Source organism: Cupressus sempervirens, chromosome 9 (assembly GCF_028749045.1).
Source record: "Cupressus sempervirens isolate cs-2001-9-10 chromosome 9, ASM2874904v1, whole genome shotgun sequence".
NCBI lineage: Eukaryota > Viridiplantae > Streptophyta > Pinopsida > Cupressales > Cupressaceae > Cupressus > Cupressus sempervirens.
Window position 1 is genome coordinate 159,264,281 of NC_143126.1, and position 72,089 is coordinate 159,336,369.

Here is a 72,089-nt window from a genome sequence, read left to right on the forward strand (position 1 = left end):
TCTCTGACATAATGATACTTGATTGCAATATGCTTGGTTTTTGCATGCATCACTGGATTTTTGGATATGTTTATAGCACTTGTATTATCACAATACAATATCACAAGTTTTGTTACTTCTTCTTTCATTCCATTCAATAGATGTGTGAGCCATACAATGTTTGTGCAATTGACTATAGCTGCCACATATTTTGACTCTATAGTGGACTGGGATGTACATGTTTGTTTCTTGCTACTCTAGGTGACTAGCCTTTTGCCTAGAAATAATGCACCTCCACTTGTGCTTTTTCTATCATAAATGTTTCCTCCCCAGTCTGCATCTGTATATGCATTGAGCTCAAATTTTCTATTCTTTTTGTAGTATAGACCAAAGTTATCAGTTCCTTTAAGATATCTCATTATTCTTTTTACTGCTAGGAGATGATTTTCTTTAGGATTAGTAGAGAACCTAGCCACTATTCCAACTACTAATGCTATGTCTGATCTACTATGTACAACATATTGCAGTTTTCCAATCATGGATCTGTACATTGTTTGATTGACTTCGGCTGACTCATCATTTTTGGACAGCTTATTTCCTGTTTCCATTGGTGTGCTGACTGGTTTGGATTCCTCCAATCCAAACATTTAAAAAAATTTCTTTGATGTATTTTGATTGTGTAACAAATATTCCATGTTTGAGTTGATGTACTTGCAACCCAACAAAAATTTTGATTTCTCCAAACATAGACATCTCAAATTCATGTTTCATTTTGTCAGCAAAGCCTTTGCAAGGTACTTCCTTACCACCAAACACTATATCATCCACAAAGATTTCAGATATAATAATATCTTTACCTTCTTCTACTTTGATGTACATGTTGCTATTATCATCAGTTCTTTCAAATCCAATTTACACTAGATACTTGTGAAGTCTCTCATACCATGCTCTAGGTGCTTGTTTCAAACTATAGAGTGCTTTATGTAGCTTACACACCATATCCCTGTTGTTTTCATCAACAAATTCTTCTAGTTGTTCAATGTAGACTTCTTCTTCTAGTATACCATTTAAGAAGGTAGATTTTACATCCATCTGATAGACTTTAAAATCTTTGTAGGTAGCATATGCAAGTAAAGTTCTTACTCCTTCCATTCTAGCAATAGGGGCAAATGTTTTCCCATAGTCTATTCCTTCTTCTTAAGCATAACCCTTGCATACTAGTCTAGCTTTGTTTCTAGTAATCTCACCATTCTCATCTAGTTTGCTTTTGAATACCCATTTGGTGCCAATCACATTCTTGTCAGTTGGTCTAGGAACCAAACTCCAGGTTTTTTTTTTCTTATTTGATCAATTTCTTCTTTCATAGCTTTATACCAGTCATCATCTTGTAATGCACCATATACTATCTTGGGTTCAGATTTGCTGATCAGACATGATTCATGTCTTAGTATGTTCCTTATCATTGGTCTTGCATCTTTGTCACCAATTATCTATTCAGCAGGGTGATGTCTTTTTACATATTTGGATAACCTTGCCTCTATCCTTGTTTCCATGTTTGATCTTCTAGATTCAGGATCACTATGCACTTCATTGTCAGGTTGTTCTTCATTATGTGTACTGTCTTTAGAATCAGATTGTCCATTTCCTTCATTCTACAACTCAACTTCTGAATGCAACTTGGCATTCACTGGTTGAGATTGAAATTTTTTGTTGAGTTTCAATTTGATTGACATCATCCTTATCAACAGTCATTCCTTCATAAGAATACACAAAGGTTCTGTACTCTTCCATTTTCTTTGGTACTTCAGCTTGAACTTTTATGTGCTCATCAAAATTTACATTTGCACTTTCCATAATTTTGTTAGTGTTAGTATTCAAGCACTTATATGCCTTAATTCTAGTGGAATAACCAAGAAATATGCCATCATCACTTTTTGCATCAAATTTTCCATTTCTAGCATCTTTAAGGATAAAGCATTTACAACCAAACACTTTGAAATGTTTTACATTGGGTGAGTAACCATACCATAATTCAAAAGGTGTTGTATTTGTACCTTTCTTGACTTGTACTTGGTTTAGTGTATGAACAGCTACACTTACTGCTTCTCTTCAGTATTTTAGAGCAACAGCCTTTTCCATCATTAATGTTTTGGCACAGTTAATCATAGATCTATTTCTTCTCTCAGCAATTCCATTCTATGGAGGAGTTCTAGGAGCTGACATTTTTCTTTTGATTCCTTTATCATTACAGAATATCTTGAATTCATTTGATGTAAATTCACCACCTCTATCTGATCTTAGGCATTTCAAGCTTTTTCTAGTTTCCTTTTCAACTCTAGCCACATACCACTTAAAAATTTGAAAACCATCAGATTTTTGTTTTAAGAACATAATAGTCATCATCCTAGAATAGTCATCAACAAATAGCATTATGTATTTATCTCCTCTATAGCTTTGTATTTCCATTGGACCACATAAGTCAATGTGAACTAACTCAAGCATCTCTTTAGATGTATAGTTTTTTCTTTTGAAACTTGACTTTGTCAACTTTCCTAGATGACATTGTTTGCACATGATATTATTAGGCTTCTTCAATTTTAGTAAACCTCTGACTTTCTTCATTTTACTGATGTTGACTAGATTGTCAAAGTTGACATGACATAATCTTCTATGCCATAACCATTCATCATCAAATTTTGCAAATAAAAAAGAAACATCATCCATATCAAGATAAAACAAATTACTCTTTGTTTGATCTCCTTTTCCTATCAGTTTACCATCAGTATCATAGATTTTTGTAGTTTTGTTTCCAAATTCCACTTTGCAAGCTATATTGCCTAACTGTGAGACACTCAGTAAATTGTAGTTTAATCCTTCAACATAGTATGCATTGTCACATGAAATTTGTTCTATGAGCTTAATGGAACCTTTTCCTTTGATTTGACATGGAGCATCATTACCAAATCTAACACTATTTCCATCATACTAAGTGAAGTTAACAAACTTACTTTTGTCTCCTGTCATGTGATGTGAGCATCCACTATCTATGATCCATCTGTCATTCTTGTTTATACATGTTACCAGTGCTATGGGCTCTTCTTCATTAGATTAGTCCTTCATGGCTACATAAACAACTTCATCATCATTGTCATTATAATTTTCTTCAACAATATAACACTTCTTACCTTTTTCTTTGTAATCTCTCTTGTCATCATCTCTTCTGTACTTGTATTTGCTGCCTTCCTTGGAATCCTTTTTCTATGGACACCTTGCAGCAATATGACCTATTTCATTGCAATTGAAACAAATGATAGGCATCTTACCTTTGAATTTTCCTTTGCCCCTATGAAATCTTCTAGTGAGCAATGCTTCCAATTGTTCCACATATTCCTCAGCAGTGCTACTGTCACTGGATACATACTTCATTTTTCTTCCTTTCTTTGATTTCACCTGTTCAACATCTTTCAGTGATAACTTGGCCTTAAAAGCAGATTCAACATTTTCAAGTTTGTAGTTGTCAAAGTTTGATAACTCAAATGCAGTGAGTCTACCTATTATACCTTCAAAACTTAGATTATTTCCTGGTATACATCTTAGCTCTTGTATTGCTGATACTCTAATAGCATAGATAGCGAGCAAGGTTCTTAAGAACTTACTATTAATAGTATCTTCATCCAGTTGACCACTCAAGCATCTTATTGCACTTACCACTTCCTTTATTCTTGCACCATACTGAGCAACATTCTCATTTTCTTCCATTTTCATGTCATCAAACTTTCCTCTAAGACTTTCTCTTTTTGCTCTTTGTACATTTTGATCTCCTCCATAGATGTCTGATAGGGCTTTCCACATTTTGAATGCAGTGTCACAACCTTTGATATCATCAAATTCAACATAGCTGAGTGCAGAGGCAATTTCCAGCATTGTCTGATTGTGTTCTTGCTTGTTTTTCATGCCTTCTGCAGTAGGAGCACCTGTTGGATCTATATGTTTAGTGAAAATTGAATTTTGGGCATAATATCCTATGGATCCAAGATGTAGCTTCATAAAAACTTTGCCATGCAACAAAGTTGTCTTTTTTGAGCTTGGGAACTTCTCTCTTTGGCATTTTGATCTTTTCTGCTTGTAGTCCCTTTAAACTGAATCAGCAGTCAGGCTCTGATACCAATTTTTAAAATTCTTTAGAATAACTGAGAGAGGGGGGGGGGGGGGGGGGGGGGGGGGGGGGGTGAATTAGTTATCCAAGGTCCAAATGCCATATTAAAACCTTTTTACTACTTTTAATGAATCCATACACTTTTCATCCATCCAAACTTAAATCAATCATATAAGCAAGTTACAGTAAATCAATATGCAAAGATAAAACATCCAAGATCAACACATGACACAATGATTTACATGGAAATCCAATTTGAGAAAAACCATCAGTAACATGCTACTTGATTCTCACTTTTCTAAAGTGATGCCCTATTAAAAGCCCACCCTGTTAAAGGCTTACAAAACACTGTTAAATGTGACCCTGTTAGAGGATTTCACCAAACTGTTAGGAATGGGCCTGGTTAAAGGATTTATCTTATGGCTATTAAACCAACCTAAGTCCATAGGATTTAAACTTACTGTTAAAATTTCTAGAAAGTAACGATAATGTTCTTTTGATCTAATATAACTTACAACATATTTTGTAGATTTCAGATCACACTTTCAGTTCAATCCTTATACTTGGCTTCAATCACTCTAGCTCTGACTACCTGTCTTCCTCTCAAGCTTTGTCTCCTTGAGTCTTCTTACTCATTCTGCCAATGCAATCATCCTTGTGGTCCTCTATCCAAACAGAGTTCCTGTGCTTTCTTCTCCTTAGCACCTTCTTCAGTACTTCATGCTTTTATGCTTGACCACCTCTCTCTCTTTTTTTCATTAACTTATGTCTTCTTAAATCAAAATCTGATTTGACTTTGTCGCTCATTTCTCCCTCTCCAATTTTAGAGTTTCAAAATGGATTAGGTAGAATACAATGTATCTACCCCATATCTTGTTCTCTTCTAGAAACTTTGCCAGTTGTATCCTTAAAAATGTTCTACATGGTGTTCTGTGCCACCAGCTCATCATTCTTATCTTCCTTTTAATTCACAAATTTCTAGATAAAAACCTTGTCAGCTTAGATCTGGTGAATCTTCGATTTCCAAAATAATGCAGCAACTCGACATTATTGAGTTACTGGTGCTCGACACCTCTATGTTACTTAGCACCTATACCTGCTCGAAACTTGATAAACTCTGTGTCACTCGGTATATGAACTTGCACGACATCTAAAGTTTACTCGGCATTTGAAGTTTACTTGACATTAACTAGGAATTTTCTCGGCTCTTACTAGCTTGCTCGACTCCTTCTCTCTAATGAACTTAGTTAGGCTTTACAAAAGACTTAGCTAAAACCTTAAATTTTTGATATGTTTAAGTGTACCCATTCTTTGTATCTTATAGTATGTTATCAAATACACTTTTTCATCAATGGCTTAGCTGATCCTTGTACTTCATTACAACATCATAACTTCAACCTTTCTCTAGGTGTTCTAGTTACATCTTATTGATTGCCTCCTCCTTGACAATCAACTAATTGATAGTATTTGGATCACTAAAGCAATTGTCATTCTTGCAAGTAGCAAGTTTGACATCAATGACAAAATAATGATTGAGGACATTCTTTACTAATTCTATATATTATTCCAACAACTTTTCTTATGATCATTTCAATCATTTCCAACACTTCAAATGACAAATTGGACAAGCAAATTTTCTCTTTGTCTGAAGACCTAAAAGATCATGTACAATTGGATCATGTAAAATTATAATGCACAACTTAAGAATACAACAATAATGTGTGAGCACTATAACAGATTAAAAATATTTGACCTTAACAATATAACATACCACAAAAATGAGTTAGTCTAGGGGTATCATGTATTTTCCATACAAGCATTTCATGGAATTGAAATTGTCTTTGTCCTATTGATCTAGAGATCTCATACATAGTGATGCCATTCCATAACTTCAACAACTTGTCAATTAGGGGCTCAATATACATGTTCATATCTTTAACTTGGTACTAACTTAATAATTTAATGAACATAAACATTACATAATTAGTATGACCATTTTCATGCATTGTTTATAAATTAATTTAGATAACTATTAAATGAAAAAATACCTGGCACAATCATTGAAAACATTATGTGTTTCTCTTATGGACATCCAAGGAGGAATATTATTGTTAATAAAAAAAATAGGCCACACTGAGTAAACAGATCTCATATCTCCAAATGGATTGACACCGTTTACTGCCAATGAAAGCTTAAGATTACAAGATTTTTCTTTAAAGTGTGGCCTTGTTTCTTCTGTCTCTTTAACCATCTGCATGCATTCACATAATGTCATCATGACTTCTATTATGTGCATGATAATCCATAAATTGTGCCAACCTATTGCACTTAAATAATCGTTGAAGATGTGGAATAATGAGAATGTATTGAAGAACCTTGTGAGACACCTTTTTTGTTGTTTGATTTGATTGATATCTAGTAATATGACAATCAGGGCATTTTGTTACAAATTCATATTTTTAATGATATAGAATGTGATCATTGGGACATGCATGTATTGTGTGATACTTTGTTCCAATTTGATTCATAATGGTAGATAATTATTGGTACAAAAAAGGCAGAATGCTTGATTCTGGTAACAAAAACTTACCTATCAACTTACAAAAAAAAAAAAGAATTGTTAATATAATGAATAGTAATGGTATGCTAACATTGAAGATGAAAAAAATGGCATATCTTAGCATATGTGATATTGCTACATTAGATAAACCATTCATAACCTTCAAGTTCACCAACAACACTATAGTAGAGAGAAGAGTTGTCTAGGAGGCTTCATATAGGGGTTCATGTGACTTCTCAAGTATAGGTATATCAAGACCATCATCATCATTATCAGATGAGCTAGTACAATCATTGTGAGCATCTTCATCACTTGCATCAATACCATTTTTTTAATCATGTCCTTTGGAAAATTATCATCTTCTTCCATGGGAGAGTTATCCTTAGCTTTGATATTTGCATCTCCATGTTCCTCTAGTACAAAATCCACATTTAGAAATCAATGAAAATTGTGGCCGCCCTTCAACATGAGCATGTTGCCTATAATGACTCTGGGCTATTATGATTAGAATTCTTTGATTCTTTAAGCCCTTACACTTTTTTCAAGGAAAATTATGTCTATCAACTTTTCTTCAAAACTAAGACCACAATGTAGTCATTGTCTCATTATTTTGTTTTGGGTTTATTTTGTCAGACGTGGTCTTTCTTCATAGGAAACTATATCTGTAAAAATATTCGACATGTTGTACTTAATGTTTATATCTACACATATGGTTTTGAAAGAAAAATTTGGTGTAACTAAAGTGTATATCTACAAAAATATTGGACATGTTGTACTTAATGTTTATATCTACACATATGGGTTTGAAAGAAAAATTTGGTTACCTCACTCAAATTCACCCATATTATAATATGAACAACTTTTGTTGACATAAATTAAACAACTTTCATTGAGCCTTTCCATTACTCCTTGTTTATCATGAGTTGGGGTCATTTAATAGGGAAAGTTTGTATTTGGTGTAGAGTATGCACATATTAGAGTTGTGACTATTTATTTTAGTAGCTTGGTATGATCAATTCATTCTGGTAGTTGTTTGGCTTTCCTTGTGTACATGTATACTTGGTTTTTGGAAGTGCTAGTATTTGTATGTAACCACCCTACTGTGCTCTATGCAATCCTTGTGAAACCTTATTAATGGATATGTTGAGGAGTCCTTTTCTTCAAATACACAGTCTTCAATAGTTAGAGGATAATAGATGAATCTTTAGTATTTTAATGAAAATTAGGGCTCCATCTATATTTATCTTCTGGGTTGAAAGTTTTTGATTTCACCAAATGTTATTAATGTGATAGCTATGTGAGAAAATCTATATAATTTTGACTTAGGAGATGGTTTTCATGGTACTATATTCAATTTGGTACGATAATTCACTTTGATTTATTTTTAATGATGTGGATTCACTATTAATATAATTGTGCTAGCATTTGAAAGTTATGAAAACACCTTCATGCAAAAACTAAATATAATAAACAAAGACATAATTACTTGCCTTGAAAATGATTAGTGGAAAATTTTCCTTTATACTCAAGAATATTGACACATAATAACCTATTATGAGTTTACAGATAAACTCATCACAAGATCTAACCAAAAACATTTGGATTGTTACTTCAGGGAACTCACATCAATAAGGCAACTCAACATTACTTAAGGACAACTTGTAAACAACCCAATTGATGTGACACCCCAACCTTTCTCTCCAACCCCAAGTGCTTCCATGGCTTCCTTAGGTCATTAACCATACCAACTAGGGCTTCTACTCACCCTATGCTTCCTAGGACCTTGCTCAAGAGGTCCTATTCCTTCAGTTGGGGGCACACCAACAAAGTAACATCATATTGCTTACTAGCTTGCTCCATTCCACAACTAATCCTAAAATTCATTTATGACCTCCAAGGGTGCCAAACAATAACCTAGGGTTTCAATAGATCCCTCATAACATCTAAGGCCCTAACCAATGTTGTGATCATGGGTATATTCCTTCCACAAGTGTTCAAACAACAAAATGTTGCAAAATGGGCTACTAGGATTAGCCCTCCAAATGACTCAAAATTGAGATATCATGAAAATATCCTTAACAATCCCAAAAAAAAATGGCATTATGGATACTCTTTTCAAAGTGCATAGAGATTTTATGATTTTCCAATTCCCAATATGTCCGTACAGCCAAAGCACTACTTTAGGCTTAAAATGAGGGTTTCAAGGGTTTAGTGGTTGTTGTCTTCAAAAAATACCTTAGAGAGCTTGAAAAAACATATCCTTTGGAATGGATTTAGGTCATACCTCCTTCTTATTTGCTACATGTTTGGATTGAGGTACTTGCACTCTCAATCCTCTCCACTACTTGTTTTTCAAACTGTGATCCCTAGCCAAGTTGCATTTGCTTGCCTAGGGAAACACTTTATAAATGATAGCTGGTACTTACAAGGGCCCTCCTTCTTGGTACATAGTTTACATGGAACTTGGTTCCAAATCCCAAAAAAATAGAGGAATCCAATTGTAGGAATTGGCGCTAAGATCGCATATTTTAAATTTTGCCTTGTTTAGACTAGCAATCTAGCAAAAACAAAAAGAATTTCAAAGCTACCACAACCTGATTGAAATAAGAAAAATAACACTACACACAAATGAAAAAAAATATTATAGAGATTTCCCAACACCAAATTCAAATCATCCAATCCAACTCTATTCAAATGCCTACAAAAACATCAAGACTAGCAACCAAAATGCTGTGCACAATCTACATATTACTTTCTCCAATTTTTTCAATCCATTGAAAAGGTTGTCCTCATGCTTTTGAAGGTTCCCCCATTGGTTTCATAACTTTTATAAATAGTTAGAGAATTTCAAACATGAATTTTCAAAGTCTTGCAAAAAAGTTGCTCTCAGCAAGAAAATGTTGTCATGACAACATGACAACATTTTAGCAACTTTTTTCCAAATTGGAGTTAGAACTCCAAACTTGTTCCAAAGACCAAGTGGGCATATAATATGCATTAAAAGACCTCAAAGAAAATATCCAAGGCCATAGGAACCTTAGAAGACCATTTTACCCTTTCTAGAACCTATGTCACCTAGTTGACAACATTTTACACTTTCTAGCAACTTGGCCATTTTGGGTCTTGCCAACTCTCCTAAACACACCTAAGGACCAAATAGGACCTCTTATTAGACTCATGATGTGGCTAATAATTAGTACAAGGAAAAAAATAGGGAATCCTTTGGTTTCACACTAGCCTACCTAGGTGCTCCTGCACCACCAACTAGCTCACATTGACAAACTAAGAGAGTGTGTATCTTGGATGCTTAAAAATTGCAGCTTCCCTACTTCTCGTAATACAAAAATTAGAAATATGGAAAAATACCTTATACCATGATAGAGTTAGTTAACAAGATACATTGATGGTAATTATATGCAATACATTACAATCTTATAATCATTATAAGATTCTAACCATATGCTATGCTTCAACTACTAAATGCTCAAGAAATTATACTGCTAAATATAGGGAACCTAGTAATTTAGTTCCTTACACTAGATCAATTATGTGAGAACCTTTCTCAGTCTATATTTGGGACTGTTTAGTTGACATTAGCCACTCTTTGCATGTGAAGATGTCTAGTTTGCACCTGAACTACATACTTCACGCCTAGCACCATACACAACTTGATTAGAAGTATACACTGCTCCAAAGATATTACCAAAACACCTCTAATGAGCTACAAAAGTCATTCCCAATAGGAAATTAATCTCATGTGGAATGTAAATGTAGCATGTGTCAGTGACGTCGAGAATTGAAACTCTATGCTACCCAAACTTCAACTTGTAAAATGCCCAAATTATAAGGAAAATTTGGTGCTAGAATGTAGGGAAAAAATCCACATAGAGTATACTATACTATGTAAGATTAGAAAAATTGCAATCTAACAATTGATTGGAATTGGAACAACATAATTTTATGGATTCAACGCCACACTTGAAAGTGTTGTAATGAAAAAGTGATTGCGCAAAGGGTTGGATGCATTTACTCTTTTCAATGACCCCCCCTATATGAGCACATTGATTCAAGAGGTAATAGTATCTGAGAACCTTGCTTAATATAAATAAGAGGTCTATTGGTGATGTCTAATGCACGTGGAATCTTATCATGGAAGCATTTCTCTTCACACTCCACAACCAATATAAGACGATATTTAATCAAGCCTTGTTGATCTTTATAAGCCATTTCTTGTTCTCTTTTTGGAGATTACAATTCAATTTGTACTTTGTGAGTTTCTTATTCATAGCAAGGTTTCTATGATACTTTAAACTTTAAATAAACCTATTTTTACTTAAATTTGTCCAAAAACTTATTCTCATACTCTATATTAGTAATTACTTCAAGTGATCTTCCTGAAAAGACCCATATAACAAATACATACAAACTATTATCAAGAAGTTCTTGATCAAAATGTAAGGTAATTTCTATAGAATTTGAAACTTTTGATGCTATCTTCTTCATAAATCCCCACAAAATTATTATATCTTCATTCTTTCTTATTGCAGTATACTATAGATTTAAGTACAAAAATTGATATAAATAAACAAATCACAATAGTTCAAGGATGCATTGGATTTTGATATATGTATGGAGTCCTAAGAATTGTATAGAAATTTGAATTGATATCATAGAAGTAAATCAATACCATTTGGTAGAGATGGCTAGGCTCTTTTAAAACTAAAAGCTAGAATTTTATTTATAGAAAGAAATTGAGAAGGTCAAATTCAACTAATTGGATTTTTCATAGTAGGCTCCATACAAGGGGCTTGCACCCTTTCTTTAACAATAAGAATGGTACTACATAAATAGAAAGTACAAGTTGCTGAAGTAAAATAGATCTATTGTTGGAATAATAAAATGGGATGAATACTTTTGAGCGGGGGGGGGGGTGGTGAATCAGAAGTAATCCATTTTTTCCATTAAAACTTTTAACTGAAAGTAAACTGCATGTATGTAAACATATCAAATAAACATGAAGTAAACACATGCATCACAACACATAACACCAATTTGGTAACCCAGAAAACCTCCAAAATAAGAAGGTAAAACTAGGGTGGGGATGATACCCACAAAATCACTATAGCAATAATGTTTGACCACTTCTGATGGTTTGCCTTGTTAAAGGCCTACCCTGTTAAAGGCTTTACATTGTATCAACAGTGACCTGTTTAAAGGATTTACAAACACTTTACATGAAGTGTCACCCTATTAAAAGATTTTATCACCTCTTCAAAGGATCTACAACCTAGCTATTAAGCTAACCTATTAACATAGGATTTTCCTTCCAATACAATTACTAGAGAGTATTAGACTAAATCAACCTAATAGCTTACAATCCTTGATTGTTGAATTTAGACACTTGATTTATCTTTTTGATCTTGATCCTCTGAGATCTAATATTTGTTCGATGCTCTTGCTTTGTTGTAATCAACTGAATACTGCAATGCTGCTCTATTCCTCTAAGTCTCTTCACTCTTCCCACTGAATTTTGCTTAGTTTACCCATACACTACTCTATTCCACATAGACAATGGAGTTTTGTCCTCCTTTTAAAGATATCAAAGACTCAAGATTAAGTATGGATCTATGATCCATATTGAGTCTTTAATTCCTGCTCATTCCTTGTAGTTTTCTTATTGGTTGCATGCCTTCTCCATTTTTCTTATTGGATGCATGTTGATTGCATAAGAAATATAAAAGATTCATTCTTATCCTTATTGAACTTCAAGATTCTCTTATGTCAGCCCAAAAGATGGTTTACATTTGAGTTTGTGGAACAAACTTATATGTTGATTCTATGTTACTTGGCACATATTGGATTACTGGTGCTCGACACCAACTGTGACTTGACACCTATACATCACTCAACTCATATGGTTCACTCAACACTTGAAGTCACTCAGCACTTGATCTTCACTCAGCACCTAAAGATTGCTCGACACCTGAAGATCACTTGACACTTATTTGAATTCTAGCTTGGCACATACTGTAGCTCGGCATATATAGTGTACTTGGCTTCTATATGAAAATTGGTTAAGTGTGTTGACACTCAATTTTCAAAACCAATCTAAGACCAACAATCTCCCCCTTTGACATGAGTGTCAAAAAAACTTAACTAAGCATTATTTATCTGACCTTATGATTACATTATCCAATCTATTTGGCATATATACAAAATTTCAAAAGCTTGTTCAAAATTTTGTAAGGAACAATATACCTTAAAATTCTTATAACTCCCCCTGAGCTGATTGTGCCATTTCATTCCTGTAACCAAAATTCTTTTGCTAATGTATCTGACACTCTTTGCCTTTGCCCTATTTTTGTACTTTCTATACCTTTGTTACCTTCCATATAATTCCCAAAACACTATGTATTATCTCTTATCTCCCCTTTTTGGCTATCTACAATCTTTCCCTTTTATTCTCCAAAAGAATGAATGAAATTCTTAGTATTCGCCCCTTTGTTATATCTCCCTTATTATATCTCCCCTTTTATTTTATTTCTCCCCCTTTTTGACACTTATGTCAAAGGGTGCTAAGGAATAATATCATATTTCACCAAAAATGTACTATTGACCTCCATTATCATCTTAAGAGCTACATCCCAATTCTCCAAAGCAATTTCTAGTGACTTATGCTGGATGGCAGTCTCTGCATAAAGACGTACAAGTCCATCTAATGTAGAAAGATTAAGATCTTTCTTTAAAATAGTTTTAGCATAGAATTTCTCTTTATGGAGTACTTCCAAATGTGGGGTTATGGAAGATTGAATTTGCATTAATTTGGCCTTTATATTGGACTCTTCACTTTTGAGTGTAGCTAACTCCTTTTGGGTGTCAAGTGATTGGGTTAAATGCTTCTCACTCTGAGCTAAGTCTTTTGGTAGATGAGTGCTAGAAATCTTTAGATTTCTCTCCAAGCTTAGGATTCTTTGGTCTGTCTCTTGTGTGAAATTAGAAAAATCACACAACTTCTTGTCTAATGAGAAGATATTCTCAAGTATAGGTTTGACCTTTTCAATCTTCTTGGCCAATTCAACTTGTTGAAGTGCTATGGCACTAGATATTTTCTCATTTACTTTTCCTTGAAACTTAATTTTAGACCATTCCATGAGATTCACATTTGTCTCTTGGTCTTCACTTGTCACCTGGTCAACAATATCTGGCAATTGTTCCATTATAGGCTTTGTCTCATCTAGTGATTTCAAGCTGAAGGCATCCATATAGATGTCCTTAATCTCATGAAATGCTTGCTTATGTTTATACTCCTTGAGTATTTCGTGCCTCTTTCTCCTATTCAATGCATCCTGCATCTCTATGATCTGCTCAATGCTGATTATCTTAGAGTCATAGGAAGGTATGCAAATTTCTTCATCTAAATCAAGGTCTCCATAGTGAAGTACCCTTGTGACTTTGGTTGAGCTCAAGCCTAGTGCAGATATTTGTAATGGCATTACATCAATGCTCAACTTTTGAAGAGTTTTTGTAGGAGTGCCTATTTTTGGTAACTCTACCAATGTTTGTATTGCGGCTTGCTCCTCTTCTTTTGATTTGTCCTCCTTTTCCTCATTTGTTCTCCCTTGATCAATCACAATAATCTAAGGTGTACCTATTGACTGTACTGTAGGATCATATGTAGCAATCTATCCTATTTTCTTTGTGTGTTTCACTACCTCTACACTCAACTTCTACACTATGGTATCAACTATTACAGATATGTCAAATGTTGGAAATGGTGGTGGAAGCATTAAAATTTGAGTACTAGTAGCTGTAGAGATGGAAGGTGGTTCTTGTGGTTTCACCTTGTCTCTAATTGGTTCTACTACTTCCTTTTTCAACTCATCCACACTCACCAATATATGATTTGTGCATAATTGTGCTTATAGAGTTGATTGGTGAACGATCTTCTTGAGATACTTTGCAGTCAGTGGATTGATGTTTTGACATGATTCGTTAGTAACATCCTTTACAGTTATAGTGTCCACAAGTGTGATGGTTACATGAGGAGGGCTAGGAGGTGGAAATTGTGTGTCTTGCACACTTTGGTCTTGTTGTTGCCCCTACTCAGCTGTTGCCATTTGATCTCCTTTTTGTGTCTTCTGCTTCTCACCTTTTTCTTTCTTCTCTTCATCTTTCTTGTATTCTTCTTTCTTTTCTTCTTCTTTCTTTTCTTCTCTCTTCTCATCTTCTCCTTTTCTTGTTTCCTCTACTTCTATTTTATCATTTTTCTCCTTCTCACTGGCCTTTTCCTTATTTTCTTTTGCATCCTCCTCTTCTCCTTTTTCATCCTTGTCATTAGCCAATTTGTATATTGACTTCCACAATTTTGTGGACTTGTTGACAAATTCTTCAATTTTGTTTTGTAGGATGCTAAAGGCTCTATACTTTGGTGCAAATTTTCCACCATGTTTCTTCTTAGCCTTAGTTATTTGACCTCTAGTCAAATTAGGCATCACTTATGCCAGTGTTGATTCTCTTATTTCCTTCTCCATTTTAAAACAATAATGCTGCTTTTTTTCAATAATCTCATACAAATTCCTAGACATAGTATTGTCTAAATCAAGAGGTGTATTCTTAAATTCTACCATCATGGCATACGCTAACTCTTCTATCTTGTTTTGATCCTCTTTACTTAACTTGTTGATATCAATATTTTTCAAATCAAAAAAATCTGCATTCTTAACATTATCATAGATTTTGTATATATGTGACTTAGGAGGATGACTTACCACTTTATACTGGTTGATGTCCTCTGATTCAGTCTTCTCCTTATCATCAAAATCTGGTTGTGCTACATACTTTCTCCTTTTCTTTTGCACTTCACTAGTCTTCTCAATGGCCTTCTTCTTTTCTTTCACTTTCTCCTTGTCCTTTTGAGTAGATGCCCTTGTGGTAGCTCTTATTGTAGGTGTCTAGTTGGCTTGTGTAGGTTTTGTAACCTTCTTAGCTTTGGGCTGTGCTAGAGGCTATACTTTGGACTTTCTTTTCTTTGACTCAACTTGTGTTGGTGCTTCCTTGTCTTCTTGTTCATCTGTACCTTCCTCCCTATCTTCACCTAAAGCTTGAGCTAATTCCATTGGGCCTTGCCCCTATTCATCTTCATCTTCATCATCTTCTTCCTCATCTACATCTCCTACACCTGCTAGCCCTTCAATTTCTACACCAAATTTCTTCTTTATCTTCTTTACCAATTTATCTTTCCTCTTAATTATAGAGGCTGTCTTCAAATTTGTTTCAACTTTAGACTTTACAACATCATATGTGCCAAAAGGTTTGGTAGTCTTGTCTATTTCTTTTGCAATCAATGTAGTTATTGCTACTGATGCTTCATCCACATCTAGTTCATAACCCAATTGCCTTAGCCATCTCACCCTTGGAACTACTGCTTGGATGTAGGTGCAATCAATATCAACTAAGAAGTAGATGTCATTGACATGTTGTTCTATTAGGGAAAATGCTATTCTCAATCTTTGTTTCATAGATTTCTTAAAATACTCAAAGTAGCTTGTCATTTGTGCTTCAAAGTTGTCACCCATTTGTTCAATATACTCATTGATTTGAGTAATTGCAGATTTGTTTGAATTCTAGATCACTTTCCCAATTGAAGGAAACTCTTCCAAAATGTAGAAGAATATGCAAACAAGGACTGAACCAAACTTACACTAAGCAACTTTGGATCTTTTTATTGCTCCTAGATTCTCCATGATTTGATGCAAGATCAATTCTAATAGATCATATGTATGATTTTTCTTGACAAGTTTATATGCCACATCCATACCAATACATGGTATACTCTTCAATCTATTGGACTGATAGGACTTGTAAGAAATGACTCTCATTGCAAAATCTAGAAGGGGATCTATGATAGTGTCAATTTTCATGCCCCTTTTATTCTATTTGGCCCCTATGTTTCTTTCAATGGCCTCTTTTGAGTCACTTCTCAGGGTCTTATGCTGATCTAGGGTTGGAAAACCTATAAGACTATGCACTATTCTCTTTTTAATCTTCATGGGTCGTCCTTCTAACCATAAACAACCATTGTATATTCTGTTGAGAAAAATTCTTATCCATTCCATTTTGAAACTTATGGGGTAAACTAGGGCATGGGTTAAACCCTTTTTCTCGACAATTTGAAATTCATCCTTCAATATTTTGTTATCACATAGTCTATCATATGCTTGAAAAATCTCTACAACACTATGCACTATTCTCTTTTTAATCTTCATGGGTCGTCCTTCTAACCATAAACAACCATTGTATATTCTGTTGAGAACAATTCTTATCCATTCCATTTTGAAACTTATGGGGTAAACTAGGGCATGGGTTAAACCCTTTTCCTTGACAATTTCAAATTCATCCTTCAATATTTTGTTATCACATAGTCTATCATATGCTTGAAAAATCTCTACATCTCCTATTGCACCTATCTTACAGTTGTAGCACTTCCTCACATCTTGTACCATGACAACTCTAGATGGAATAATGGACAATGCATTGGTAGGGTCATTTTTATAGGTGACTTCTGGGATTGGCCTGAACTTGGGTTGTTTGACCTCATTATTAACTAACTAGACCTCATGACCTACCTTATCCTTTGAGTTCTTAGAACTAGAAGCCATTTCATTGATCTAGGGTTAAAAGATTTAAACTTTAACATTTCACAACTCGACACTTGAAGAATACGTTAGATCGAAAAAATATATGCTTGATCATTGTTGAAATCCATGCAAATGGCTTGATTGCTATTCTTTGATCTCTTCTACACTCTTCTCATCTTTGATTTGTGTTTGAATGGCATGAAATGATTGAAAATTGACCTTATACCTTTCAAAACCTAGCATTAAATGTTTAGTGCATATAGCTATACACTTGGCTCTTGAAGGTTTCAACATGACTTGGCTTCCATTGGTTTTTTATTACTTGGCACTAACTAGATTTCCACTTTACTTGGCTTCCATTAACATTTCTCAAGTTGGCACTAACTATCATCTCAGTCACAATTGACTACTCGGCATGCACTAGAACTTTACTCGACATCCTAAGGACAACTCGACAACACTTGTTGAACTTTGAAGTTTTGACTTTGCATCTTGATTCATGCTATTTTCTTCTTTATAGTGCTTGTTTGTCTTGGGACTGATGTATGATGTAGCTTTGTATATCAGTCCCATACACCTATTCTTACTTAATTGGATGAGGTATGACCACTTGACCTATTAGGTGAAGTGATCCCTTCATTTGATGAGCTACATTCATCTTTCTTTTTCTAAGTCTTGTTCATTTGTCCTCTGATGTGCTCAACATCAACCTTCTCTTTTCCTTTGTTGATTTCTGACTTGGGCGCCTTTGACTTTATTGGGCAATTCTTTCTAGTATGACAAGTCTTCAAGAAATTGAAACATGTGGTTTGACTTAACCATCTACTGTAGTTCCCTCTTAAATGTGTCCTTATGCAGTTCTTAGGAATGTGTCCATATTCCTGAAAGTAATGACAATTATACTTGGTGTTATAGAACCAATTGCACTGATGACCATGGTTATTTCCCTTTGCAAGCTGATTAGGTATCCACATAGGCTTTGATCTACACTCAAAATTTCTATGACCATACTTCTTGCAATTATAGCAGTGACCTTCAAATCTTGGTGTCCTGATGATCTTAGTTTTGCATTCATGTGCTTGATGTCGTTGCTTTGTGCATTAGCTTGCATTAATAGGCTTATCATGTTGATTGTTCTTCTTACTCCTACATACATTAGCAGTGTGTCCCATTTTACCATAGAAATGACAAGTGGTTTTAGTGTTCTTACCTTTGTTGCTCCTTTCTTTTGTAGTCTTGGATGATTCTCCTTGTTCAGTGCTAGTGTAACTAAGTCCTGAAGTATCATTACTGGACCTTAGTGATTTCAATAGCTGCTCAAAGTACTTGATAGCCTCATTGGGTTTATTGAAGCTTTCTTCAACTTCCTTCTCTCTTTTTAGGTCATTTTGTAGTTGTTCATTCTGCATCTTCAGTATAGAGATCTCAATGTTTTTCATATTCAGCTCATCATGTGCATTCATAATTTGGCATAAGGTGTCCAGCTACATGTTTGAGATTCTTTCAAACTCAATTGTCTTTTCTTCTAGTCTATTGGTAAGATTTCTCTTGTCATCTTCTATCATGGCCTTGTCTTCAATGGCCCTTTTCTTCTATTTAGTTACTTCACAAAGAATTATGGCTTGTGATTCTTTCTCAAGCTTGAGTATTTTAATTTCTTCTACTTGAGCTCTATTCTTCTCCATTAGTTCTACTATTTATGCATCAAACTCTTTGGAATCTCCATTAGAAAACACTTTTGTGGTATCAATCTCCTTGTAGTGTATGTCATTTTCAGCTATGGCTATATTTTTCCTTCTTTTAAAGGATTTTCTCAATTCTTCTCTGGCTTCCTCAAAGTTGTGTAGAGCAAGGTGCACATCAATAACTTGATTCTCTGTAATCTTCCCAAGTTTGAAGACTTCCATCTTCAAATCTTTTCTCTAAGCTATTGGGCTTCTCCTTATGAGAACTCAGCTCTGATACCAATTGTTAGAATAATGAAATGGGAAGAATACTTCTAAGAGGGTGGGGGGGGGGGTGTGAATCAGAAGTAATCCATTTTATCCATTAAATTTTTTAATTGAAAGTAAACTACATGCATGTAAACATATCAAATAAACATGAAGTAAACACATGCATCACAACACATAACACCAAATTTGGTAACCATAAACCTTCCAAAATGAGAAGGTAAAATTGGGGTGGGGATGATACCCACAAAATCACTACAACAATAATGTTTGACCACTTTTGATGGTCTACCCTATTAAAGGCTTTACACTGTATCAATAATGACCTATTTAAAGGATTTACAAACACTTTACATGAAGTCACCCTATTAAAGGATTTTATCACCTCTTCAAAGGATCTACAACCTAGCTATTAAGCTAACCTATCAACCTAGGATTTTCCTTCCAATACAATTGCTAGAGAGTATTAGACTAAATAAACTTGATAGCTTACAATACTTGATTGTTGAATTTAGGCACTTGATTTGCTCTTTCTGATCTTAATCCTCTGAGATATGATATCTATTCGATGCTCTTACTTTGTTATGATCAACTAAATATTGCAATGCTACTCTTCTCCTCTAAGTCTCTTCACTCTTCCCACTAAATTTTGCTATAGCTTACCCATACATTGTAGGGCCCATTTGCCGTTGCACCAAAAGCCATGACTGTTAGTGAACATGGAACACCACATAATTAACCACCTGCGAGCAGAGCGCGTCGCATCACCCAACAATCTCCCCCTTGACGCGCATACCAGGTGCTTATGTGGGTCGGGAAGGCACCGAGGAGATTTGAACCCATGACCAGGCCAAAACTAGGCTCTGATACCAATTGTTGGGCCCATTTGCCGTTGCACCAAAAGCCATGACTGTTAGTGAACATGGAACACTGCATAATTAACCACCTGTGGGTAGGGGAGCGCGTCGCATCACCCAACATACATTTCTCTCTTCCACACATACAATGGGGTCTCATCCTCCTTTTGAAGATATCAAAGACTTAGGGTTAGGTATGTATCTATGATCCATATTGAATCTTTAATTCCTGCTCATTCCTTGCACTTTTCTTATTGGTTGCATGCCTTCTCCATTTTTCTTATTGGCTACATGCTGATTACATAGGAAATATAAAAGATTCATTCTTATCCTTATTAACCTTCAAGATTCTCTTATGTCAGCCCAAAAAATGGTTTACATCTAAGTTTGTGAAGGCACAAACTCATATGCTGATTTTGTGTTACTTGACACATATTGGATTATTGGTGCTTAGCACATGTATGATTCTGGTTTGTTCAGCACCAACTTTGACTTGACACCTATACACCACTTGGCTCATATGGTTCACTCAGCACCTGAAGTCACTCGAAACTTGATCTTCACTCGACACCTGAAGATCCCTCGAACCCTATTGGAATTTTGGCTTGGAACATACTATAGCTTGACATATATAGTGTACTCGGCTTTTATATGAAAATTGGTTAAGTGTGTTGACACTCAATTGTCAAAACCAATATGAGACCAACATCTATATCTATTCAATGGGAGCTCCTCGTATATAGATATAAGCTTCAAGTTGGTCTTGGGGTATTGAAAGTTTCTCGACCAGTTTAGGGAATTTTTGACTGTGTGGCAATTTAAAAACATATTGTTTTTAAAATTTATAATCTTAGAAGAGAAAAAGATACTATCTATTTTGATATAATTTCCATAATTTCTGACATATGCTCAAGTGACTTCTACTTAAGCTATTTCCACATTATTGGTCTATACTATGTATGGGTGATAGTGTTGGAAGATACAACTTGTGAATTCCTAGAAGAATAGATATGTAGAGAAAAAAGAATATTGATTGAATAACTTCATGCATGAAGAGGATGCATATTATGAACATAATATTTTAAATATGCTGCAACAAATCTGTAGAAATTTTTGAGCTTATAGTGCAAAGAAGAAAGGGGAAAATAATACAATGCTTAAAAGAAAATGCATAGGATAGCTTGAAAAATACAATTCAAAAGTAATAAAGGGGTCTGTTAACTTGCATAACCTAAATAACAAAATAGAGCAAAGGATAAAGTATTATCAAATTTTTTTACATACCCAACAGAGATCCAATGCAACACCAACCAACAGAGATCCAATGCAACACAAACCAAGACAAATAGGCCCTAAAGACCTAAGAGCGATTCTGTGGCAATAGAAAGAAATCATAAGTAGTGAGAGTGGAAATTGAATTAAGGGTTTTTTTTTAAAAATATTGTATAACCTAGAATAGAGAAAAGGATAAAGTATTGTTGAAAATTTGTACTTACCCACATTATAAAACCAAATTATAAGATATTAGCACACAAATATTTAGACCAAGAAACATATTACTGGTTTACCCTATAATTACTTTACAAAAAATTCCAAAATATAATGTTTGTGGCATATATACCTTGTAGAAAGTCCAAAATGCAGAATGTAATGTTAGAATTTGCTGTCCTAAAATAGCTTTAGCTTTATCTATTCTAACATGGAAGAACTAGATTCCTTTTAAACATGGAAGACTAGATTCATATTTATCAAGAGTGGACTAGTCTGACTAGAGGTTTTTGAATTGGGATTTGCAGACCTTGATGGTTTCCTTGGTCCAACAAAAGTAATAGAGCATCTTTGTAAAGATGTGAGATTAATGACAACTTCTTGTCACAATAAAATCATATGAATAACAACTCTTGTTGCACCTTATAATGGAAACATGTTGAAGAAGGTTATACAATTGATAATGAACAACCTATGTGGACTACACAATGTCAAGGGTCCAACCTTTAATAAAAGGGTGAAAACCTTTAAGAGTATGTAATTCTTAAAGATGTATATATACATTCATTGCATGTATTGTAGTCTATATCATTAAGCATGGTGTTCTTCCTTGTCTATTCTAACAAGAGTGAGATTACATTTAATTCTTATCAACCAATTAGAGCATTCTCTATCAATGAGCAATGAACAATTTATAAAATGACATCAACACTCATACCATAACATACCAGAAAGGTATCAATAGAAATAAAATATTCATCTATTGCATTTTAAGGAGTCAAAGAGTCATAATTGGAATTCAAATTATTTTCCATGATAAATATTTGAGTGACTATGAGTTTAGTGACTAAATAGGCATTGAACCATTTGCAATATGTCACAGACTCTATTGTTCACTATTGCCTTAGTTAACAATTTAATTCTCAGTAACTTATTATAGATAGTATACATTCCATATGATTTGTAGCATTTTTATTCAGCTAACCGATGCAGAGGGTTCAACAACTTGACCACATGTACCAAAATATGAGGAATTGGCTCTACATTTCATAGCATATATATTAGACACAAGTCCTCATGTTATAAAAGAATTATTTAAGAGTGGTTTTGTATTAATTCACATTGAAACATGGGGAATTATTTAATAACTGTAACCATATTCAATGATATAGACACTGTGAAGTAAAATAACATTTACTTGAATTATTTTCAAGATAGCAATCAATATTGTAATAATGGTAAAGAAGCACATACCTTCTAGCATCAACAATCACATTACCGATACAGGTATATCTATATCTTGTACGCTCTTTGTATCCTGCACAAGAAATAATATTGTGGTTGGATTTTTTTAATATAGATCTTAGCTTCTATAGTCGCATTCATCCAAATCCATGTACAAAATATAAAAGCCATACTTCTCACCTGCAAGATGGAAAAATTCCAAATTCAATTCTTTATTGATCTAAAGAAGCTGTGCAAAATCTTTATTCAATACTAGAATTAGCCCAAGTACTTCTATCATGTCTTAACAAGGGGTTTTGAAATCATGACTGATATAGATGACTCTTCATAGCTCAACAAAATCATAGCTCTTCAACAAATATGACACCTCATAGAAACCCTAGAGAAGGAAAAAATTATCCATAAAGAAACATATTTATATAATACCCAAATCTTTTATCAGTAGAAAATCAAGAGAGAAAACTTCATACCAAGAAGTACATAAAATAATATGTTGTCAAATTCAGCTAATTGCAAATTTTTTTTACCTCCATAACAAGAAACCAGCAAAACATGATAGGAGAAAAGATGGTAAACAATTGAATGATTCATAATCTACATCATCTAGCACTTTGGCACCTATAAAGTAGTCAAATATTGTTTGTACAAAAGCTGTCAATATAGACTAATTATATCTATATTCATTATAAAGACACTACATTCACCATTTCTAGACTAGGTAAAACTCTTATTGAACCTATCTGTAGTGAGTGAATGACGAGCGATAAAAAAATGCTATGAAATACCTAAATGAATATTCATGATTTTTAATTTTTGATTATGTATAACTTGAGTTGGTCAAAATTTCGACCAACTTGGGAAACGCTAATTTGATCAAAATTTTGACCAACTTTGGCATAAAAACTAAAAAAATGCATTGAACAACTCTCTTGAGGAGTTGGTAAAAAATTTAGGTCAAAATTTGACCTCTAATGTACTAGTGACATCCTTTTACATTATATGACCTATTATCTCCTAAATAGATCATTGTACCATCATATCTGTCTTGAATTTTTAAAACCAATTTCTATGACATGACATTTGGATTGATGTCCTTGAATCTATAAACCTATCATTTCAATCACTTGATTCATTTGAAAGTACATAATTAGATATAAACAAATTTAATCATGAAGGTTATCATTTATTTTACTATCACTATTCACAAAATTTATGAGAGACATTTATGTCCTAAATTGTAACATTATGTATCTCTCTCATATGCCTTAATTTCCATTGCTATATTCCACTTCTATACCATTTTCCTATTTTATGTTGCATATATTTCAACATGTATAAGTAATATTTATTTTAGGTTTTAGATAAAATATATGAATGATTAATATTTGTATTTACTAACATCTATTGTGCCAAGAAAATCAATATTTTATTTGGAATGAGAAACCTTGAAATTCTAGTCAATGCTTAGACTTCCTCTTGCCATACAGACTTCCTATCACCTGTCTAATAGGAATCATACTTCCTGTCTCCTGTCAGATAGGAATTAGACTTGTTGTCACCTATCAAATAGGACTTTGATTTCCTATTTCCTATCAGACAGGACTCAAATCTTCCCGATGCCTATTTAATAAGAATTTTTGCACATGATTGGTTGATTATTATTTTTTCCACCTATTTTAAAGCCATGGATGATTTAATATTTTGTGGATATAGAAACTGGTGAAGGAGCACCTAGGTAAGGCTATCTAACAATCTAGGGTTCCTAGTTGAGTTTTGGCTTATAGTGGCTGTAGCCAAGCCACTAGTGAAATAAAGAGGGATAAAGACTCCTAGAGTAGGACTTAGCTATTAGGAGGTCTAATTGGGTCTTCGTTATTACCTAGTCATCCAAAGTTTCCAAGTGATGTTCAAATGGTTGTCATTATTGCTAAAAATGGCAATTGTGCATCTAGAGGGCTAGATTAGTCAACTAAGGGGTGAAATCATGTTTTCTATTGATCTCATTTTGGTTTTGACATATGAGTGACAATACACTTAAGTCATTACTTAATAGTACTTAGTGCAAGCCAAGAAAGTAGTGTATGCTAAGCATAAGTTGTCAGATAATGCATGCTAAGAAAATATGCAATATGTTTTGAGCACCAGTATGTGTCAAGCAGACAGTTAGTGCCAAGCCAATCTAGTGATGAGAAAGCTAATAAATGCCAAGTGATTCATATGTTGAGTGAATAGTGAATGCCAAGTCATTCAGAGGTCTTATTACAATATTAAAGATATAGTGGATGCCAAGCATCAAAGGCTTCAAGTGTCTAGTAAACAATTTTGGACATAGTTGTTTGTAATGACAAAAACTCCTATGTAAACCATTTTTGGGCTGACTTAAGGAATTTTTTATGATTCTAGAAGATAAGAATGAATCTACATTGAGAATCCCTATGCAGTCAATGTAACCAATCAAATAATGCGATGAATTAAGTGGAAAAATGGGTGAATCACAGTCATTGATTCATACCTAACCTTAGGTCACCTAAGTCTTTTTAAGAAGGGAAAACCCTAAAGAGTTTACGTGTGAAGAGAGAAATTTGTATGCATAGACATAACATTCATAGTGACTAAAGAGTTGTGAAAAAGATATGGTTTATAGAATTAGTTAGAGAGAACAAAGGAAAGTAGAGAGAGGAAAGAACTGATACATCTGATTAAGAGGATCATGTATTCATCAAGAAAGAGAAGATCTAATATCTAGAAGAGAAATGCTAACTAAAGGATCAAGGCTAAAACATTCTAACAAGTGAATCAGTAAAAATATTTTAAGCAAGTAGTCCTAGCAGGATTTTGTAAATCTTTAAACAAGGTGCTTACTTTATTGTAAGTTGAAGTCCTCTAACTAGGCACACTTCTAATAGGGTGTTGAAATCTCTTAATAGGGTAAGATTTAATAGTCTTTTTAAGCCTTTAATAGGGTAGACCTTTCATAGGGTAGATCATAGTTTATGATCAAACAATTGTAACCTTCATTGGATACACTTTACAACAATAGTAGTGATGATTTGTGTTGGAAATATAAGAGTAACTAAGATGGGAGGGGTGAATAAGTTACTACAAAAATAAATCCTAGATTCCTTTTGATGTCAGTACAAAATGCAAACAAATAACTAAATATATCTAAAGCTTAGTAAATACACAGAATGCTGTAACTCAGTAGTAATTGGATTAACTTGGTAAAAGATTAACTTAAGAACCATTAGATGTTATCTAAGATTATCATTACTTTAACTAAGTTGCAAGCACATAAAGAAAATAGCATGAACACATTTGACACTAGGATTTAATGTGGAAACCCAATTTGGGAAAACCCACCAATAGCAACTAGTTATTGATTTTCACTCTTCTAAAGTAAGCCCTATTAGGAGCCAACCCTATTAAAGGTTACAAAATACACTGTTAGGTGTGACCCTATTAAAGGATTTAATCACCCTGTTAGGAGTGGCTTGGTTAGAGGTCTTGAGAACAATTAAATGGAATTGGTACCTTATTAGAGGATTTGCAAATAGCTATTAAGCTAACTCTGTTAAGAGATTTAGATCACTACTACAACAGTTAGAGAGTAACAATGAGTTGACCTGATTTGAATGCAATTTGATTGCTGATTTCAGATCTCTATCTAGGCTTGTACTTGATCCTTCTTGATCAAACATGGCTTTGCTACACCACAAGGATATTCTACTTATCCTTCAAATTCACTTCTTCTACTTACCAATAGATCTTCAATCACATCACCATAATTCACACATTCGTTGCACTCAATTGCACACTTTCTTCCACATAATGAAATCACAACTTGACCTTATATTTATACCTTTCACTTTTTCAAGTCAACTAAAATACAACTTACAATAATCAATATTCATTACCTTTGTCGGCTAGAATCAATAGATAACAAAATAGGAAAATCCTTTGCTAGCTGACCCTGCTCAATAGAAACTAACTCTGAAGTGATTTCTTTCATTAACCAATAGAAGCTCAGTTAACACTACAAATTTACAAAATTTTTTTTGGCAATTGAGTGAGCTCAGTAAGCACTAGTTCCAACCAACTTTTCTTTGTTAGCCGAGTGAGTTGGGTTAACACTCTCTTTTTGTAACTTTTCCTTCGACACCTAAGTGAACTCGGTTGACACTACCTTCTAAACTAGGAAAACATAGGAATGCTCAGTAGACACTGAGAACTATCTTCAGTACCCAAGTGAGCTTGACATATAATGACTAATAATGATTATGACATTTGTGTCACATCAAAGACAACACAAAATTAATCAATTGTATCCAAAAATCTCCCTCTTTGGCATTGATTGCAACACAACATGTCATAGAAAAATGAAACTTTGGAATTGAGAACTCCCTCTATCAGTATGAGCTCTTCCTTTTTACTAAATTTTGTCTATAATAGTTGTTACCATCTTCATTTAGAGTATTCTCCCTCTTTCAACATACTTCATCCTTTAGAGGGCTTCTCCCTCTTTGGTTTCTAACTTTATTCTGGTTCCAAAGATTTCTTAGAGATATGATAGTAAACTTCTCCCTCTTTTAAAACACATGCCAAATATAATAACTCTATAAATTCCAATGTACCTTAAGTACTAATTCATATACAATATGCCCTTGCCAATTCTACACCAACTAATTGATCTTTAATAGGTTTAGGTTGGTGGATTCACTAAAATTCATTTAGTGAATTTCAAAAAGGGGAATGACCCCTAGCTTACTTCTTAGAAATAGAAATGTATCCTTAGGTAATGGCTTGGTGAATATGTCTACAATCTATTCCTTTGTATTCACATATTCCAATCTAACTTCTTTATTTTGCACCAATTCTCTAAAGAAGTGATATTTTATAGCAATATGCTTTGCTTTCGAATGCATCACTGGATTCTTTGATATGTTGATTGCATTGGAGTTATCACAATACATAACAACTGGATCTTTAATTCCTAACTTCATTCCTTCCAATAGTTTTTTGAACCAAACAATATTAGAATAAATGACTACTGCTACTACATATTCTACCTCTACTATGGATTGAGAAGTACAATTTTGCTTCTTGCTTGTCCAAGATACTAGTCTTTTACCAAGAAAGAATACTCCACCACTAGTGCCTTTTCTGTCATCAAGGCTTCCTGCCCAATTAGCATCAGTAAATACTTTCAAGTTTAGATTGCCTCCAAGTTTGTAAGATAAACCATAGTCTTCAGTACCTTTTAGATAGCTCATGATTCTCTTGATTACCATCATGCGATTTTCTTTGGGATTTGCTAAGAGTCTTGCCACTATTCCAACTACTAGAGCAATATCAGGCCTTAAGTAAACTACATACTGCAATTCTCCAATCATTAATTTGTAAGTAGTCTTACCGACTTCTTTGGAATCATCATTTTTGGAAAGCTTATGTCTAGTATAGATAGGTTTTCCAACTAGTCTTGAATCTTCCATTCCAAATTTCTTCAGTATCTCCTTGATATACTTAGATTGAGTGCTACAGATACCATTCTTGTTCTATTATATTTGTAATCCAACAAAGAATTTTATTTCACCAAACATTGATGTCTCAAATTCTTTGCTCATTTCTTCTAAGAATGCTTTGCATAGATCATCATTTCTTATAAACAAAGTATCATCAACAAATATATCTGCTAACACAATCTTCTTATCTAGTCCTTCCTTGATATATAGACTACTATTATCGTTAGTCCTTTGAAAACCAATCTGAACCAAGTAATTATGGATTCCTTCATACCAAGCTTTGAGAGCTTTCTTGAGACCATATAAAGCTTTGTATAGTTTGCAAATTATGTCTCCTTTTCTAGGATCTACAAAACCTTTTGGTTTCTCAATGTAAACTTCCTCGTTAAGGATTCCATTTAAGAATGCAGATTTAACATCCATTTGATATACCTTAAATCATCTATGTGCTGCATATGCTAGTAAAGTTCAAACACCTTCAGGTCTTGCTATAGGAGAAAAAGTTTCACCATATTCAATACATTCTTCTTGAGAGTAACCTTTGAATTCTAGTCTTTCTTTGTTTCTTGATACCTTTCTATCTTCATTCAGCTTATTTCTAAATACCCATTTTGAACTAATTACATTTTTATCCTTGGGTCTAGGAACAAGAGTCCAAGTTTTATTCTTCTCTATTTTTTCTATCTCTTTATTCATTACTTCAATCCAACTTTCATTTTCTAGAGCATCTTTAAAACTTCTAGGTTCAAATTTAGCAAGTAAACATGTACCTTTTAATTTGCTTCTTGTCATTGTTCTATCTAATTTATCTCCAATGATCTGATTAGGTGTATGATGTCTTCTAACATATCTTGATAATATAGGCTCCTTGGTCTTTGAATGAGTTCCATCATCTTCTTCTTGAATTTCAGTTTCAAGCTTAGGTCCTTTTGTTTGTGACTCGGGTCCATCAGGCTCAATTTGAACTAGCTTGGTAGCCTCTATTTGTGACTCAGGTCCTTACAGCTTGGGTTGCATTGTCTACAACTTGGTAGCTATTGGAGTTTCTAGAGACTTAGGAGTTGAAGCATCTTTTATTTTAGATAGATTAGGAAGGGTATCAAGTTCATAGTAAACAAATCTTCTATAGTCTTAAGGTTCCTTGCTACTTTCTTCTTCACTATTTTCTGCATACTCATCAATTCTAACATGTGCACTTTCTGTAATTTTGTGAGTGGATAAATTCAAACATCTATATTCTTTGCTTCTATAGGATTATCTTAGAAATATGCCTTCATCATCTTTCACATCAAATTTTCTTTTTCTAGATTCTTTCAATATGTAACATTTGCTGCCAAATACCTTCAAGTAATTTACATTAGGTTTATAGCCATACCATAGTGATAAGGTGTCTTGTTTGAATCTTTCTTCAACTAAACTTGATTTAAGGTATGAACTACAATGTTGATAGCTTCCTTTTAGTATTTGAGAGCAATATTATTTTCAATCATCAGGGTTCTTGCACAATCCATGATAGATCTATTTCTTCTTTTTCCTATACCATTCTACTATGGTGTACTAGGAGTAGATACTTATCTTTTGATTCCTCTTTCAATGCAAAAATTATTGAATTCATGGGAAATGAATTCACCACCTCTGTCTGATCTTAAAAATTTCAACTTCTTTCTAGTTTCTTTTTGTACTCTTGCCAAATACTAATTGAATTTTTGAAAAACTTCTGATTTTTCTTTTAGGTACATTACTATCATCATCCTAGAGTAGTCATCAACAAAGAGAATGAATTTTTTTTCTCCACTATAGCTATCTATTCCAATAGGTCCACATAAGTTTGTATGAACAATTTCCAAGACTTCTTTTGACTGATAGTCTTTTCTTTTGAAGCTTGTCTTTCCCATCTTTCCAATTTGGCAATTCTTGCATAGACCCATGTTAGGCTTCTTCAAACTAGGAATACCTATTACTCTTTTATGTTTTCTTATCTTAACTAGATTTTCTAAGCTCACATGACATAATCTTTTGTGCCATAACTAGCTTTCTTCTATTGGAGCAATAAAATAAGAACAATCACTGAGATCAAGATAACATAGATTACCTTGTTTTTTTTCTTGCTAGAACCAACCACATTTCCTTTCCCATCAAGAAGTTTGGCTTGTCCATTCATGAATTATACCTTGAATCCAATGTTATTCAGATGTGCCACAGTTAGTAGATTATGCTTTAGTCCTTCAACCCAATAAGCATTATCACACTTAAGTTCTTTAGTTAACAAGTTACATCCTTTTCCTTTTATATTACAAGGTTCATTATTTCCAAATCTTACACTACCTCCATCATAATATTTCATATGTGAAATTTTTTTTTTTCACCAGTCATATGATGTGAGCAGCCACTATTAATAATCCATATATCATTTTTACTAACATGAGAGATAAGTGCCATATTATCTCCTTCATCATCAGATTCATCTTTCACAACAATATAAACTATTTCATCTTCATTGTTATCAGAATCTTTAGCTATGAAGCAGATTTCTTACCTTTGTACTTGAAGTTCTTGTAGTTCTTGGAGTCCTTTCCTTTATTCTTGTTACTTTTCTTTTTATCTTTCATTTCCTTTTTTGGACACTTAGCAACAATGTGACCAATTTCTTCACAAGAAAAGTAGATTAGAGGAACTTTACCTTGGAATACTTTCTTGCAAGTAGGGCTTCAACAACTTCAAGATCACTGTTTGAACTTTCTTCTAATGATCCATATTCTTTACTTCCTAATTGACTAGATTTTGACTTTTTACTCTTTCCTTTGAGTGAGAGTTTATCTTTGAATACAAATTCAATATTCTTTGAAGCAGGAACATAGTTATCACAATTGTCTAACTCAAAAGCTATTAGTCTTCCAACTAGAGCATCCAACCCTATCTTATTAGTTGGATCACATCTCATTTCTTGAATAGTAGATACTCTAATTACATAAATAGGAAGAAGAGTTTTGAGCACTTTACTTACAATAGTTTCCTCGATATCTCCTCTAGAGGTTTTGATTGCACTTACATTGGCCTTGATTCTTTCCACATATTTTTCAATGCTTTCATCTTCTGTCATTCTCCTTTGATAAAATTATCCTCTAAGGCTTTCTACTTTGGATCTTCTCACATTGTCATCTCCTCCATAGATATCTTTCAATTTTTTCCACATATCATAAGAAATTTTACAATCTTTGACCTCATCAAATTCAACATAATTAAAACCAGATGCAATATCAATCATCATGATATTATGATTCTTCTTTTCAGTAATATCTTCAACTGATAATGTTCCAATGAGAGTCTTATATTCAAAATCAAGATACCTACAACCTAAATCACTGATGGTAGCTAGATGCAATCTCATCAGTCCTTGCCATGCTATAAAGTTGTCTCTATTCAGCTTGGAAATCTCCCTATTGTAAGACATCCTGATCTTTAGCTTAGGTCCTTGAAACCTTCTTTACAAGCAACCAAAGCTTCGACACCAATTGCTGGAAATATAAGAGGATTAACTAAGAGGGGAGTGGTGAATCTATTACTACAAAAATAAATCTTAGATCCCTTTTGATGTCAGTACAAAATGCAAACAAATAACTAAATACTATTGAAGCTCGATAAACACATAGAATGCTGTAACTTGGTAGTAACTAGATTAGCTCAGTAAAAGATTAACTTAAGAACCATTAGATGTTATCTAAGATTACCATTACTTTAACTTAGTTAAAAGAACATAAATAAAATAGACTGAACACATTTGACACCAGGATTTAACGTGGAAACCTAATTTGGGAAAAACCACCAATAGCAACTAGTTATTGATTTTCAGTTTTCTGAAGTGAGCCCTGTTAGGAGCCAACCCTATCAAAGGTTACAAAACAAAAAATTAGGTGTGACCCTGTTAAAGGATTTAATCATCCTATTAGGAGTGGTTTGGTTAGAGGTCTTGAGTACAATTCAATGGAATTGCTACCTTGTTAGAAGATTTGCAAAAAGCTATTAAGTTAACTTTGTTAAGAGATTTAGATCACTACTACAATAGTTAGAGAGTAAGAATGAGTTGACCTGATTTGAATGCAACTTGATTGCCAATTTTAGATCTCTGTCTAGGCTTGTACTTAATCCTTCTTGATTGAATATGGCTTTGCTACACCACAAGGATATTCTACTTATCCTTCAAATTCGTTCTTCTTCTTACCAATAGATATTCAATCACATCACCATAATTCACACATTCTTTGCACTCACTTGCACACTTTCTTCCACACAATGAAATCAAAACTTGACCTTATATTTATACCTTTGACTTAGTCAAGTTGGCTAAAAGAAAACTTACAATAATCAATATTCATCACGTTAGTCGACTAGAATCAATAGATAACAAAATAGGAAAATCCTTTGCTAGTCGACCATACTTGGTAGAAACTAACTCTAAAGAAATTTTCTGCTGAGAGTTTGATACAAGATGTTAGATGCAAAAAATAATTTGCTGAGAGTTTCAACAAACACACTAAAGCCATCAAACAAATACTTTGAGAAATTGATGTGATCTCCTAGATTTAACAATGATACTATTGGATTGGGATACACTAGTATTGAGGAAGGGGAAGAATCTAAAAATGGTGAACAAAGAAACAAAAAAGGTAAGAACTATAAACTCACTTGTCATAATTGTGGAAAGTTAGGTCATATAACAAATGTTTGTAGGAGAAAAAATGCACATCAAAACCCTAAGCAAAAATTCATGTGTTATTGTCATAAGTGCAACAAGCAAGGACATTAGGCACATGAATGAAAGATTGAGAATTTCAAGCACAAAAGTATTTGAAGGATATTGCTACAATTGTTAGAAGTATGGACATAGAGCATACAAATATAGATCTAATACGAAGTGGACATGAAACAAGTAGACAAAGGGACAAAAAAATGGAAAATCCTATAGTTGGGATTATAATACAAGTTATAGTTGTCACTATTGTTAAGAGTATGGACATGTTGCTGAGAATTACATTAGAACACATTTTAGAAGTGATTACAATAGATGGTTGAGTCAAGCTACATGCTTTAGCTGTTTGAAGACTGGTCACATTAGTAGGAACTATCAAACAAGGTCAAAGGCAACTAGTAGTGAATTTAACAAAGGCAAAGAGAAGGTTGATGTTGAGAAAGTCAAAGTGTAGATGAAAAAGACATGGAAGAAAAGGAAGATTGCAGCACACAAAGTTCAGATGGGGTCAATTTATCCAATGGATCAGGCGATCACATCACCCCCAACTAGGCAATCAAAAGGTATGTGGGATTGATATTTCAATGATATATTTTATATCAGTTTCAAGAATATAATTTCTAAAAATATTATATATGCATGAATTAAGATGCAATTTATTGGTCATAACTCGGAAGAAATCTATAAGTGTTGTTAGTTTTCATGTTGCCACTGAGCATGAAAAGTTTCACAGTTGTTGCAAAGTGAAAATGAAATTTGAGTTGATGTTGATCTATTAAGGGTGATAGTTTTGGTCAAGCTCACTATGGTTGCTGAGCATAGTATACATTATGTGTAAGCCACGTGAGTTTAAATTGCTATAGTAGCTGAGCTTATAGTTGTATAAGCACTGAGCATTTATTATTGAGTTTTAAGGGTTATATAGTCAATTTTTTGACTCATTTGCATTCATTCAAGATCAAAGAGAGCACAAAGAGCATAAGGAAAGCATATGAGAAAGATTCAAGTGTTTGTGAACTTGATTCAACTACTACTTGTCACCAATCATTAGATTCATAAGGTATTTATCATGTTTTGAGCTATGCTATCTAAATTATCATAAACCCTATTTATTTTTAATGGCATCAAGCTGTTCTAATACTAATAGAAAGGAAGAAAAAGAGGTTTTGAATGTTTAATTAATAAGTAATGAGATTAGATAACCACCCTTCCAAGTTATTCCTGAGATAAAATATAAGGGATATCCTACTGGTGCACTATCGATGAGACCAACACAGGTTTTGATGATACAAGATGTTAGATGCTGCTACACTTGTAAGGTTTGTAGTATCAGAGACATGGAAATTAGAGATTTGTATGGAAAAATATGTGTAGATGGAGTATTGAAGGAGGAAAACAAAATTATAGAGAGAAAAGGGTTAACCCGTGTCCTAGATTGTCTAAATTTATTCAAAATTGAATGGATTAAGATAGTACTTAGCATAATACACAATCAATGAGTATGGTTGGAAAATGGCCCTACCAAGATCACAAAAAGGATAATCAAATGAGTAATAGGTTATCCTACCCTAGACAAATCTAAGACCATGTGAAGTGATGCTAAGGATGTAATTGAGAAGACTATAGGGGCTGTATGGAATAAAAGAGGGATGACCATAGATACAATTTCAAATCCCTAATTGAAATTTGCAGTGAGAATAATTTCTCACAAGTTCTTTCAATCTAGTAGATTAAATAATGTGTCTTGTATGGCTATGGATTTAGGCTACAAGATAGTGAAGAAGGATCACTCTTATGACCTTGCCAAGTTACAACTTTAGTAGTTATCAAAAAACTTGGGGGCCATAAGAAAGAAAAAGAGTGCATAATGAAAATTTGGTTCATTTTTGGTTTGCATATTCTTTTATGTGCATAACACATTTCCTCTTTTGGAGAGGTTTCTTGGAAGACCAACAAGTCTATTGTAGTTTAGATTGGAGAGTTAATAGACCAACTTGGGGACAACTTTTAGTTAGTAATGACAAGTTATTTTGAGGATTTTAAGAAGTCTATGAAATAGAGACTAAGGACTCTAGTGTTACTAGTGGAGAAATATTATAATGATGTTTGTTTTCTAGTTGATGCTGATCATTCATATGTAAAAGTAGTTGTTCTAAGGGTCAGATGGCTTAGGTAGTTTGCCTATGACATAAATGTGGATGAGGCATCGAGAGTCATCATAGCACTACTAGCATAAGAAGTAGACAAGAGTGCAAACTAATTTAGAAATTATGAGGAAGCCAAATCAAGAATCAAAATAGACTTGAAGACAACTTCTATAGTAAGAAAGAAAAAAAAAATTGTGAAGAAGCTAAAGGAAAGATTTGATGAAGTGGGAGAAGAAGAAGAAGATGATGAGGATGAGGATGATAAAGATGGTCAACCAACCCAAACCTCATTTGCACTTACACAAGGTCAAGGAGAGGACCAAGAAGAAGTAGAACATGATGAAGGTGTTGAGGAAGAAGAAGCTGAGAAAGAACATCAACCAATAGAAAAGAAGAAGAGGAAAGCTAAGGAGTTAGTAGTTGGAAAACCAAAGAAAGTTTTGAACCCAACAAAAAAAAAGCCAAAAGTACCTATTACCATGGCTAGCACAAGGAAAACTACAAAGAATACACAAGAAGTTGAGAAGCCTAAAGGAAATAGGGCTATTGCAACTATAGAGGAGGATGAGCCTGAGAACAAACATAGGAGAAAATATGTAGCTCCAACCAATTCAGATGAGCTGATGACATAGTTAGATGATAATAGTCAATTACAAGTGGTAAGCCAAGATCCAAATTTTGATTTAGACAAATTGTGTGACAATATTAAGAATAATGCAGATTTATCAGGGTTAACACATGTTGAGTTTGATAAACCTAGAAAGTTAGACATGAATAAGGTAGAAGAATCTATATATAAGATTATGGCCACATTTAACAACACTCCAATTGAGATTTCTAACTCATTACCCAAAATTATATATGATGGCATTGAACAAACGTGGCAATACAATTTAACAAGTAAAAGAAATATAAGGGAGATTACTCTAGCTAGACTAATGCCAGATTTGGACAAGTCATCAATAACTAAGGCCATAAATGAATACAAGGGGATATTTTCTCCCAAATATAGAGCCTTTAATATTTTGCAAAATAATATTGAAGAGGTTGTGAAATAGAGAACCTATATATGGAAAGTCATCTATGGGTTAACAATAGAAAGGGCAACTGAGCAAGCACCTGAGGAGGTTGGTGAAGAAAAAGATGATTGAGAGGTAGTAGAATCTACTAAGGATGTATCTATCAAGGATGAACATGAGGGAGGAAAAAAGAATGAAGAAGATCAAGAGGCTACAACTAAAGAAGACAAGCAACAAAATCAGAATGTACCCGAGGTACATATGTCGAGTGCCAGTCCCCATCATGTGGACTAAGAAAGTTGGTAGGATATAATAAAGATAAATGATGTTTCTAATAACATAGTACATAACATCAATCCTTTGATGGAGGGTGATTTGAAAGAATATTACATGATTCTACTTTAGTAGAAAAATATGCACTAATCTTGTATTAGTAAGCACAACTAAGATTGAAAGAGTATCAACAGGGGAAAAGAAAAATGACACATCTAGTGTACCCCCTACATCTATAGAGACAAAAAGCACAGAAGAAATATAGGGTATCACCACTCACACACATGTTTTAATGCCCATTATGGTATATCAAGTGAAGGATTCAATGACATATGATGTCAACACATTAGTGCCAAATGCTTCAATGAAAGCAGTTTTGATAGTTGAACAAGATAGGACAAAAGTCCATATAGGTCAGGAAGTTAGTCTCGCACCTATCTCATAGGCACAAGGTGAAGTTTTGATAGAAGAGAAGGAGAAGGATATTATTGAGGAGTCATTTTTGACTATGAAACCTGATGAATATATAGAAATTTAGATATTGGTTACCCTACCAATCTCTGCATTCCGTATTCCTAGTCAAACTCTTCATAGGCTGAGTGTAGATGCTACACCATTAGAATCACCAAGGCCTAGTCTTGGTACATCTAAGGTTGGAGAGGGCACATATTATGGAGATATCAACTTAGATGAGGTGATTGAACTTCCAAAGTTTGATCTTGCAAGAATCACCATAGAAGAATGAGCATATTGCAAGAAGCTCTAGCAAGAAAGAAACAACAAGAGTTACTCAAAAGTGAGCATAAGAAAAGACAAGTTCTACATGAATTTAAATAAATATTTCTTGATGCATTCAAGCTCCTAGCACCTAACGAAGAAAAATCTATTATTGAGCAACTGGTGAATATAGATGATAAGATCAATGATGCAAACCTAGATACAAATGCTAAACTTCTAGAATGGTTTTAGAAAAAAGTTTCAAACAAAGGTTAATGAATATATTTTTAGTGCCATTTTACTATGACAGGTCGACTTAGCAACCAAGATGGAGAGTGTAAAGAAGGTGTTAGAGAATATATTTTCTCTTTACTAAAAACTTTGTGATGTGAATTTATTCACATAAGAAGTTTAGAGGGGCATTAACAAACTACAATGTGACCTACAAACAATAGGTAGCATTCTTAAGTTTTCTCCTAGTTAGAGCCAAGCTCATTTCAAAGGTTATTATCTACTCAAGGTTAGATAGTTGCATTAGATGCACAAGATGAAGACATTTAGGCTACCTTGATAAGTATTCAATCCATGTTGACCCACACATGGAGGTGTTGCACAAGAAACTAGCCCTTGCTGAAAAATTGATGAAGAAAGATTCTCATCTTTATACTCATGAAGTCTTAGTGGACCTTGCTGCTAAGCTAGATTGTCAATTTCAATCTCTAGAGGTAGCGTGCAACAATTAGGATGCATCACTCAAGATTATAATGGAGGTCTATAAAACATTTTTGGACAAACACACTATTAGTGTACCACCCATGAAATTGTTGGAACTATAATAGGAGTACCTAAGTAGGGAGGGGTGAATTAGTTACTACTAAAATAAATCCCAGATCCCTTATGTGTTAGTACAAGAATAAAATTTGAAAATTGAATATTGTTGATGCTTGGTAAACATGTATAAAATGTTGTATCTCAATAACTATTGAATATGCTTGGTAAATACTTAACATGCAAATCTTAGATGTTATCTATGATTACCATTACTTTAACTTAGATGCAAACACATAAGAGAAAATAGCATGAACACATTTAACACCAAAATTTAATGTGGAAACTTAATTTAGGAAAAACCACTAATTACAACTCGTTACTATTTTCATTCCTCTGAAGTGAGCCTTGTTAGGAGAAAACCCTATTAAAGGTTACAAAACACACTATTAGGTATGACCCTATTAAAGGATTTAATCACCCTATTAGGAGTGGCCTTGTTAGAGGTCTTGAAACAATTCAATAGAACTGCCACCTTGTTAGAGAATTTGAAAAAAGCTATTAAGCCAACTCTATTAGGAGATTTAGATCACTACTACAATGGTTAGAGAGTAACAATGAGATGACCTGATTTGAATGCAACTGAATTGCTGATTATACACCTTTGTTTTGGTTTGTACTGGATCCTTCCCAATCAAATATAGATTTTCTACTCCATAAGGATATTATGCTTATCCTTTAAATTTTATTCTTCTCTTCATCATTAAATCTTCAATACATTCATCACATCTTCACACTCGCACACTTTCAAATTCACAAGTTGACCTTATACATATATCTTTCATATTGTCAAGTTGGCTCATATACAACTTAGAATAACTAATATTCATCACCTGAGTTGGCTAGAACCAATAGATAAATCAATTGAGCATAATATGCCAAAATAACAAAATCCTTCATTAGCTGACCCATCTTGGCAGAAACTAATTCAAAAGTGATTTCCTGTGTTAACCAATAGAAGCTTGGTTAACCCTACAAACTTGCGAAGATCCTTTGACAACGAAGTAAGATTAGTTGAGACTGGTTCCATCCAAATTTCCTTCATTAACTGAGTGAGCTTGGTTAACACTCATCTTCTGTATAGTTTCATTCGTTGCCTAAGTGAACTTGGTAGACACTGCCTTCTGAACTAGGCAATCACAAGAATGCTCGGTAGACATAGAAAACTATCTTTATTGCCCAAGTGAGCTTGGCATATACTGACTAATAATGATATGACATTTGTGTAAAATTAAAGAAAATACACAATTAATCAATTGTATCCAATAGACATAAGTGTCAATAAATAGGGATATTGAAAAAAAATAGTACACAAAGGGGGAGTTAATGCAGAAATAGAGGAAGTCAATAGTTCAAGAAAAATTTACTCAACAGGAGTATCAAATTTAGATACAACACAGAAGAAGAAACTCAAGGGAGTAATGAAGTTTTGAGGTATGCCTAATAAGTCATTTTGCAAAATTTTAACATTTTCAAATTTTGTATGTGAGCCAAGTAAAGAATATAGATTATCTGAGTTTTTCTCATATGTTAAGGTTATATATCCATCATAAAGTGTTTTTGCCACTCATGTCAAAGGGGGAGATTATTGATCTCATTTTGGTTTTGACATATGAGTGAAAATACAATTAAGTCATTACTTAACAATACTTAGTGCAAGTCGAGCAAGTAGTGTATGTCGAGCATAAGTTGCGAGATAATGCGTGCTGAGCAAATATGTAGTATGTGCCAAGCAAACATAAAGTGTTAAGTCACTCTAGTGATGAGCAAGCTAATACATGCTGAGTGATTTAGATATTGAGTGAATAATGGATGTCAACTCATTCAGAGGTCATGTTACAACATTGAAGATATAGTGGATGCCGAGCATCAAAGGCTTCAAGTGCCATGTAAACAATTTTGGGCATAGTTGTTTGTGATGGGATAAACTCCTATAAAAAATGTTTTTGGGCTGATTTATAGATTGTTTTATGATTCTAGAAGATAAGAACAAATCTACATTGAGAATCCCTATGAAATACATGTAACCAATCAAACAGTGGGATGAATTAAGCAAAAAAATGGGTGAATCACAATCATTGATTCCTACTTAACCTTAGGTCACCTAAGTCTTTTTAAGAATGGAAAACCCTAAAGAATTTATGTTTTAAGAGAAATGTTTGCATGCATAGATAGAGCATTCATGGTGACTAAGAAGTTGTGAGAAAGATATGAATTCTAGAATCAGTTAGAGAGAATAAAGGAAAGTAGGGAGAGGACAAAAGTGATATATTTGATCAGGAGGATCAAGTATACATTAGGAAAGAGATGATTTGATATCTAGTAGACCAGTGCTAACTAAAGGATCAAGGCTAAAACATTCTAACAGGTGAATCAATAAAAATCTCTTAACTATGTAGTCCTAGCCGGATTTTGTAAATCATTTAATAGGGTGGTTACTTTATTGTAAATTGAAGTCCTCTAACTAGGCACACTTTTAATAGGGTGTTGAAATCCTTTAATAGGGTAATATTTAATAGTCTTTGTAAGCCTTTAATAGGGTAGAACTTTCATACGGTAGATCATAGTTTATGATCAAACAATTGCAACCTTCATTGGATACACTTTACAGCTATAGTAGTGAAGATTTGTGGGTGTCATCCCCACCATGGTTTTACCTTCTCATTGAAGGGTTTCTAGGTAACCAATTATCTTGTGTCATATGTGTTATTTTTTTTCATGCTATGGATGAACATGTTTAGTATTTTATTTTACATGCAAATTGTGAGATGAATATGTGGTGACTTTTTTAATGATTAGAGTTTTAAAGTACTGATTCACCCCCACCCCTTTTAGAGTTTACTTTTGCTATTGTTATTTCCAATAGTTTTCATTTCATAAGTGACATATCTAGGCACTTGGTAGAGTTTAATGGGATTTGCACCATGTTAGGCCTAACTAGGACAAATATTGTAAAGTTGCTTGACAATTTTACAAAATTGCAAAAGTTGTCATGACAAATTTTATTGCAAAAAGTACAAATTTGATTAGATGGTTGTGTAACCACCTCTAAGTGGTTGGATCAGGTGTAATAGACATACATAAGGCCTCCCTCAGCTTGTAACAAGGGTTGGATGGAATTATGGAAGATTTTTTTTAATGTGCAAGCATATTTTAGTGTTAATTTTACCACAGTACAAGATTTTTGATTCTTGAGGGTATTGGATGGATTCAATTCCATATTGCACCTTGTTCATGTGTTGGTAGATGATGTTAACTAGTTCTATGTGTGATTAGATAGGTTGTAGAATCAATTTCATTTCCTTATTGTAAATATTTTGGTTTGTGCATTATTGGTCTCCTAAACCAGGTAGTTTTTGAAAATGGGGTCATAACTCACCTTTACAGTACCTTGGAATATGTGAGGCGACTCCTTGCAGTATGAGTATGAAAGAACTTGGGCCCTAGAAAGAAAGTTTGGCCATTTTGTAGTGATGCTCTAGGAAAGCCAAGTGAGCATGGTTAGGGATCACAATGTTTGAAATAACATTGAATGGGGTTGAGTGCAATGAATGTCTCAGTCTAAGTGGATGGAGAGAAGGACATGAGAGTGGAGAAGTCTTGTTCCAAAAGAGACCTCTTTGGTAGATTCCTAGATAGGGATTTGGTCAAACCCTTATGGAACTTGTCAGCAAATTTGCAAACCCTTAAATTTAGGCTTAAAATTAGCATTCCACTATATGAACAGGTTAGGGAAGTGAGACTAGGTGAATCTCAAAGGTCTTCTAAAAGGGTATCGAGATATGAAGTTAGGTTTCCACCTCATTAAGCCTTTTTTTGAGTTAAGTTTTAAAAGGTGAGTTTAGAGGTCTAATTCCTTTTAGCCCTTCTAGGCCTAAATTAGAAATATTTATTGAAATCAATAGATATTTCAATGGGTTTTTGGTGTATGAGCATCATAAAGGACTCAAAAACCTAGGAACAATTCACTCTCTCCATAATGAGTAGTTTGTGAACATGTTTGGGTGCTTGGTATAGATGAACCAGTGAGGCATCTAAGGAGTAGTGATTGGTTAATGTTAAATTTTACATTTGTGTAGGTAAGGTTGAAAGAAGAAGGTCTTGGGAGTGTGATCCTCCTAAGTTAGGGTTAGTGAAAGAACCCTGAAAGGCTAGAGGAGATGCCTAGAGTAGACCCTAGGAGAAGCTAGTGTTAAGGAGAAGGACTTGTCCTTACATCAAAAATCCACACATTTCCTATTTGAGCCTTTTGGTATAACTAAATCATTGTAATATGAGGACTAAAATGCATTTCATAATATTTTTAAGATGGCTAAACCAAAACCATCTTATTTTAGCTATCTATTGTTGTAATATTGAGCTATATATTTTAGAAATATTGTAAATTTTGGGAGCATATTTTATATCAAAAAAAAAACTTTTGCACATAGATCTTCCTATAGTAGAATTCTATGTGAGTTCAACACTATTTATGGATAAATAAAATATCACTATTCTGATCATGAAATAGTAGAAAGTTATTTGTGTTTCATCACTAGGGTTGCTAGGAAGGTAGGATCCACTTCTTGAGTTGACTGGTGATTTATGTTAGATTGTTTGTGCATTTTTAATTTCTTTTGATTAATTGTGTGATTCTATTTGTGTTTATGAAATTGATATTTCATTGATATGTTTTATTAGATTAAGCCTTTATTGTAAACAAAGAGAATCTATAAGTGAATGGATGCTAAAATGTTTTATTTACATATTAATGCCTATGATAGGGGTAATAGAATTTGTATAATCTTTATCATATTTAAAATTATAATAATTTAGTCTTGTTCAAATTATTATTCCTTCTCCAAAATATTGATCTTCTCTTATCTCATTTTCATCCACTTTACTCCATTGTTCATTTCCCATCTTTTGCATGCAGCAAACTTGAATTTCATGTCATACTTCCTTCCATCACCTGCCAACCAAAGTTCCTATTGCATTCTTTTCTTAGTCTTATTTATTTATGATAGTAGTGTGTTTTTAAATGTGTTGAAGTGAAATTAATTTGGAATAATTAGAATTGTTGGTTGTGTGATGTAATAAAAGCCTTGTGTGTATTTGTTCTTATTAATTAGGGAGTTATTTTATCAGCAATATTGAGTGTGAGATTTTTTAATTCTTAGAATAATTTTTCTTTAAGAGTTTTAGTTTAGCTAATGTCACCAAGAAGTGACCGTTCCCATCACCAATTTTTTTTTGGTTTGTTGTAGATTTCCTTTTATGTGTCCTAGTTGCATCCATCCTCACTTGGAATGCTATCTTCATCCCTTGCATAGATAAGCACTATACCTTTCATCAATTTATGACCCCTGATTGACATTTAAATGTGAGATGAACTAGCTCTTAATCTTATCAATTATCCTTAATATTTGAACCATCATTTGTCCATACATTTTTAGCATGATTGTTAGGGAAAGGTATTAAAGGCATGAAATCATCATAAGTCAAGTTAGGAACAATGCACCTTTGGGAGTATTTGATTATGTGTTGACCTTGTTCAATTTATTACCTTAGGTTTGTGTTATAGTAATCATTTAGCTGCATTGTTTTTAATTTTGCAAGTAGGTCGTAGAAGTTAGATCCATTATTTATTTTATTATTTGATGTTGTGAGTAATTGGTAAAGCATGATAAATTTGATGAAAAAAGTTTAAAATGATGCATTTTGAAGGTAGTCCAAACACATCAAATTTGAAAACAACAATTAGTGGAGGAATTGAGTCAACCAAAGGTGATGTTTTTACATGCTCTCTACCTAATGAATACAACTTAAATGATCTTGATCTTCGATTGATGTAGGAGCATGCTAGGCTTTCTTGCAATCCTGGATTTTGGAGGGATTCTCATTTTTAGTTTTGAACTTGGTCACCAAAGGAGTGGTGCTTGTTCATTATTGGGTATAGTTTACTCCTGGGAGCTTATCATACTTTGGTAGCTCAACATACACTATGGAGCTCAACACGGTCTTGGAGCTTAGCATGGTCTATTCAGATCAACATGGCCTATAGAACTCATCATGGTCTATGGAGCTCAACATGGTCTATGGAACTCAACAAGGTCTAGAATCTCAACAATGTCTGTGGTGCTTGGCATGCATTGAGTTCTCGATAGTGCTTGTGATTTATTGGTGGTTAGTTTGGTTTTGTTGACACTTAGTTTGGTCTTGCTTCCTATTGGTGCTAAGTTGTCTATTAACTGACTTTTGGTATTTAATTTATGTAGTGGTATTTAATTTGTGTTGTAGCTGACTTATGGCTCAACATATATTTAATGTAAGGGATTTAATTTAGTCTATAATGAGATGGGATGACTTGTGGCTTATTTGGGTATAAATAGGGGGTATTGTGGAGTCGTTAGGCAGGGAGTATGGGCATGATCATCCATCTTGGAGAAGGGGATGAAGTGTAGATGATATTTTTTAAGAGATACCATTGCAACTTGAGAACCAGAAGATTGCCGTGTAGACCTAAGGGTACAAGTGTGGATTCTTCTTGGTGTTCTTATCTAGTTGTAGATTTGGACTAGCTGGAATTGGGATTGAGATTGTAAGTTAGATCTTGTGGGATCTTGTAGAACTAATTTTGTAATTGCTATTTGTATTTGGCCATAACCATGAAGGCCTTATAGCTAGGTATATTGTATGTAATCATTTATTTTTATGAATAAAGGGTTGTGATTTGACATCGGATCTTGCATTTATTTCTTTGTTGTTGTGTTTTCACTATGTGGTTATTTGCTAGTGGCTAGGACATCTGCTTTTGTGGATTATCCTAACTTGCACTACATCAAGTGGTATTAGAGTGAAGGTTGTTCCTAAGTGTATAGAATGAACACAAAAGTTATGGTAGTTTGCACTAGGATCTTGGGTAGGAGAAAGTTGATCTCATAGAGCTAATTGATCTTTTGGATTAGTGGATCTATTGCTTTGGGTTTGCAAATTTTTTGGAAGATGCCTCCAAGAAGATTGGACTCTAGGGAAATTGATGATCTTAGTAATGTTGTGGAGGAAAGGATCTTAGAGAAGATAAGAGTAGAATCCAGATTTGAGATTGTATTGATAAAGAGTGATATGATTGCTGAAATTGTGAGTGCTTTAGGTGGTGGCATGTGGGTACTGAAGGTAGTAATGAGGAAGTTGCTAAAGACTTTGAAGTTGCTAGATCTAGTGGCGAGGACATAAATGATCACATGGAGAGACCTATTGGAACTAATGCTGGTCGATTTTCTAGACCTAGATCTCAATTGAAGTTGAAGCATAAGATGGAGGTTTCTAATTTCTTAGGTACTTTGACTCCTGAAGACCTGATGTAATGCCCAGCCTAGAGATCCTTGGAACAAGGATGAAATATAAGCAAGATAACTAAAAAAAAAAAAAACCAAGTGTAAGTGCACATGACAACAACATACATGGATCACAAAGATTACAACGGAAGACTGACAATCATCCAAACACCAACGGATCTCCAAACGTCACTACTAAATAAAACATAAAAAAGAAAACATAAGAGATTAACCAAGATAAAAGACAAATGCTGACTCTTGAAAATTGACTAAGTCTAAAATCCTGAAGCCCTAAAATTTGGCTAAATCTAGATTTTTGAAACCCTAAAATTTTCTAGAATCTTTATCTTAGCCCGTAGAGGTCTAGAACCTATCTCAAAAGACTCGTCACATAGTTAAGATATATCTTAAGTATAAGGATCCTTATACTTAAATGATATATTTTAAACCCCTTAGGAAATCTATTTTGAACTAGGAAGTTATAAAACCCAAAAGGATGTCCAAAACAAACTTTTGAACTTCTCTCCAACAAGCCTAAATAGCCCCTATTTTTTGCTTGAGACCACAGAATACCAGAATCTCATGTGAATAAGTGCCACATGCCATGCTAAGAATTTCCTTTTCACGTGAAGAAGTGCAAAATGACATGAGCAAGTGATTGGCTCTAGAACCAAAATACCCCAAACTAGTGTAGGGTTTCATGCAAGGAAGTGCCAAGCCACACGAAGAAACCCACAACACCATGCAAGAACATGCATCCTTTTGTGAGCTCTTAAATTAGCATGCAAGAACAAAAATTAGAAAAAAACTAAGGAAACTAAGAAATAGAGTTCCTCCACATTGGGGAGTACTAGATCCACATTTTGAGGCAAGAACACTCGAACCATATCTGAAAGATGGAAAACTAGAAATAAAATCTAACCATCTAATCATAGAACAAAGGAAAAGAATAGAAGGGAAACATCACATAGTACTGAAAACAACATTGCAAGAAATGGAAATAACATCACAATGAGCAGTATCAACAAAATAAATATGTGATTTCTCCCAACCATAAATGGCATCATAAGACCATTGTGGGCCCTAGCCATCCCCCACGTGTAACATCCCAAGTCACTAATTAGATCAATGGTACTATTGTAATAGGGATGTTACTACTAAACATGCTACAATATAAGCAATAAGGAAATCTAACATGCTAGAAATAAGCATAAGATAATCCTACAAGTAGATAAAATCACCTATCACATGCTAATCATCATAATAAGGAAATGCGCCAAATCTAACATCATCTTGACATGATATACATCCATTCTAATGAAATAGACCATCTCTATACACTAGTCCCTAGCAGTGGTGTAGGTAGCCTCCCAACCATGTGGCACCCGTAGGTCCACACCCATCATACTAATGGAGATAATGATCCAACCACAAACACATGCAAAGAAAACATCCATGGCTAACAAACATGCCAGGAAATACGATGAATAAATCCAAGATACAAGCAATGTATAATCTATAGGTCCTAGTTAGACACTCAATGGGCTACTATGTAGGGGTTGACATCATGGAGAGTCACTTGGCATCGACAAGCCCAAGCTCAAATCGTGTGTCCTCAAACTTAAATGGGTACTCACACATTGTGTCCTTAAACTTAATTGGGTGCTCACACATTTTATTATCTTAAGTTTTATTACCACCTAGTATTTTCTTTAGTTATCACTTATATAAAGCTCCCTCTGCCAACCCATGACACCATGATCGTCAGGCTACAAGATAGAAGCCCCCTCCATATGTTAGCCTACACTACCCATGCTCATCCAATGATGAGTGCCCATAGGCATGAAAATTTCCAACCTAACCTCAATGATCATAACTTTCAAAAGTACCACAAAAGATTGAGATTTGCAAGTCATTTGACAATGTATGTGCACATACTCATGTGCGGCACACCACCACCACAAAGATCATAACACAAGGACTGGATGAGAACACAAAGCAAAAAGTCCCTCAACTAAAAATAGAATAGAGAGGATGGATGCAACATAAGAGTGCAAAAGTGGTCTAACTAACATCCAAATAGATCATCCTAGTCCATGAACCACATTGTGTTAAGAAAACCCAAGAAAATAGGTTGGCACACAAAATGAGGTAAAAACCCCAAAATTTGAAAAAGTTCTAAAATTAAAACCTATTTTTTCTTTAGGTGAAAAAACCCTAAAAATCCAAAAATAAATGAATTTTGATACCATATGAAAAATGGTTAGCATAATGGCTCAAAATCCCAAACCCCCATCCTGAAAATAGGCAAAAAGTTCATACCTAACCAACCAGGCAGAAGCAACAAACAAAAATGGAGGGGAACACTAGTTCTCAACCTCCTAACATACTACTACAAGAAAAAAAAGTTGAAGTAGAGAAAATAAAATAAAATGAGAAAGCCCTACCTCATAGCAAAAGGGGTAGAAACTAAAACTCACATTATAAAATAAATCACTAGCTAAATCTGTCAAAAATCATGACAAAGCACAGTCTACCCGAGTTAAATCTAAGGAGACCAACCTCACAAAGATCCCATACTCATAGCTCCCAAAATGAAAAAAAGTCCAATCCTTTAGAAGAGGATTTTGGAAATGCTCTCTAAATTCTAAAATCCAAAATAGAAGTGAGGAATTAAATTCCTCTTTCAACACTTATTCACTTTTTGAGTAAATAGTCAATTAGGGAAAATAGCTAACTATAGGAACTAGACTCCAAATCAACCCAAAAAAAGAGAGGTTATTCTCTATAATATAAATTCACCTAAGGAAAAGCTGCTAGAAATTAAATCCAAAAAGATTTAAAGCTCAAAAACCCAAAATTATAGAAAATCACTTAACACTTTTGCGACAATGCAAACCTCTAAATGCATAGACACACTCACTAGTCTAGTCACATAATGTAGATGAGTTTGGATTTACTAATCACCTAACAGTTTTAATTTAAAACAATTAAATAAAGATACGTCGATCATATAGGGATGACATTGGTAAAATATGAATAACTTAATCACTAACTCCATAGGCCATTGCTAGGGATATAAATGTTGCACACTAAAACACACGATCAAGTGCGATTGCATATGATATAATAGCCAAAGCAATTAATGCATTAAATTACTAATTAATCCTTTTACATCACTCACATTCACAAAAAGCGTAAAGACATGTGAATTAAGTAAATCACCATAGCATGAAATCCATCACATAACATAATCAACAAATATGTCCAATAAACCATAAAACCAAATATCCTGATAGATCCAATGTCATCTTAAAATACCATCAACATGAAAATATGATAAAATGAATAGTATATTAGTAAAGCATCTAAGATACTGAATCAAAATTTACATCTAACCCTTAGGTCATCTCAAAATACATAAAATAAGTGTATCAAGTATCTCTCAAAATAAAATAGACAAGGTATGGACTACAAACATTAGAGGCACTACACCTGATTGTTGGATTGGTGAAATGGAAGACTACTTTGAGCTTGAGGATATTGAGGAAACACTCAGAGTAAGGTTGCCACAAACTAAGTTGAAAGAACATGCTACTCTTTGGTGGAAGGAACTACAAAGAGACAGAGAGGAGGAAGGTGAAATGAAGATAACTAGATGGAGGTGGATGGTGACTAAGTTTAAGGCTAAGTTCATTCCTACTAATTATGAGCTTGAGTTGTTAAAAAGGTTGTAGAATCTAAAGAAGGATATATTTGTGAAATATTATACCAAGGAGTTTTACAAGTTGATTATTTAGTTTATTCATAGAGAACTGTCAAAGGAAAATGTAGCTTGGTACATTAATGGTTTAAGATTCAAAATTTAGGATGAGGTTGATATGTTGAATATTTCTTCAGTTGAGGATTCTTATCAGTATGCTCTGAAGGAAGAAGATAAGTTGAAGAGGAAAATTCAAGGTAATTCTAGAGGGAAGAAGAAGCAAGATAACTTAGCACAAGTTAAACTGAGTGTAGAAGGTGAACCAAAACCTACCAATCAAAAGAAAAGGATAGGTAGAGGTGAGTTTAGAGGTAATTGTTTTAGATGTGGGAAAGAAGGACATAGATCTTTTAAATGTTTTCATGGTAGGAAAGATACTATTGTGAATGAGGTTGTAATCCAAGATAGTCAACCAAAGAAAGGAGAGAGTTTTCTAGCTTGACAAGTGCTGGTTGGTTAAAGGACACTGGATTCTTGTTAGAGGACTAGGTTTTTTAGGACTTGTTGTAAGTTTGGTGGTAAAGTCTACAAGGTGATTATGGATGGTGGTAGTACTAATAATCTTGTTTCTAAGGAGATAGTTTAGAAACATGGTTTGAGAAGTGTGAGACATCCTTATCCTTATAGGATTGGCTAGTTGCAAGGTGAGCATACTTTGGAAGTGAGGGAGCAATGCCTTGTTGATTTCTAGATTGGGTAGTATAAGGATCAAGTGTTGTGTGACATTCTGAACATGAATAGTTGTCATGTGTTTCTTGGTAAACCTTGGCAATATGATTACAGGGTTGTACATGATTTTGTCAAGAATGTGTTTACTGTTGAGAAAGGTGGCAAGAAGTTTTCCCTGATTCCATTAGAAAATAAAGAGCTTGGTAGAAGGAACTTGAGTATTGGTAGTAGAGTTGAGTTGGAAGATTTTGAGAAGGTTGGAGATTAGTATGGAAAGATGACCTATAGTACACTAAGGATGGATATGAAGAAGCAGAGGAAGAACAAAGGAAAGAGTGTACAAGTTGAAGACTTGGAGGATATGTATGTGAAGAAACAATTTGGGATTTATCTGTTAAATCCAAGAAGATATTCTTCTAGCTACTAGAAAATATTTTCAAACCTAGTGTATTTGATGTAGGAGCATCCTAGGCTTTCTTGAAACCTTGCATGTTGGAGGGATTCTAGTTTGTGGTTGTGGACTTGGTCACCAAAAGAGTGGTGCTCAATTTTTGTTGGGCATAGTTTATGCCTAGGAACTTGGCATACTTTGGGAGCTCAACATAGACTATGGAGCTCGACATGGTCTTGGAGCTCAGCATGGTCTATGGAACTTGTCATAGTCTATGGAACTCAGCATGGTCTATGGAGCTTGATATGGTTTGTGGAACTTGGTAAGGTCTAGGAGCTTGGTAATGTCTGTGGTGCTCGACATGCACTTAAAGCTTGATAGTGCTTGTGATTTACTAGTACTCAGTTTGGTTTTACTAACACTTTTTTTGGTCTTGGTTCCTATTGGTGCCAAGTTGTCTATAAGCTAACTTTTGGAATTTAATTTATGTAAGGGTATTCAATTTGTGTTGCAGTTGACTTGTGGTTCAACATATATTTAATGTAAGGGATTTATTTTAGTTCATAATTAGCTGGGCTAACTTGTAGCTCAGTTGAGTATAAGTAAGGGGTTTTGTGGAGTCTTTAAGTATGGAGTATGGGCATGATCATCTAGCTTGGAGAAGGGGATGGAGTGTAGATGAAAATTTTGAAGAGCTAGTGTTGTGGCTTGAGAACTAGAAGATTACTTGGTGGACACAAAGGTACAAGTGTGGATTCTTCTTGGTGTTCTTATCCAGTTGTGGATCTAGACTAGTTGGGATTGGGATTAGGATTGTAAGTTGGATCTTGCAGAATTGATGTTATAGTTACTGTTTGTATTTGGCGCTAACCTAGAAAGCCTTACAACCAAGCATATTGTATGTAATCAGTTATTTTTATAAATAGATATTTGTGATTTGGTATCAGATCTTTCATTTTGTTTCTTTATTGTTGTGTTTCTACCATGTGGTTTTTTGTTGGGGGCTAGGATATCTCCTTTGGGGATTCTCCTACCTTGTACTATGTCATCCATTGTCACAAGTATTTTCAAGTTTTATTTCTATGTCTAAACAAGAGGATATAATTGATGATTTTTTTAGAATAATGTGATTTCATCGATGACAATTTAACCATTTGTTGTTCTATTTGTTATAGGTAAGGTGACAAATGCATGTGCCCAAACAACGAAAAACACACAATGAATGAAGTAAAATATTTTTGTAAGCCTCACTATGCTAGGGATATGAGTGAACACATATTGTTTGTTATACATGAACAATTTCAAGAACTAAATCAGGAAGATCAAGGTATGAATCATCACTCTTCTACATTACAAAGGCAACACATTTCTTTAAAACATAATTTTCCATCTAGTATGGACAATGAATGTAATCATGCATGCTCACAACAATGCATATATCCATCTTATATTCTACCATCTTCATTATTCCCATTTGAATCATATTCACATACTCTATATCCAATCTAGTCCATTCCATTATCTTTATTCCATTCATTTCATCCACAATCCACTCCAACATTTGCACCAATAAAGTTTATGACTCCTAATAAAGCATCACATAATAAGGTGGTTCCAACTACATATAAGGATGATATTTTGATGACCCTTTTAAATTCTATTAATGTGCACATGAAAATGGTAATATGGATAAAGAATGTGATTTTTGTTTAAAAGAACTAGAGAAACATATTGATCAAATTATCGCCTATCAATTTAGTTCTTATTATATACTTAAATCACAAAATTTTGAGATATTTTACCCACATAAGAAAATAAACCATTATGATTTCATCATTGAAAAGGTATTTTTGTGTATTTGAATTAATCATGCATCAAAAGGTTGTTGGAAACTTATAATTGGAACAATTGTTGTTTTGTCATTAATGGCAAATCTATTGGTGAGACATATTTCTACCTAATCTAAATGTCATATCTATTTGATTGATGAAGAGGATTTTAGAAGTTTCTCATAACAATAACACGTAAGGGAAAGGTTGAGTTATGAAAAGGATGTTACAATGGAAATTTGGTTAGATAGACTTTGATACATAAAAGTGATTGTTTAGTTCAAGAAATCTAAGAAAAGTCAAGTAGAAGTATAAAATATAGTTAGTGATGAGTAATGCTAGTTTTAAGTGAGCTACATTTAGTGCCAAGAAAATCTAGTGTTGATTGAGTATTATCATTAAGACAACTAATGTAGAGCTAAAAAGCTTTACAATGACTAGGTATTTTAGTGATGACCGAGAGCTTGAATTTAGAGATTGCCAAGTTATAGTAGAAGAATGAATTCAAGGAAATCATGAGATCAAGACAACTCAGTTAATTTTTTGGGAGATGTAAACCACATTTAAAATAAGATTGATGAGTTGGATCACTGAATTTAATTCAAGTATTAGGTAAAGACCTAACAAAAAAATTCTAGATAATTTTCTAGAAGAAGATCAAGAAGATGGATAGATACAGTGAATGAAGTTGAACTTGATCATAAACCCTAAGATCTATGGTGGACAAGGTAAACTTTAAGAAAGCCACCTCCAAAAAAAGATATAAAATATTGGTGAATATTTCATTATTTTGAAAAAAAAATTATTTATATTGGCGAAACTCTCAATTTTTTATTCTAAATATGATTAATTTTGGCGATTGTTTTTGAATCATAATTTTTTTAATACAAAATATTTACCAATGTCAATAGTAATAGGAAGTTCATTAATCACCATGGAATATTACAAATCAAAATTGAACATTTTTTTACCTTGTGGAATGTTATGAGAATCGTTACATATACTTTAAATCAATAGTTAATAATCAATATTGGTAATATATCCCTAAATTAACTAATAATTATGATAATTATTGGTCATTTCAATTTAATTTCTCCAATAATATATTATATTTAGGTTACTCAAATCTATTCATGTAACAAATATTGTGGCGAATATTTGAGTTCAAAATTTTCAACAAAATAAATTATTGAGCAATTTTAAATATTCTAGAATCGAATTTTATAAAACTATGGCGATTCAGGTTGTATCAAATCTTAAATTATTAGCCAAAATACTAGCCAAAAAATTCTAAAATTAGCCAATTTATGAATATTAGCCACTAAATTATACCCTAATTGTGGATGTAGAAAATGGTAAAGAAAAAATTGCCTATTTAAAGAGATAAAGAGCCGAAAAAGCTACAAGTGTGTGGGTGAGTGTGTATGTGTGAAGCTTGTATGCGAGGAGAGACATACATAGAAAGGTTGATCATAAATGCACAAGAGTGTGAGTGGATGCTAAGCTAAATGAGAAATCTTGCATATATAATGATGTTATTGATAAGTACATTAGAGAAAAGGGCTTAAGTGTTGATGAGAAGAGTGGACTGATTGCTTGAAGGGTGTAAGAGAAAATCAAGATCAGAGATGCCAATGGAAGGCTTATTAGTAAACTTGCTTAAGGACCAAACATAGATATGAACCTACAAAAGTGAGTTATAATCACACAAATCAAAACCTATTGTTCTCTTTCTAGTCATTATAAATAGTTGTACTGAAATCCTTTTAATAGAGGTTGACCTAATAGTCATTTGAAGACTAAATAGTCTTTGTAAATCCTTTTGTAAATCCTTTAACTAGGTGAAATTCTAAATGGAATGATCAAAATCCTCTTAAAGGGCCACTCCTAACATGGTGAATAAATCCTCTAACTAGGTCACATTTAATAGTGTATTTTGTAACCTTTAAAAGGGTTGGCTCCTAATAGAGCTTACTTTGAAAGAGTGACATGTTGCTGGTGGTCTTTCCCAAATTGGTTTTCCATGTAAAATCCTAGTGCCAAAACTATGATGAATACTTTATGTGTGTTTACATTTGATAATGTTTTCATTATGCAATATAGGTTATGTTTATGAAAGTTTTACAACATAGACTGAGCAACAACATGATAAGTAGAATAGTTCAAAGTGTTTATTTTTGAATTGTTCAAGCGGTACATATTGACCCTGAGTAACTAATTCACCCCCCTTCTTAGTTACTCTAAATATTTATAAAAATTGGTATCAGAACACAATGCTTATAGATAAAATTTTAAAGGTACTTAAATCTAAAGATCATGACTAATAAGAGAGATCTACCCAAGCTGATCAAGGAGAACTTTCCTACATGGTAGAACTAGATGAAGTTGCACATATCCAGTATCAATGATGCTGCTATCAAGTTTTTGGACAATGAATATGTAAAGGTAACAACTGCTCCTTTGACTACTAAAAAACTAAAATAGAGCTAGACACAACCAAGAAATATTTGAGATTTCCTTAGCCCTAAGCTATGTTGAGTTTGATGACCTAAAAGATTGTGATAGTGCAAAGAAGATGTGGGATAGATTGAAGACCATATATGGAGGTGATGCAAATGTTCTAAGAGAAAAAATAGAAAGAAAAAGAAGTAAATTTGATGACATGAGAATGATGGAAGGTGAGAACATAGTACAATACTTCATGAGAGTTAAAGAGGTTGTTAATGCTATTCAAGGTGAAAATGGAGAAATTAAAGATGAAACAATGATAAGTAAGGTATTGAGGATTCTACTCCCTATTTATGCCATTAGAGTCTCTATAATTGAAGAATTGAGATGCACACTAGGTAACAATTTGAGCTTAGAGGGTGTAATTAGTATACTTTCTTCTTTTGAGATGTCTAACTTTGATAACTACACACCTACTACTATTGAATCTTCTTTCAAGTCACAACTAGTTCCTAGCAAGAAGAAATGGAAAAATGTGAAGAGTGAAAGTGATAGTTTTGATGATGAGATTAATGAACTTGAAGCCCTCATTGCAAAAAGGTTCAAAAGATGAAGAGGTAAATACAAAGGTAAATTGCCTATCATTTTTTTTTCATGCAACGAAGTTGGTCATATTGCTACTAGATGCCTTTATAGAGATGATAAGGATGAAACAAAGGAAAGAAAGTACAAAGGAAGAAGAGATGAAAAATAATACAAGAGAAGAAAGGATGAAAAAGAAAAGAAATATTGTTATATTGCTGAAGAAAAGATAGCTAATGAATTCGAGAGTAATGATGATGAAGTTGTCTATGTTTCTATGAAAGACGATTCTGATGAAGATGAGAATAAATGCATTAATTTCTTATGTGAAAAAAGGTTATATATGGATAATTAATAGTGGATGTTCCAATCATATGATTGGTGATAATGATAAATTTGAAGATATTGGTCCATAAAATGATGGATGTGTTAAATTTGGCAATGATATACCATGTGTTATAAAAGGTAAAGGTACTATTCAATTGATTGACAAGATAACATGTGACAATGTTTATTGGGTTGAAGGACTTAACTAAAATTCATTGAGTGTTTCACAGCTGAAAAAAAATACATTACAACATTGAATTTCAAAATAGAAAGGCCAAGATACATGATGGTGATGTTAAAATTCTATCTAGACCTATCAAATGAGACATGTTTATTTACATAACAAGAATATGTTTGGTTATGACACAAAATATTATGCCATGTTAACTTTGAAAATTTGGTAAATATTAGTAAGATGAAGAAAGTAATAAGGTTTCCTAAATTGAAGAAGCCTGACAATGCTATGTGTAAATAATGTCAATTGAGAAAGATAACAAAGTCTAGTTTTAAGAGAAAAACATATGCTGATAATGATATTTTGGAATTAGTTCATACTAACCTTTGTGGACCCATGGGTGTTCAAAGTTATTGTAGATATCAATTTTTCATTCTATTTGTGGATGACTACTCTAGAATGATGACTGTGATGTTTCTTAAAGATGACTATTCTATTCTTTAAGTGGTATTTAGCCAGAGTTAACAAAGAAATAGGGAAGAGTTTGAAGTGTTTAAGATTTGGCAAAGGTAATGATTTAATTTCACATGAGTTCAATACATTCTATAATGATAAAGGAATCAAAAGATAGATTTCAACACCAAGGACCCATCCTTAGAATGGAATAGCTAAAAGGAGAAACAAATCAATAATGGACTATGCAAGGAAATTAATGATGGAGAAGCATATATCACATAAATATTAGAGAGAAGCACTTAGTATTGCTACTTATACCCTAAATAGAGTACAAGTCAAGAAAAGTACAAATGCTACACATTTTTGACTATGGTATGATTATTATTCTAATATTAAATATTTCAAAATATTTGGTAGTAGATGCTATATACTAAAAGATAATAGGAATGGAAAGGTCGATGCAAAAAGTGATGAAGGCATATTCCTAGGATATTCCACTAAAATAAAAGCTTATAGGTGTTTAAATTCTAACACTAACAATGTTGTGGAAAGTGTAAATGTGAGAGTTGATGAGTTTACAAAAAGAGGTGACACTTCATCTAATGAAGAACTTGAAGACTAAAATAAATTCATCTATGTGGATGATGATACTTCCATCACTCAAAGAGAATAGAAAAATCAAGCTAAAAGTTCCCATCAAGCAGGAAATGATGGAATTGAAATGCAAATTGCCAAGCAGTAGAGAGTAGGTGTTGAGCAATACAATGAAGATGCCAAGTCATAGATAGATAATGTCGATCATAAGATAGACAATGCCGAGCATGCAAAATGTGAACCAGAACTAGAGCAAGGAAGAGAAAAGGAACTTGAGATTAATTTTTAAGATTAACCTGTAGAAGATCAAAGAAGGAAACTACAGGGGCTAGAAAAGTATGCGAGAAGACATCATAAACCTAAACAAATCATTGGTGATGTTGAATCAAGTTTTATGACAAGAAGAAGACTCAAAAATAATACATGCTTACTTTGTGAGTTTGAGCCCAAGTCAATAAAGGATGATTTAGACAATGAAGATTGGATCCATGAAATGAATGAAGAAATTGACCATATTAAGAAGAACAATACTTGGACCTTAGTACCAAACCTAAAGAAAAGAATGTCATTGGGACAAAGTGGGTTTTCAGGAACAAGATCAATGAGAATGGAGAAGTAACAAGAAACAAGGAAAGAATGGTATGCAAGGGTTATTCTCAAGAAGAAGGAGCTGATTATGGAGAAACATTTTCTCTAGTGACAAGACTTGAAGGGGTTAGAGCTCTCTACTTTCATACCGAGCCTACACAAATTTCAAAGTATATCAAATCAATGTCAAATTTACATTTTAAAATGGTATACTAGAGGAAGAAGTATACATTGAACAACTTGAAGGATTTGTAGATCCAAGCAAGAAGAAAATGGTATGTAAACAAAACAAAGCCCTTTATGGATTAAATCAAGCCCCAAGAGCATGGCATAAAATATTACACAACAATTTGGTGGAGATTGGTTTTGAAAGGACAAATGATAACGATAACCTACATTTGAAGAATGGTAAGAACAATGAAGTATTGTTATCTAAAATTATTTTTCATTATATTATATTTGGAGGAAGAGAAGCTTTATCTAAATCATTTGCTAATGAAATGAAGAAGGAATTTGAAATATCTATGTTTGGTGAAATTAAATTCAATTTTGGACTACAAGTGCATCAAATGAAGTTTTCTATTTTTATTACACAATTCAAATATACCAAGGAGATACTAAAAACTTTTGGTATGGAACATTCCCTAGTGCATACATCTATGTCTACTAGATATAAGCTATCTAAGACTGATGATTCTATTGATCTAAACCAGACCCTATACAAATCCATGATCTGCAAATTGTAATATGTTGTTCACAACAAGCTAGATATTGCTTTGGTAGTTGGGATAGTTGCTAGATTTTCAAAAAATCCTAAAGATAATCACATGATGATAGTGAAAAGGATAATGATAAATATGAAAGGTATAAAAGGCTATGGATTGTAATATAAAAGAAATAATAAGTTTGAAATAAGGGTGTTTACTGACTCAAATTGGGAAGGAAATATTGATGATTGATAAAGAACTAGTGGAGGTGCATTCTTTTTAGAAAAGAGATTGGTGTCATGGACAATCAAGAAGCATAATTTTATTTCCCAATCTATAGCTAAAGATGAGTATGTGGTAGAGCTACAATGAACTATTCAAATATTATGTGGATCAGATAGTTATTGAAAGGGATGAAAGAAGAAATCATAGATCTAATGGTTATCTATTGTGATAACACAAGTGCTAGCAACATTTCAAATAATCTAGTGATGCACACTAAGGCAAAGCACATTGCTATCAAATATCACTACTTAAGGGAATTATTTCAAGATAAAGAAGTGAAGCTAGAATATGTGAATACTAATGAATGAATTTCTAACATATTCACAAAACCCTTACCTAAAGATGCTCATGAATATCTTAGAGATAAACTAGGAGTGATTCCCCTTATCAAATCTACTTAAGTAGGAAAGGTGCATTGCCTCACATATACTAATAAGAAAATCCTACATAGTAATGCAATACAACTCTACTTTGGGAAGTGCATAAGGTAGATAATTTAGTGCAACATAATAGACCAGTCATAGATAAATGAAAAATATTAGCCAGACATGCTAAATCTACATAATTTAGATGTATGAACACCTTGAAGCTAAGAAAACTACATGTCTTTGGAATTTTTGTCAAAGAGGGAGAGATTACTTAAGTGGGAGATACTACTTAAGAGGGGGAACTTACTACACCAAGCAATTCATAAATCTATAGGAGAGATTACAGAAAGAGGGAGAAAGTACTCCTAAGAGAGATTTAGAGAGAGCAATATAGAAAAGAAGAATCAGACTATTAGTAAAAAATTCTTTTGGATTGTATGGTAACCAAGCTACAATTATTATAAAATACAATTAGTATCGAGTAATGTTAGTATCAACTGAGCTATAGTTAGTACCAAGAAAATATAGTGTTGACCAAGCATTAGCATCGACCAAGAAATATAGTTGATGCTGAGCCAAAAAGCTTTACAACAACTGAGTATTTCAATGATGACCAAGTGTCTGAATTTAGAGATTGTTGAGTGAAAGTATAAGAATGAATTCAGGGAAATCATGAGATCAAGCTAACACAGTTGATTTCTTAGGAGGTGTAAACCATGCTGAAGATAAGATTGATGAGTTAGATCATTGAATTCAAGGCAAAGGTTAGGTAAACACCTAATAGAAAAATTCTAGAGAAATTTCTAGAAGAATATCAAAAAGATGGACAGATATAGTGAATCAAGTTGAACTTGATCATAAACCCTAAGATCTATAGTGGATGTAGAAAATGGTAAGGCAAAAATTTCCTATTGAAAGAGATACAAAGGCAAAAAAACTACAAGTGTGTGTGTGTGGTGCCTATGAGTGTGCATGTGTGAAGCTTATATGTGAAGAGATACATACAAAGCAAGGTTGATCAGAAACACACAAGAGTGTGAGTAGATGTAAAGATAATAAAGAAATCTTGCAGATATGATGCTATTATTGATGAGTACATTAGAGAAAAAGGCTTAAGTTTTGATGAGAAGAGTGGACTAATTTATTAAAGGGTATCCAAGAAAATCAAGATTAGATATGTCAATGGAAGACTTATTAGTAAACCAACATAAGGACCGAACAAAGATCTGAACCTACAAAAGTGAGTTGTAATCACATAGATCAAAACGTACTACTTTATTTCTAGTAATTATAAATAGTTTGTATTGAAATCCTTCTAATAGAGGTTGACCTAAAAACAAATTGAAGACTTAAAAATCTATGTAAATCATTTGACTAGGTGACATTCTAAATAGAATAATCAAAGTCCACTTACAAGGCCACTCTTAATAGGGTGAATAAATCCTCTAACGAGGTCACATTTAACAATGTATTTTGCAACCTTTAATAAGGTTGGACCATAATAGAGCTCATTTTTAAAGAATGAAAAAGAGTAACATGTTGTTGGTGGTTTTTCCCAAATTGGGTTTCCACGTAAAATCCTAGTGTCAAAACTATGATGAATGCTTTATGTGTGTTTACATTTGATAATGTTTTCATTATGCAATACAAGTTATATTTATGATAGTTTTATAGTATAGATTGAGAAACAACAAGATAAATAGAATAAGTGGTACATATTGACCTTGAGTAACTAATTCACCCCCCCTCTCATTTATTCTAAACATTTCTAACAAAGGTGATCTATTGTATACCTTAATCATTCAAGTGTCGTGTGTGATCCCAAATTATATCTTACAAGTCCTACCCTTTAACAATGTTTTGACATTAAAACATTTAGATCTTGGCATATTACTCACACACTTATTGATTTAGGTCCAATTGATTAAAAGGAACTTGAAGGATCTGAATGCATTAATGACCAAATTACATGTGTTGTAAATGGATGATCATTTTTCCTCATTATTGATTCTTTACATTATCTTGAGATGACCATGGACGATTCATTTATCTAACAAGAATCCAAGTATTAACATCTATATATTTCTCATTCTTGGTTCTTTTATCTTAAGATGACTATTCATAGATAATAGGTACTAAATTAGTTTCTTGATTCCTTAGATGATTTGAATGCTTATGCTTTTGTAATGTATCATTAAGGAAAAATCCCTAGAAATAATAAAGTTCAAGAAATCCTTAATTTTTTTTGTTACTTTATTTCATTCTTTTTATTATCTTAATTTTATCAAGACCTTTTAGCATGAAGTTAATTCTGGACTGGGGGGGGGGTGGTGCATGCGAATTCCTCGTATTTTGTAGTTCTTGGTTGATTTACAATAAACCTCCATCACTTGTTTCATTGGACCTTATAGATCTCAACCATTCAAGGTATGTGTTCTTGTATTGATCAACCTTGATATTATATATAAATAAGAATTTATTCATTCATTTTATTATTATCAATTTTTATAATTCTACCTATCATTCAAAAATGAAATTTTAGAGTTATTGAATGAATGATATTTCTTTACTATACCTAATATGCTTGGTCCTAAGAATATTTTTGCATGTCTCTTATTATGGTGAGATTATATTAGTTGGTAATGTGTCTTTGCATGAGCATTAAGTAAAACTCTATCTTGGCTTTTCCTAGCTACCTGCAGTATGGTGGTCTGTAACTTGGTCTATGAGATTCATGAATCTTTTAGTGTTATTTTATACAACTACACATCCAAAAATAACTTGAAGAAATACATAAGGATCTTAGGCATATTTCATATCATCACATGCCTTCCTAGATACGTGTCTCTATCTACCTCTAGTTTTATAGATACATTGGTGAATAAAATTGGTTTTTCACTCTACAACCTTCTTTTTGGTAATGAAGGCATGTTATTTCATGCAATTTGTACCTCTAATTATTAACAAGATAAGAGAACACAACTTCATGTGGTTCCATAATAGAGAAATATGTCTTTTGAGGATTATCATCATTATGAGTAATCATTTTATCCAAGCATGCCAATGTATGTTCCAAAATTCTAGAAGAAGCTTCCAGATTTAGTGGCATGACATACATCAATCAGATTGATTTTGTGGGAAAGAAGTTATCATGCTCATGTTATTCTTGGTCGTCATTTCCAAATCATTATGTAATTATCTTTCAATGGTGCCTTTTTGTTAGGAGATGGAAATAAATTGGGTTTTTGATGACATCACTCTTCATAATCAATAGAAGGATTTTATTTTCCTTTGGTCATTCTATGTAGTTATTAAAAAATGAACAAAAGAAAAAAGAAAAAAAGAAACAAAAAAGAGCAATAAAAGATCCAACAATGAAAATCTTTGGGCATTGCTGGCCAGTTGATATTTGAAAACCCATTTTAAGTGCAAAATAAATTCTTAGTGGTGAAAACTATTTTTACAACACCATTAAGTAGTGAGTGATTGAAATTTGGCTTGTTGGTGGTCACTTGTCATTATCAAAATTTTAAAAAAATGAAACAAATAAGAAAACCAAAAGAAAAAAAAAATGAAAAAAAAAGTAGAAAAAATGAAAGAAAAAGCAAAAAAATAAATGATTAGTGTTCTTGTTACTTTTGCTAATCATTCTTTTCAGAAACACTCATTGGCTTATGTAGTTCTTTCACTCTTGACACCTCCTGTTGCTCACTCTTGAAGATCTTATTTAGCATGGTCATATGACATAGGGAGGGATGAGATAACGAGGGCCAAAGGAACATCCAACTATTCAAACCTCCTACGTGAGTAAACACAATAGAAAAAAGCACAAATAACAACTAGAGGAGATAGAAGAGCCAATTTTTTTATAGATTCATCAAAATACAAAATACATGCCTAGATATAAGGCCTTATAGGTTATGACCAACATTTCAATTTAGATTCATTCCACAATGGTAAAATTCACATTCCCAACCTACTTCTACTCTTCTGTAGTGCACCAATATTACAGTCAAAGGAACCAACAAATATAAATATATTTTTCTTTTTCAATGAAAGCATTTTTATTTTATTTTATTTGTTTATATTTATTTTCCTTGATCTACAATATTGATGTACATTACTACAATACATTTAACTAACTTCACTAACCACTTTAGTTCCTTCCATCCAGAACATTATTTGAAATTCTAACAAAATGTCTTTATAACCAAATGTATCAATTTCAAATGGAGACACACATTTTCTCTTAGAATCATTTTAGAAACAAAAACATAACAACTTTACTCATTTCTATATACTATAGGATAGTGCATATCAACAAGTACAGTCCACTTATACAATTTTCTAGCTTACAAGCTGTCATAAAACACAATATTGGGAGTTACCCAAGGGTGACTCTCCCTAATACAATAAGAATTCACTTGGAAGTATGTTTTTTCCGCAAATGAAAATAAGAAAACATCCTTCTTCTCTTCAAGTCTTCAATCCATAGATCACAACCTGCAGTACAACACACACAAACAAGCCCATGGTACTCTCCTCCCAACCTTAGGCCTTTTAAAGGCCACCCCCGAGCAGGGAGAACCTTGACTAGGTGGACATACATTATTAACAACCATTTACAACACAATGCTCACATTACAAAACTGTTCACACATTTTATAGTTGACAAATAAAACCTCAAAAATTTCCAACCAAGGTAGACCACTTAGGATCACATGTAGATCCATCTCAAGGGGTAAGGGTGGAAAATGAATGTTGGGGAGACTCCACCTGCAACTATGCCTTCATTAGGCTATACATTTTATACACATGCCTTCACAAGGCAATCCAATACCACATACATGCCCTCACATGGCATCTTTACAATACTTATAACTCCAGCAAGGTGGCATATGGGGCCCATAACACCCATATGGAATCCCTCTCCTACACTAGGAGAGACTCTCACCCAACACATTCCCTATGCACCCCTTACCCTCACAAGGCTCTCTTTCCCTCCCAAGAGATGAGACTCACCTTGTCACACCCAAAATAGAAAACTGCAACAAGAACACATGAATTCACAACACAAGGTAAATCACAATACACACATACACCAAAACTAAAACATGATCCCTCAACCTTACACAACACAACATTACAACTCACCATATTACAACTACATTATAGAAAATTCACATGAATAACACAATAAAAATAATCTACTTGACAACAAGCTTTCATAGCAAGGGTACATAAGGTTACCAACCTGGTTTCCAAGCAAATTTGAGCTCCCTCTCTTTTTACCAGCAATCCTCCTCCTAAGCTATCTTCTTCTCTTTGCTTTTTTCCCTTTCCAAAATTTACCCCACTTAGATTCTTTTTCCAGATCTATCCAAAAATTCTCCCCCCAAGAACTCTCCCTAAAGAATGTTTTCTTTTGATGCTTAAGTTTCCAAATTCGGCCAACTTGGGAATCCACAATTTTTGGGTGCTCTTTTCAATGCCTAGGGAAGCTTATAATACTTAAAAATGCCCCTACCCCCTAGGTATATCATATGGGCTTTAAAATAAGACCTCAAACTACCTCTAGGGATGGTGTAAACCTCCTAGAAATTCACAAAAGGTGTGCATTCGACCTAGCATGGAAAGAATCCCTCTTGGACCCATAAATACACCTAGGGAAAAGAAATCCTACCAAACCACTCCTTGGTTCACTCAACCACCTACCATCCCACTAAGCATGCTACAAAGGAGAACATGTGTCAACTGACACCACAATACACACAACACACTTGGCAAACCATCAAGAAAAGAAAATTTAATTTTATAGAATCACAATAATACACACAAATTGGTTTTACAAATAAAATACAAGGGTAAAAAGGTTATACCCTCCTTAGGGTTAACCTTGGTTTTTCCAAACACCTAGCAAGGTTCTCCATAAATCCATGGGCTTCTTTCCTACACACTTATTGCAAATATCAGTAGTCCAAGAATAAGGTGATAAAATGATAACGTAAATATAAATCACATAGATTCTATCATCAATGAATAACATAACTAATATGAAATATGTATTTCCATTCATATCACATTACACACTTCACATTTATAGCAATTCTCTAATCTAGATAGTAAAACATTATGATCATTTATTCTTATAGAAAATTATGGAATTAATCTACCTTAAGCAATGCATCAAATATAATATAAGTATACAATTCTAGTTTATTCAAATGATACATGAATTCTTAATGTTACTCTAAATATGCTAAGACATGATAATCTAGCACCATATGGAGACCACAATTCAAAAATAAAACATTCACTTGAGTATAACATAAGCTTTAATCATGACATATGGATCATCAAGAAGGTAAGTAAGCATATCTGAATAACATCATAAAAACTACTTAGAATATTAGTGTCCTAGTAACATCATAAGGAATCATCATATAGCCTAATGATATAGGTATCAATGTCCCAATAACATAACATGAAATCAAATAGTCTAAGGATCAAAATATCAATGTCCATAGTGGGTAATAATGTGTCATCTAGAGTCTAACTATCAAAGTCCAAAAGAAACAAAATGTCAATAGTGCTATGATGGTCAGGGCGGGACATGACATCCTCCCCCTCTAGGCATGAACTTCCTCCTGGAGTTTTATGATACTGACCCTGATCTTTTTGAGGCATGGAGAGATTGCAGAGCACCAAATCTGACAGATCACATAAGAAAGTATGATGAATATTTCATTCAAAAAGGAATGTTGTTCAAAGGTAATCAATTGTGTATTCCTAGAAGTTCTATGAGGTTGAATTTGATCAAGGAAAAACATAGTAGTGGATTGGCTGGACATTTTGGAATTGGTAAGATATTGAGTTTGTTGAAAGATAAGTACTATTAGCCATAAACGTATAAGGATGTTTATAAATTTGTGAAGACTTGTGGATTTTGTCAAGTTGTAAAAGTAGTAAGTTAGAATACTAGTTTTATACACCTATTGTTGTTCTTAAGAAACCTTGGAACGACATCAATATAGATTTTGTTCTTGGATTGCCTCAAATAGTAAAGGGATATGATTATATATTAGTTGTTGTGGATATATTTTTTAAAATGGCTCATTTCATACTATATAAGAAGACATCAGATGCTAAATATGTTTTTGAACTTTTCTTTAAAAATATTGTGAGATTGAATGGATTACCAAGAAGTATTATTTTCGAAAAAGATAGTAAGTTTGTTGGTTACTTTTAGAAGACTTTGTGGAAGAAGACGGGTATTGAGTTGAGGTTTAGTTCTACATTCCATCTAGAGATAGATTGGTAGATAGAGGTTGTGAATAGAAGCTTGGGTAATTTGGTGAGATGTTTAGTGGGAGATAAGCCAAGTAATTAGGAAGTAGTGCTAGCATGAGCTAAGTTTGCATAGCATAATTCTATGAATAGGAGTATAGGGAAGACATTTTTTGAGATTGTTATTGGAATGCAGCCTAGAGGAGTATCATATTTGAGGGATGTTGTTGGTGAAGAAAAGAGAAGTACTACAAGAGAATATTTTTTTTGTTTTATGGAATCTTTGCATAAGGAAGTGAAGTTGAGGTTGAAACAAAGTAATCATAAGTATAAGGAGAATGCTGATAAGTCTAGAAGACATTATTATTTTGAAGTTGGTGATGAGGTGATGGTTCATTTGAAGAAAGGAAGATTTCCTATTCGAACATACAGTAAGCTAAAGATGAAGATGTTTGGACCTTGTAAGATCTTGAAGAAGTTTGATAGTAGAAATGCTTATGAAGTTGAGTTACCTTATGACATGGATATATCTCCTATATTCAATGTTGTTGATTTTTATAAGTATCATGAGTCAGATGATGAATTTTTTATGTTAGATGATTATCCTAAGAAGAAAAATTGAAGAATTTGAACAGATTTTGGATCAGAGAGTTAGTAAGAGCACAAGAGGAAAATATTACTATGAATATTTAGTGAAGTGGAAGAACAAACCTATTGAAGATGTTTCATAGATTTCTCAATCTAAATTGGATTTAGTTCAGGTTGTGACATCTCATTGATTCAGGAGAATCATTTCTTCTAACCTTGGTTGTTTGATGTAGGAGCATCTTAGGTTGCACTAGTATCCTACATGTTTTTAGTTTTCCTAGCTTTGCTGAATTGCAATGTCTTGCATTTTTGACTTCCAATGTTTGCCAACCATTTAGTTGATGTCAAATTCTTAGTTGCTACCAAGTGATTCCTTTGGTTGCCAAGTGATCCTTTGGTTGCTAAGTGATCTTTCAGTTGCCAAGTTCTTTAGTGGTTGCTGGGCATTCGATGATGCCAAGTTCGTAGTTGGTGCCAAGTGATTCCTGTGGATGTCAAGCTCGTGTGGTTGCCAAGTGTTCATTCAAATGTTGAGTGCCAATATTTTATAAAGCCTTTGTTTTTTGAGTATTCTGTGTCTAGTTCTAGTTTGGGCCGACCTTGCTTGTATTTAATTTTGGTATAGGTAGTTAATATTGGTTGTAACCCAACTTGTGGCTATGCATGAATTTAATGTAAGGTTTTAGTTTTGTGATAGGCCAACTTGTGGCCACACAAGTATTTTAGGAGGTCTAGGATTGAGTTTTAGACAAATTGGTAGAACTTATAACTTAGAGGATTAAAAGGGATATGAGTCTAGAATGTGAATTTAAAGTTGGATCGTGGATCTAGATGTTGTATTTGTCTTAGGTTGTAACCTAGAAGGCCTTACAATTGGGCATGCATGCTAATTATCTGATGAATATATATACATCTTGTTCTCTCTCTCTCTCTCTCTCTCTCTCTCTCTCTCTCTCCATGGTGTTGTTTTGTGTTGTGTTTCCACTATGTTTACTCTTGCAGGGTGGTTTGGATAGCTGGGTGTGTCTTTGGCCCTAGTTATTCTGTTCCCTCCTTAAGTCACATAGTAATATTTTCCTCTTGTACTCTTACTAACTCTTTGATCCAGTATCTATTCAACCTCTTCAATCTTCTTCTTATGATAATTATTTGATACAATAATTCCATCATCTGACTCATGATATTCATACAAATTAGAAACATTAAATATACAAGATATATCCATGTCATCAGATAACTCAACTTCATAAGAATTACCACTGTCAAACTTCTTCATCTTCAACTTACTATATGTTCCAAAGAGAAATCTTCCTTTCTTCAAATGAACCATCACCTCATCACCAACTTCAAAAGAATAATGTCATCTAGACATATGAACATTCTCCCTGTACTTTTGATTACTTTTTTCCAATTTTAGCTTCACTTCCTTATGCAAAGACTCCATAAAATTAGAAAATTCTTCCCCTGCAACACTTCTCTTCTCTTCACCAACAACATCCCTTAGATCTGATAGTCCTCTAGGTTGCATTCTAGTAACAATCTCAAAATGTGTTTTCCCTTTACTCCTATTCATAAAATTATTATATGAAAACTTAGCTCATGCCAATATCATCTCCTAATTATATGGTTCATCTACAACTAAGCATCTTAAAAAATCACCCAAGCTTCTATTCACAACATTCATCAGTCCATCTATCTATGGATGGAATACAGAACTAAACTTTAACTCAATACCCATCTTCTTCCACAAAGTCTTCCAAAAGTAACTGAAAAACTTACTATCTCTGTTAGAAATAATATTTCTTGGTAATCCATGCAATCTAAAAATCTCTTTGAAGAAAATCTCAACAATATGCTCAGTAGCTGATGTCTTTTTACAAGGTCTTAAATAAGCCATTTTAGAAAATCTATCTGCAACAACAAGTATAGAATCATACCCCTTCATTATCTTAGGTAATCCAAGAACAAAATCCATATTGATGTCACTCAAAGGTTACTCAAGAACATAAATAGGTGTATATAAAATAGTATTTTGACTTATTCCTTTTGCAACTTGAAAAACTCCACAACTCTTTACAAACTTTTAAACATCCTTATACACTTGTGGCTAATAACACTTATGCTTCAACAAACTTACTATCTTATCAATTCCAAAATGTCCAAGCAATCCACCACTATGCTTTCTCTTAGTCAAATTAGCTCTCATAGAACTTCTTGGTATACATATCTAAATTCCTTTGAACAACATACCTTGCTGAATAAAATGCTCATCATACTTAGTCATGTGATTTGATATATTTGGTGCTCTGCACTCTCTCCGCACCTTAGAAACATTAGAGTTAGTATCATACAACTCTTTCATTTCATCAAAATGAAGAACTATAACCTTCATCTTTGTGAGAAAAGAATGTCTTCTACTTAATGCATCAACAAATTGGTTAGTGACTCCACTTTTATGCTTGATTACACATGTGAAACTCTATAAATACTCAACCCCATTGATATGTATCTGATTCAACTTATGTTAACTTCCAAAGTATTGTGAAGCTTTATGATCAATATAGAACACAAAGTTCATAGGAATCAAATAATGTCTCCACTTCTTCAAGGCTTGAAGAATAACATAGAGTTCTTGATCATACACATAATACTTCCTTTTGGCATTATTCAAATTCTCACTAAAGGAAGCAATAGGTTTACCTTCTTGATTTAATACAACTCCTATTGCACTACCACTTGTATCACATTCAACATGAAATACATTATTGAAATGAGGAAAATCTAATATAGGTAACTCAATAACCTTTTGTTTCAAAGTCTCAAAACTATTATTGGATCCACATGTCCACTTGAATTCCTTTTTATCTCCTCTCATTGTCTCAATCATAAAATTAAAAAAAAAAAAATTGAAATTCCTTATAAAGTTCCTATAAAAACTAATGAAACCATGAAATGATCTTACCTCATGCACATTCTCAGGTGTAGGCCATTCCAAAATTTCTTTAACTTTCTCAAGATCCATCTTCAAACCATTGACTAAAATAAAAAATGCCAAATACATTATCTCCTCTTGCATAAAAGAACATTTCATCAACTTCTCCTCCTGCAATCTCTACAATACTTTCTTAACATGCTCAAGATGTTCTTCCTTAGTCTTATTGCATATCCAAATATCATCCAAATAAAAAATCACAAACTTACCCAAGAATCTCTTAATAACCTCATTAATAAACTCATGAAAGTACTAGGTGCATTATTCAAACCAAAAGGCATAACCAACCATTCATACAAACCATCTTTTGTCTTGAAAGTAGTCTTCCATTCATCACATTCTCTGATTCTAATCTTATGATAACCATTCTTCAAATCAATCTTGGTAAAATACTTTGCTCCACTCAAACAATCCATTATGTCATCCACCCTGAACATAGAAAACCTATACTTCACTATGATCTTGTTAATAGCTCTAGAATCGGTACACATCCTCCACTCTCCATTCTTCTTATGTGCTAATACAATAGGAACAACACATGCACTCAAAATTTCTTTGATAAAATCTTTCTATAACAACTCATGCACTTGTCTATTAGTTTCCTCATTTTTAGTAGGTGTCTGCCTATATGTTGCTTTAGTCAAAAAACTAGCTCCAAAAATTAGATCCATGTAATGAATTATACTTCTCATTGGAGGTAAACCATAAAATATATCCTCTAAAAAAATATCTTTATACTTATTCAACAATTTTCTAATTTCCACTGGTACTCAATCAATACCACCAGTTTCTACTATCACTCAATTATCACTATTTACTGATACTCAATTTTTAGTGGCACAGCTTGGTCTCCTAGGAATTATGGAAAAATAGACTTGATTCTTCTTCATTTCCTTTTCAAATTTATCTCCATTAACAACACAAATTTTTATAGTAGTAGAATTAACCTCATCTAGAATTTCAATCAAAGATAGCAATATTTTCTTTCCCCATTCACTCAAAGAGTGTATTGATTCAATCTCCCATCATGTATAGCATATCTATCATATTTCCAAGGTCTACCTAACAAAATATGACAAAAATTCATAGGCATAATATCACACAAAACTTCATCAAAATAATGTCCAATCTTGAACTTCACAATGTATCATTCACTTACCAATATCTTGTGCTCATCTTTGATCCATGAAACATGATAAGCTTTAGGATGCTCCAACCTCTACAAATGTAGCTTTGTAACCAATTCTTTTGATGCCAAATTTTTATAACTTCCATTGTGAATGATCACCTCACAACATTTTCCAGCCATCTTACGTCTGGCATTGAAAAGATTACTCCTTAGGATAGGTTCCTCTTCACTTCCCTTATTACATAAGGTTCTTCTCACCATCAAATTTTCTCTAGCCTCAGGTCCACTTGCTAAACCCTCATTGTCTCCTTGAACTATAACATTTATGTTACCTTACCCACTTTCAGAGGATCTACACTCAAAGGATATGTGCCCTTCTTTACCACATCTAAAACAAGTACCACAAAAACCACCTCTAGAATAAGAATCATCTCTTCCTTGGTAAGAACCGGTACTTCCTCGATAAGAATCACCACCTTTCTACTCAATCTTTCCTTTATCATAATCCTTCCATTCATATTTTCCATGATCTTGCATAGAATTGTCAAATTTTCCACCTTCTCCATAAGATCTATTGCTGCCTCTCTAGAATCTACCACCTCTATGTCTTTGTCTTTATTCATGTTTCTTTGTCAAGATCTCCTCATCTTTCAAGGCATATTGATATGCTTCTTCCAAACTTTCCAATTTCATAAAACTTATCTCATCTTGAATCCCAGATCTCAATCCATTTATGTACCTTGCAATCTTCTCAACATCATCATCCACATGTTGGAAATACAATAGGGAAAGTAAACTCTGAGAGGGAGGGGGGGGGGGGGGGGGGGGTGGGTGAATCAATCCTTCAAAACTTTAACCATAAAATCATTTAACACACATCCATCTCACAAGTTGCATTTAAACTAGGATAGCTAAACATTTTGATCCATAGCATGTAAGAAAATAACATTCAACACATATATGACACAAGATATTTGGTTACCCAAAAACCCTCTAATGAGAAGGTAAAAATTAGGTGGGGATAACACCCACAAATATTCACTATTGTAATTGTAAAGTGTACCCAATGAAGGTTACAATATTTGATCATAAACTATGATCTACCTTTGTGAAAGGTCTAGCCTATTAAAGACTTACAAGATTTTTGGATCTTACCCTATTAAAGGATTTTAACACCATGTTAGAAGTGTGCCTGATTAAAGGACTTAAAACTTACAATAAAGTAAGCACCCTTTTAAAGGATTTACAATAGCCTGTTAGGACTACTCTGTTAAGATATTTAACTAATTCACTTGATAAAATATCTCAACAATGATCCTTTAGTTAGCACTCTACTGCTAGATAATGTATCACCTCTTTGCATGTATTCTTGATCCTCTCTGATCAGGTGTATCTCTTCTATCCTCTAACTCCTTTCCTCTATTCTCCTTTAATAGATTCTACAATGTATAACTTGATTCATAACTCCTTA